This window comes from Brassica napus, chromosome C4 (assembly GCF_020379485.1).
Source record: "Brassica napus cultivar Da-Ae chromosome C4, Da-Ae, whole genome shotgun sequence".
NCBI lineage: Eukaryota > Viridiplantae > Streptophyta > Magnoliopsida > Brassicales > Brassicaceae > Brassica > Brassica napus.
In genome coordinates, this window is record NC_063447.1 from 27,011,225 (window position 1) to 27,083,313 (window position 72,089).

General features: G+C 41.1%; 3 protein-coding genes and 1 long non-coding RNA gene across 4 annotated transcripts; all 4 read right to left on the bottom strand.

Annotated features, from left to right (window-relative positions):
* Nucleotides 1–501: 501 nt before the first annotated feature.
* On the bottom strand, nt 502–3,528 carry LOC106376878. The gene is made up of 6 exons (XM_048753783.1): nt 2,923–3,528; nt 2,291–2,388; nt 1,868–1,981; nt 1,646–1,772; nt 966–1,512; nt 502–881 (listed from the first exon to the last, which is right to left on the bottom strand). Exons 2-5 carry the CDS (start codon nt 2,323–2,325, stop codon nt 1,321–1,323), a joined length of 468 nt encoding a protein of 155 aa, XP_048609740.1. The 5' UTR covers nt 2,326–2,388; nt 2,923–3,528; the 3' UTR covers nt 502–881; nt 966–1,320.
* A 25,477-nt stretch (nt 3,529–29,005) lies between these two features.
* Nucleotides 29,006–30,636, bottom strand: LOC111206398. The gene is made up of 4 exons (XR_002658633.2): nt 30,090–30,636; nt 29,882–30,017; nt 29,348–29,588; nt 29,006–29,238 (listed from the first exon to the last, which is right to left on the bottom strand). It is a non-coding gene; the product is annotated as an uncharacterized LOC111206398 (long non-coding RNA).
* A 1,600-nt stretch (nt 30,637–32,236) lies between these two features.
* On the bottom strand, nt 32,237–33,456 carry LOC125585944 (cell division cycle 20.2, cofactor of APC complex-like). The gene is made up of 2 exons (XM_048755680.1): nt 33,318–33,456; nt 32,237–33,060 (listed from the first exon to the last, which is right to left on the bottom strand). Exons 1-2 carry the CDS (start codon nt 33,454–33,456, stop codon nt 32,237–32,239), a joined length of 963 nt encoding a protein of 320 aa, XP_048611637.1.
* A 21,862-nt stretch (nt 33,457–55,318) lies between these two features.
* LOC125585186 lies at nt 55,319–57,722 on the bottom strand. The gene is made up of 3 exons (XM_048753784.1): nt 57,594–57,722; nt 56,906–57,474; nt 55,319–56,793 (listed from the first exon to the last, which is right to left on the bottom strand). Exons 2-3 carry the CDS (start codon nt 57,407–57,409, stop codon nt 55,921–55,923), a joined length of 1,377 nt encoding a protein of 458 aa, XP_048609741.1. The 5' UTR covers nt 57,410–57,474; nt 57,594–57,722; the 3' UTR covers nt 55,319–55,920.
* Between the last annotated feature and the right edge of the window lie 14,367 nt (nt 57,723–72,089).

A 72,089-nucleotide genomic window follows, 5' to 3' on the forward strand; every position in this document is an offset into this window, starting at 1 on the left:
AATTTTTAACTTCTTGCTGTTTGAATGTTGCAAATTCATGTTTGTTGCATATACGTAGCAAAATTAGCGAGAAATTGAAATGTTGCTATATATGTCATATTATTGCAACAATTTTTTATAGCAATTTTGTTGTATATTTACAACATATTTTGTAACCATAAATGGTGGCAAGTCATTGCTACGTCAAATATATAGCAAACAACATTGCAAATTTGCAATTATTGTTTTCTGAAATTTAATAATATTAATGCAACAAAATATATAGAAAAATATTTGGTACAATTTTAACGTTGCAATTAAAATTGTTACAAAATTTGCTATATATAAGATGTAGTAAATGTTGTTGCAAATTTTTCTATAATTACTTTTAAATAATACATTTGTTGCCAATATTTTTTGACAATAAAATTAGTAGATATGCATAGATTAATTGTTTTTTTTATAAGCAATATTCGATGTGTTATTTATTTTTTATGATTTATATATTTTATAATAAACAAAAGTCAAACACCAATTTTATTAAATAAACTAAAATATTAAAAAAAAAATCAACAATGCATTAATAGAGAAAAACCAGCAATAATTTAAAACTAGAAAAAACTAATAAAACCTTCGAATAACAAAAGCAACCAATTTAAACTTGGTTGTTGACACCTTGGATAGAATAGCTGGACAAAGGATGGCAATCATTTTCTCCAAGCCTTCAAGTTTGCTCAACCTTTCATTGATATCTTCATTTTCTTGAGAAATGTCTTGTACATTTTTCTTCAACTCATCATTTTCTAAGTGGCTTCAATGGTGACTGGCATTTTAGCATTGAGTGAAACCTCACTAAGAAGAGCTCCAAGACCAAACACACGACCTTGTGTTGAATCAACCAACTGTAGAATATAATATATGTAAGACAAAAGAAATCTATGAAGAAATCTAGGAAAATAAAAAGATTTTTAGAACTATTGCATTACCTTCAAATACATTTGATTCTTCTTCTCAGAAGTTAGCTCTTCTGTGACTAGGACATCATCTTCAAGCATATGATCAGCTACATTTTTTTCAAATCTTTCACTAATTAGCCTTGCCCTTTCATCCACAAATGACCCGTCTGATTTCTTGTGTGTCTCACAAAGAACATCAATGTAAGATGCATCTCCGTTCTTTTCTTTCTACAAAGGAGAAGTGTTACAAAATAATATTTAAAGTAGTACATATGAAAACAAGTCTTACCAATATATCGGCAACCCTAGCATATGAACGTGAGCCAGATCGGTGTTTATGAGGTCCCAGCCCGCTCGATCTGACATTCGACTCTTAGACGCTTTTTTACTTTTTTTCCTTAGCTTTATCTGTTCCCCAGTAGGCAACCAAGTCTTTGTAGTAATCATCAAGGATCCAATATGGCTGCTTATCTCTTTCTTTTACTCGGCTGATCATATTGATCAGTTTAGTCTCAGCACATTTGCAAAACATCTTACGCACCTCGGATTCAATCAAGTGATTCCAAAAGAATTTGCTCTGGTATTTAAAAAAAAAGTAAGAGCGCTATACATAAAACTTAAGCGATATAGCATAAGTATTTCTATTCCAGTGGAAACATCTAAACAAGATTTTTTTTATTTTTTTGTATATGTAATTTTTTGTGATATACCTTGAATGTGAACCACCATCGCTCTTTCACATGTTGCGGTGTAGTTGACCAGTTTCGATACGGGCCAGGAAAATCAGATCGGATGATTGTTCTTATCTCATTAGTGATTACGGAATCACATTTGAACCTAGAAAAGGAAAATAAAAATATAACGCAACTAAAACAATAACATGAGGTTCATATATATAAAATATATATATATATATATATGTTTCTTTTTACCACAATGATCCATTCACTCTGGAAGGATTAAGAACACCTAAGACATTCATAGGTTGGTCTGCTCCATGATTTTCACCCTCATTTGCCATCTGGAGATGAGTTGCTTTCAAAGAACTGCGATGCAGAAGTTTACTAGTTTACTGGATTGTTAAAAACACCGTATAGGCTGTATATATATATATATATACATATGAAAACAACAAAATCTAAACCTCCTGATATTGGTATATCCATATCTTTTTAGCATAATATTCTCTAAACAAACTAAAGTGAAGCGGAAAATGAAATATAAGGAGGGAACAACATTTGACTAAAAAGTAAATATATTCGTAGTTACAAGCTCATTTCTTGTGAACTATTTAATAAATTTTCAAATAAAACACAAAAGTATAGAAATTTTAATATGAAACTAGAATAACTTACGTGTGGGTTCCATGAGAAAGCTGAATAAGAGCCATATATAATGTTCAAAAGGCAGTAGGCAGTAGCTGATGTAAAGTTCCAACAGTAGATGATGATCACTACAAAACACAAAACAGAACAAGTAAACAACATCAACACATAACAATGTATCTTTAAACCGGACTCGTCACATGTCATTACAATCTTGACTTCCAAACTACAACAACACTAAGCAACCCGAAAATACAATCTTGAGTTCTAGACTTCCAAGCAACAAAATAAGACAGAAATAACAAGTCACGCCCAATCCAGCGATAACTATGTATTTATTTCGTTAAAACAACCAAAACTGAATTTACCATTGCAAAGTTCAAACCGTTAAAACAATTAAACAAAGTCATCTACTGAAAATCAGTCAAAACAGAGCTACATGCTTGAAAAGAGAATAAAAAACTATAAGAAAACCAGTAAACGCAGTCACTCTCAAGCAACAACAAGAAACTATATTTTTGGCAGTAGTAGAAAGAAAATATAACCATGACACGACAGAAAAGAGTCAGGACCACATGTCTGTTCCATACACAACCATGAAACGACAGAAAAGAGTTAGCCAAGAGTAGAAGTTGAGGAGTTCACCAATAGAAAAGAGTTACCTCTGTACATGCATGTCGTCCTCATATGTAAACAGTAGAAGCCCGAGGAGGAAGAAGAGAAGAAGAACCCATCGCCCATGCTTGGATGTGTTGTCGGTTCAGCTTCTCTGCTGCAGATCGAAGACCAGGGAAAGTCCGAGAGCACCATCCAAGCTTGAACTGCTATCACCGGAGCTCCATCTGTTGCGGCTGTGAAGATCGCCTCCGAATAGCCATCGCCACTCTCTATCTCTTTTTTTTCAGGTGAAGAAACAAAGGAAAGCATATAGTCACGGGTCCTCACTGTTCTGTATGAAATATCATGCCAGATCCCGTGATAAGCCCAATTGTTGACCAGATTCGCAGAGCCAAGGAACCACGAGTATAACACTCTGTTTTTCATACTTTGCTAAATAGGCAATAAATTAATATATAAACGAGAGAAAGATAGGTCGATGAATTTAGAAATAAATTTAAAAATGCTAAAATAGAGACAGTTTAAACAATAAAAGGAAGAATGAGCTGGTAAGTGTTTCAAAAGAAAAAAAAGAGCTGGTAATAATCCAGATGTCAATGTAAGAAAACTAAAGAATAAAAAGAGGATTTGGCATCTCTTGGTCGCAGTTTCACGTCTCAGAAGTCAGAAAAAATATGTAAATGATTTTTTTTGTCTAATTTCTTTTCTTATTTTGAATAGGAATAAGTAAATTATACCATATTAGACGAAAACAAAATAAAATTCATAAAATAAACTATTAACAAAATCTCAAGCATCTGAAACTTAAAAAATATAGTCTACATGATTAAATATACAATATAAATATATATTATATAGTTTTCTATTTAATATACGAAAACTATTAATCTTATTTATAAAAATATATAATAAAAAATATGATCCCTGTCACATATTTTGCCACGTATTTTTATATATTTTCTTTTTGCAAATTAGCAATGATTCAAAACGTTGAATGTTTCTTGCAAAATTTGCAAGATATTTGTTTATGTTGCAAAAGGTTGCAATTTAGTAACAAAAATATGCAACGTTTGTTATAGTTGTTATTTTGCAATAAATTTGCAATGGAACTGTAACAAATATTCATTATTGCAAAAATATTGCAATAATCATAACAAATTATCAACGAAAATGGACGTCGCAATTTTTCCGTTGCAATAGAGCTATTTTCTTGTAGTGTTGGTCAAAGTGGGGGAATTTGGCTTTTGTGGAGAGATCAAGCAGGGGTTATCACGGTTGTGGAATCTTCGGATCAGTTTGTTCACGTGAAGGTGGTGGTTGGAATGGATACCATACATCTCATTGCTGTCTATGCGGCTCCTACGGTTAGCCATAGGAGTGGTCTTTGGGGGCAGTTGAAACGAGTGCTCTAGAATATTGATGAACCGGTTATGTTGGGTGGGGATTTTAATACTATTGTGAGGTTGGATGAGCGAACTGGAGGTAACGATAGACTTTCACCGGATTCACTAGCGTTTGGGGACTGGATCAATGAACTAGCATTGGTGGATATGGGATTCAAAGGGAATAAGTTTACTTGGAGAAGAGGTAAAAAAAAGCGTAATTTTGTGGCGAAGTGTATTGATAGAGTTTTGTTCATTGCACAGACGCGAGTGAGATGGCAGGAGGCAGTGGTCTCGCACCTCCCCTTCCTAGCGTCAAATCATGCACCAGTTTATGTTCAATTGGAGCCGGAACAGAGAGGAAATCCAAGAAGGAGACCGTTTAGGTTTGAAGCTGCATGGCTAAAACATGATGGTTTCAAGGAGCTACTCTTTAACGTCTTGGAATCGGGAGTTGAGTACCCCTGAGGCACTGGTAGCTCTCAAAGTAAAGCTTAAGAAATGGAATAAAGAAATCTTCGGTGATGTGCGAAAACGAAAGGAGAAATTACTAGGGGATATCAAAGAAGTCCAAGAGGAGTTGGAAAGAAATCTAAATGACGATCTGCTGGTAAGGGAAGCAACATTACAAAAGGAGTTTGATGTTGTTCTTGAACAGGAGGAGGTGCTATGGTATCAGAAATCGCAAGAAAAATGGATAGTACTTGGAGATAGGAACACGAATTACTACCATACGAGTACTATTGTGCGGAGGAAGAGAAATAAAATTGAGATGCTAAAAGATGATGATGGGCGTTGGATTGATCAGTCAGAAGAGTTGGAGAGACTAGCAATCAATTATTATAACAGACTTTACTCGACGGAGGATATATCCCTAGACACAGAAAAGTTACCTCAGCAAGGTTTCACCGTGCCTACATGGGATGAGTTGGAGAGTTTAAACAAACCCTTCTCAGGAGTGGACATGGATTCAGCGGTTCGATCGATGGGCAAATATAAGGCTCCAGGGCTAGATGGGTTTCAACAGGTCTTTTACCAAGAATCATGGGATGTGGTGGGGGAATCAGTGACTCGATGTGGACTGAGTTTCTTTGAATCTGGAGTCCTAACGGAGGGCATGAATGATGCAATGGTGGTTCTTATACCAAAAGTTTTTAAGCCAGAAAAGATTATGCAGTTTCGTCCCATTAGCTTATGTAATGTTCTGTTCAAGACAATAACAAAGGCGATGGTGTTGAGATTAAAGAAACTAATGCCGAAGCTAATAGGCCCAGCACAAGCCAGCTTAATTCCGGGCAGACTTAGTACTGATAATATTGTTGTGGTTCAGGAAGCGGTCCATTCAATGAGGAGGAAGAAAGGACGGAAAGGCTGGATGTTACTTAAGTTGGATCTTGAAAAAGCCTCCGATCGCATCAGGTGGGATTTTTTAGAAGACACCCTCTATGCCGCGAAACTACCACACATATGGATTAAATGGATTATGGAGTGTGTTACGAACCCCGAAATGAGTCTACTATGGAATGGGGAAAGAACAGAAGCGTTTACGCCCTAGCGGGGCCTGAGACAGGGTGACCCATTGTCCCCGTACCTGTTTGTGCTATGCATGGAGAGATTGTGCCACCAGATCGAATTCTCTGTTGCAAATAAGGAATGGAAACCAATCAGGTTATCTAGAGGCGGACCGTCCTTATCACACGTCTGTTTTGCAGACGATCTGATCTTGTTTGCTGAAGCCTCATTATCGCAGATTCGAGTTGTGTGTAAGGTTTTGGAGAGATTCTGTGAAGCCTCTGGCCAGAAGATTAGTTTGGCGAAATCTCTAATTTTCTTCTCTGATAATGTTCATCGAGACCTAGCTACCTCGACAAGCAAGTGGCATTAAAGGTACAAAAGAGTTGGGAAAGTATCTGGGAATGCCTGTTCTACAGAAGAGAATTAACAAAGAGACGTTTGGGGAAGTGATTGAGAATGTTTCATCTAAACTGGCTGGGTGGAAGAGGAGATTCTTGAGTATGGCGGGTAGGATAACTCTTACTAAATCTGTCCTGGCATCAATTCTGGTTCGTACAATGAGTTCTATAGCTCTTCATGCGTCGACTTTGGAATAACTTGATAGAATCGCTAGGTCCTTTATCTGGGGGAGTGGTGAAGGAAACAGAAAAAAACATATGGTGGCTTGGGAGAGACTATGCAAACCAAAGAGAGAAGGTGGGCTTGGTATAAGGTCAGCTAAAGAAATGAATAATGCTCTATTAGCTAAACTTGGATGGAGATTGCTTAACACACGAGATGGATTATGGGTACAAATCCTGCGTAAAAAGTTCCGGGTGGGTGAGATATATGAACCATCATAGTTGGTAGTTAAGGGAAATTGGTCATCGACTTGGAGAAGTTTGGTGTTGGGGATTCGAGAGGTTGTTGTTCTAGGTGCTTCTTGGATGCTAGGAGATGGTCACCAAGTCTGGTTTTGGAAAGATAATTGGCTGTTGAATGAACCCTTACACGGTTTAAGTAGTGTGTTGATACCGGAGGTTATATTGGAGGCAACAGCCCGTGATCTATGGCAACAGGGAGTTGGTTGGTCACTACAACGAATTGAACCGTATATATCGACACAGAACCGGCTATGGCTTGCCTCTGTCGTGATTGATGAAGTTACTGGAGCTAGAGATAGAATGTCGTGGGGAGAAAGTAAAGATGGACTCTTCTCTGTGAAATCAGCGTATGCCCTTTTAACAAAGGATGAGTTACCGAGACCGAACATGGAAGCTTTATATGGTCGGGTGTGGCGTGTTATGGCACCAGAACGAGTTAGGGTCTTCTTATGGTTGGTCTCACACCAAGTGATCATGACTAATATGGAGCGGAAGCGTAGACATATGAGTGATACTGGCATGTGTCCGTTATGTCGTAACGGTGATGAGACTATTCTTCATGTTCTTTGAGACTGCCAGGCAGCTATTGGAATATGGAGGAGACTTCTGGCACCAAGCAGACAACAACGGTTCTTCAACCAACCACTCTTACAATGGCTATATGAAAATTTAGCGAAGGATACATCGGTTAATGGAGAACAATGGCCTACGCTTTTCGCTTTGACTGTGTGGTGGTGCTGGAAGTGAAGATGTGGTTATGTGTTAGGTGAAACAGGGAAGTGTAGAGACAGAGTTCAGTTTGTTAAGGATAAGACTCAGGAGTTGATACTGGCGAATAACAAACTGAGGCAGTACTCGGCTATTGGGGCACGAGTGGAGAGGCAAATCACATGGCTAAGACCAATGTCTGGATGGTGCAAATTAAACACTGATGGAGCTTCTAAAGGAAATCCTGGACTGGCGGTAGCAGGTGGGGTGATGCGGGATGAATATGGAGGGTGGAAAGGGGGCTTTGCTGTCAATATTGGCATTTGTTCGGCCCCCTTAGCGGAGTTGTAGGGTGTTTATTACGGTCTGTGCATAGCATGGGACAGTGGTATTCGAAGGCTAGAATTGGAGGTGGATTCTGAGAGTGTGGTGGGTTTTCTTAAGACAGAGATTCATGATGCTCATCCCTTGTCGTTCCTAGTACGTTTGTGCTATGGCTTCATATCGATAGACTGGATAGTCAAAATATCTAATGTGTATAGGGAGGCTAATCATCTAGCTGATGGATTGGCTAACTATGCATTTTCTTTTACCATTTGGTTTACATTATTTTGAGTTAGTTCCGGAGCATGTTGCTTCTATGCTGTCAGACGATTTTCATGGGATAGCTAGACCTCGGCAGATTTGCTTGTAGTATTTTTGAAGTTTCTTAATAATAAGTAGGAGACTATTGTCCCTTGCATCCTACCAAAAAAAAAAAAATTGGTATTTTTAGTTTTGTTTTGGTCACACTTCTGAAAATTCTATTTGTTGATATTATTTTGGCTTTTTCTAACACCATTTCTATGATTATTCTACATTGTAATAAACATATATATTATTTTAATCTATAAACATAAAACAATATCTCAAAGTAGCATCTATAATAATAAAGTTGAGTATCATCTCTTTTCATGCTGTCACCTCATCATTTTGCATAGGGCAATTTGTGACACCTGACAAGTTTTGTTTATCTTCGGCTCTTACCTTCATCGTTTCATCTACCCTAAAATATCACCACCTCTGTGCATCCCCCATTGAAACGACTTTTCAATGTAATTACTCTTCGTATTTATCTTCTTCCATCATGCAGTTTAACACAAGAGAATACTTCTTAAGAAAATGAGGATTCATTTTGAAGAAATAAATGATCTCGCAACAAATGACATTGAAGGGATCGTGGCAGCGGGCTGATGATGGTTTAAGAAAATGAGGATTCATTTTGAAGAAATAAATGATCTCGCAACAAATGACATTGAAGGGATCGTGGCAGCGGGCTCATGATGGTTTCGACCTAATCCTTAGGTGTCAGGAGTTCCGTGATAGAGAACACGGAGAGATTTGTAGATATAATTGTGATTGAGATGAGAAGATGATGCATGCGAGGAAGACGAAGTAATCATGGAAGAGAGAAGGGGGAGCTAAAAAAGAAGGAGGAGCTAGCTTCTCGCTGTTAAACAGGTTAATTAACTAGAAAATCTGTAATACTTCCCTCCAATTTGGTATTGGTTTTCCCTTCCTCCGTGAACTCGAGTCCTCTTATAATTTTTTGGTAATCAATAGACTCTCCAAGCTGATTCGTTTTAAATCTGTAGTAAAACCCAACATCTTAATCATTTTATGACTCACATAATTCTACTTTATTCTTTGGAGTTCACTCTAATGATTGTGGTAGTTGTTGATTTGACTTGATTTTAGTTGTTCTTCCCAGGTTCTGATTGCATCCAATTGAGCAGTGAAGAAAAAAAAAACCATGTATTCTAATAAATGACATGTTTCTTTCTTAGTATTGTGCTACTACGGCTTCTCTTTCATCACATGAACTTAGTTTTTTATTTGTCTACAGTAAGCTGATTGATTCATAACTTTCCTACTTTGGTTAAAAAGGATCATATTCAGGAGCTCTAGGAAGTGAAGCTTTACAAGAATCACCTTTTCTCACCCATATTGTCTCTTTCGAAGAAGTTCTTCCCGTTCTTGTCAAGCCAGGAATTCTGTGAAAGCCGGTTTACTCATTGGCGTGGAGCTGCTCTCGAGTAACGACAAGGTAACAACTTCATAATATCGACTCTTTTAATTCCTTTCCCGTTGTTATAGGTAGTCACACATATATGAAATTTGCACATGGCTATGTTATTCACTGTTTTTTAGTGCATCTCAACGAGCCAGATTCAGGTGAAACAACAACCCGCATCCAATGTTACTGATGAAGAAAAGCAGGCCAACATCCCCGTCATAGCATACAGAGTGTACCGTCAAGGAATTGCTCGTCGCTTACACTAATCCACATGGTTTTACCAGGTAGATTTATTTTATGTTACAAAGTCAATGAGATATCAGGAAAATATTTATTAGCTCGCAAATTTGTTTAAGACCAAATTTCTTATATGTGGCATTTTGCAACCAAGCTCTCTACTAACAGGAAGAGACACCTAAGGGTTATGATGAAGATAAGCACTAGAATTACCATGAGTTCAGCAAAACATTGGAATATCACTTTCAGAGACATAATTGCTGAATCTGACAAGTTCTTCCATGGGAGGTATATCGATAAGGAAAGATATGTGAAGATAGCCAACAAGACAATCCTCGACGTCAGCAGTGATGTTGATCCAAGCGGAGTGCACACTCAAGATATATCATATATCTCGAGGCTGGAAACTACCACTGCACATGTTTAACCTGCTTTAGGCTGAAACACTTTTAAGGAGACACTGGTTCTAGAAGAGGAGTGTACACTCAAGAAGGCACTCAAGATAAATCAAATCTCTGATAAGAGCTAGAATCACTGCTTCTCAAATGCATAATCCACGAAGGGGATCAGTTCTCCTTCACCGGTGGTTTAATCGGCTCTTTCAACTCACTTGCCAGCTTAACTCTCCTATTTCTTGAGCAATCCTCTTGAGCAATGAAAAAAAGTTTTAAAGCTTCTGATCCAACCATTTTTTCTGGTCAAACTGATCCTACCATTTATGTTTTCATGTTATTGAAACAATAAATTCTTCATTCAGCTTATTCCATTTTTCTTGCTTTTATTTTCACTTTTTTGGTAAGTTGGCAACCTTACAAACAACGAAACTAACGTTAATGAAATAATGATGCATTCTTCCAAGCTCATCTTAGTCTGCTCCCAAAAGGTAAAAAGAAAACACCAGCCAATCATCTATCAAATAGATATTTGATCTATCCATGTTCACTGTGCAGGGATATGTTTCCACATAGATATAAACTCAGAGGTTTATATCTAATATCAAACCACCAAGTTACATAGGCAGCCCATGTAATGTATGAACTAATTTTAAATACGTGGAGGTTTGCCGGATCTAGATTTTCATTTGTCTTACGATTTCGCTGGATTTGTTTCATGAAAACAATTCTTAAGAAACAAACACCAACCTCATATATCAAATTACTTAATTTGAAAATCTAATATAAACTGAAACAAACATATATTATAAAACATCATTTATTGTTAAATAATATATATATATATATATATATATATATATATATATATATATTAATTATTATTGTGACATTACTGAAACTATTTATATATTACTCTTTTTTGACAAATTTATATATTACTCTAAAATATATTTTATGATTTTCTCACAATATATTATATTTTCAATTGATTTAGATTGGAGGTGAATTAATTTATTATTGTAATAAAATTAATTATTGTAATAGTATTAAAATTATACTCTTAGAATTTTTTTAAAAAAATATTAGTTATTCTTACTTTAGATTTTCCTCAACTATATCAAAGTGAAATAGAAATAAAAATAGGAAATATAAATCATTATATTTTCCTTAACTGTTTAATTTCATAATTTTGTGTTGTTAGTGGTCCTTTCAAATCAAACAACCAAAATTTAATAAAATTTAGTATTTGATTTTAGAATAAAAACGTATTATATTTATTCATACAATTTAAAGTAAATTTCCAAAAAAAAAAAAAAAAATGTTTTTGATCAATAAAATTAAAATATTTTTGATCAGTAAAATAAAAATATATTTTAATATAAAATAATTTTATTGTAAACTTCCCGCCCGAAGGGCGGGCCAACCACTAGTATTGATTGTACCTTACTTTTTGACATCATTTGCAGCTTACTATTGGTGTGTATTCCCTAATTTTGATAAAAGTTAATTAAAAATGTTGTGTGTGTTATAAATCCAATGGTGAATGTCCATAAACAGGTCCGGCCCAATACATAGAAGATAGAGAGATGGCTGAAACCCTAGAGAGAGGAGCGAAAGAGAGAGCCGACTTTAGAGAGAGAGAGAGAGAGAGAGAGGCGGCCACACACACAAGACTAGGAGAAAAGGAAACCCTATTTCATTTTCCTTATAAGTTTATGTTTTAGTAGTTTTCCTAAATCTAGATGGATTAGGATAAGTACTCTTTCCATTTATTTTTATCTTGTAATCCTTATATAAATGAACTCCCATTGATCATTAATAATAACACAAAAATATTCAGTCTCTAAACTCTCTAATTACAACACGTTATCAGCACGATAGACTCCCAAAACCCTGAGAAAGAAAATCGCCAACCCCTAACCCTAACCTAAAATCCGTCCCACATAAACCCTAAATCCGGCACAATTTAAAATCGATCGATCTCTCAAACCCTGAGGAGCCAAATGACGATCCACATATCATCTTGAAGCCCTTGACGAGACGAATCCATCAGCGCAAACGGTTCATCGATCCGATCTCAAACGCACCCCCACGCTCAGCTACAATACGCGTCGCCGTTTTACTTTTGGAACCCTAATCCGACTACCTCAGCACACATCCGCGACCAGACGCCAAACCATCCGAGACAGCCCGCGACCGTTCCCAACTCGCGACCCGATAAGGAGCCAGCATCCGTCCATGTGCAGATAGAGGTTCAGCTCACTTGGTGGTCCGGTTCAACCCTACAAAATAAAGGTAATTCAAAATCTGATAAAAGAATCGAATCTGGTTGTTTTGTAGAGATTGAAACGCTAAAATATAATCTCTAAAACTAAAAGCCATAGGTTAATAGATCAATCCCCTATGAGTAAATCGGAGCTCTATAAGTTCGATATAAACCCTAAAAACGAGATTGATCCATTGATCAATTAAAATCAGAACCTTAAAGGTTTTTGAATCTCAAATCAAATCCCTTTGATCAAAGATCAAAGTTTTTCGAAATCCCTAAAACCCTAATTCGAAAACTAAAACTTATTGATTAATTGAGATTAAAATTGATCACCTTGAAATCAAAATTGTTTGATTAATAAAATCAAAACCCTATAACCCTAAATTGAAAATTGATTTTGAAATTGAATGAATATTGATTGATAATCTGAGATTTTAGGATTGATAGATTGATTGATAGATCTAATTAAAATCTTAAGGCCTTGAAACCCTTAATCTCGATTTATATTCCTAAAGGCCTTGAAACCTTAAATCTCACACTACTTGAAAGATTGATTTAAAGTTTAGGAATATTTACATATTGAATGAGAGTTAGGTTGCTAGATTGCTTGATTCTAAAATCTAATATTACCAACCTTGAAATTGGTAAAACCTAAGAGATATGCAACTAAATGCATCTAGATTGATAATCTCATTTAGTATGATTGAATGCATTTAAATTGATTATCTTGCTTGCATTATATGGCCGCGTGGCCTTGCTTGATTGAGAGTCGTGTGGCTTAGTGCATATCTAAGTGGCCGTGTGGCCTAGTATCTGGATGGTCATATGACCCGGATTGCATTATGATCCAATCTCTAGGATTGTTGTATCACACTAATATGGTCGTGTGGCCTAAGCATCACATTGCAAAGCCGTGTGGCCTAAGCATCATAGACAGACTTATGAAATCACATGCACTGATTATTTAAATTAGTTGCAAGAATTCTAAATTATGAATTGATTGATGATTTCAGATGTCGAGATTTGAGCCTTCGGATTATGCTGACCTAGATATCTCTGGAAGATATTATCCAGAATGGGAAATGAACACTTCAATTGCCCTGAAGTCTAGAGGACTCAGGAAATGTATCATTGATGGCAATAATGCAATTGAAAGTAAAAAGCATAAAGCCATAACAATTATGCGCTATCATCTCACTGAGGAACTGAGAAATCAGTATCAAAATATTGAGGATCCTTGTGACCTTTGGATAAGACTAAAATCCAGATACTCAATGGAATTGTGGCGAAAAGCCATGAATGAATGGAAGATTCTCAGGTTCCATGATTTTAAATCTGTGGAAGAATATAATTCTGCTCTAATGAAAATAGCCTATAGTCTTGAACTATGTGATGAAGTGGTAACAGATAATGATTTACTGTATAAAACATATTCCACATTCCATCCAAAGGATCAGTTGCTATTATATAAGGCTAAAGGTTTCACAACCTATAATGACCTATTGTCATACCTATTGGCAACTGAGCAAAGAAAGCAGAAAGTTAGAGATACCATTAACAGATTTGAGAAACTTCAGAAAAGATACATTGAGCAACGAAACAGTGAGATGAGACCTCCTGAAGTCAATGAGGCTAAGAATGATAAGGAGGAATCCAAGGAAGACGTGTGGAAAAATATAGATTGTGAGGCCGGCTTATACATTGACTAAAGAAAGATCTCGACATGATAATTTTATTTTAAGTCTATGATTTTGTGATTTGCTTTTAAACCTATTTGATGTTTCACGCTTTTATATATATAAAAGAGTTTGTTTTGATTTCATTATATCTTGCCTGATCTTACTTGAACATATGAATGTTTTTATTGATAAAGAGTTGCCTAAAGGGCATAATATCAAGTAAGAAATCGTAAAAGGGGTATAGTAAGCCTAGTAAAGAAACTATGGCTAAGGCATTGCCTATAAGGCATTATACACACCCAATAATGATATGTGACCCATTGAGTTATAAATGGTTTCCAAATAGAAACAATGGGCAAAGAAGGAAACAAGTTCCTTCGGATTTAAAGGAAGAGAAGAAAAATAAAAACGCCTAAGACCTTATTAGAAAGTGGTCGAGACTATACCTATGATCTCTACTGATTTAAACTATGCCAAAGATCAGTATGACGAGAGGCAAGAGCCGTGGTGATCATATTGAGATACACCACGTAAATTATACACTATATAGCATGATAGGATTAGCCATCCTAGTCTAAAACTTGATGCAAGGATTAATATTGAAAAGGCACAAAGAGTCATCCCATAAAAGATCTCACGTTGTGAAACATGTACACAAAGGGAAACTCATTAAGGCTTTATTGTCCTAAGCACCACGAAATTATAGTATGTTCATGAGGGGGAGAGAGGAAAAAACCCTAAATCCATGATCACACTACAAATTCGTGAAGCATGGTATAGAACCATGTTATAAACGACTTGGCCGTGACTTGGCCGTATAGTGCAGGCTTGACCGCACACAATCCATTACCTATAAAGGTTCGGCCAAGCCATGTAAAGCCATTATCTATAAGGATGAGATTATAAAGTCTATAAGCTTGGGGACATTATGAATTTACATGTATAGAATGATAATATGCATCATGCCATATAAGTGAGCATAGATATTCTCATCTCAGATTATATACGGGTCATAAAACCAGACATACACCATCTTAAGAGATTTTGAATAAACCACCACATACATATGTGTGCCGTCTAAGATGGAATCTCAGAAGAGGATTGGGAATATATAAGAATAAAGAACTTTCTCCACAAATTCAAAAGAACCGTGAGCCAAAATATGGGTGATCAAAATAGTGCCCAGTTACGGATTGCATGAAACAAATGAATCCGGATATTCAATATTAAAGGAGAAAGATTATAAGCTGGATAAAAAAATGATAAGAATGGTTTTAACCATCATTGTCTTGGCAAAGATCCTCGGACTAGAGATTATGATTTAAGACGTCCAAAGAAAGATTATACAAAGTTAGATAATCGAGATGCCAAACACTGACCCGAAAAAGAATGACTAACCAGCTTAGCACAAACGAAATCTAATGTCCTAGAAGAGACATAGTCAAGTTGCTATAGAGTCTATACAAGATAGACCAAGTGTTCCATAAGATAAAGGAATCTCGGATAGAAAAGAATGGTGCATAGAATACAGATCCGAGATTATAAGAGAAACCATACCAAACATTGAGAAAAGGCTGCGCAGCTACACATCTAAGGTACCAAACCATGTAGTCTTGGGACGCCAAAGCTACTAGGTAAAAAATGTTCTAGATAACGAAATCTCAAAGTGATTAGATCATGTCTGGAACATAATGGAACCACATATGAAGGTGTCGACACACACATAAATGTTATATAAAAGATGCATAAGAGAATAGCACTTGAACATAAAGAGATAAGCGAGGATCATGAACCCACGATTGAGTACTCATACAATCATAAAGATCATACAATCATAAAGATCATACAATTATAAAGATCATACAATCAGAAAGATAAACGTGGAGGTTCAAAGTATCTAAAGGAGAGATGGGCGTATTGGCCATATACATATACAGAAACGCCATCTGATAAAACCAGTGAAATAGATGGAACTTGTGAGATAAAGAAACCGTGAGAAAAGGCACATGATCACGAGGTCTAGAGTGTTCATGTTTCCTAATAACAGCATTAGATCATAGCTTGTTACACAAGGTGCTCACAGAGATCAAAGGAACAGATTATAAGGAGATGAACTCCTATGTGGTGGTTGCTGCTACAAAATTTCAAAATTAACAAAAGGTCTGGTCATAAGAAAATAGATACAATGATGTAGTAAAGAAGCATATGGATCACTGGATAAGATGAAAGAACAGCTTCGTTTCTAAGCTGATTCATGGACTAAAAAGCAGCTGCATATAGTATGTAAAAGAAATTGATCACGACATGATCTTGGAGTTGTATAAAAGACAATCCAATAACAGTCCATATATTTATAAAGATTCGATATTCCTTGTGCTTATACTAAACCTAAAAGAGGTTAGAAGACTGATACAGAACAAATCTGTAAGCGTCCGGCCCTTATTCTTCTTGATCACGAGCTAGTAGAAAAGATCAACCATCAGGTTGCAATCCGACATCAGATCCCTTAAGGATCCAGCATAGCAGAATAGTTTATTGCTGCTGTATGACTTACTCCAACAAGGCTTTGTCGTGAGGATAAGAGGAGATGTTTAATCTATCCTTCCCTGTCGGATATAAAGTATTGTAGTCCATAAGCTCGTGAAAGCCAAGATTCATGACCTAATAATGTATACTTAGCGTGTGATATGATCCACAACAACTGAGGTCATGAGACGCCATCATCATTATTAAGATAGGAATGCAAAAGAATAATGAGTACGGCATTACCTAAGGCAAAAGAGACCAATGTCCACATATGAGATCCATGAGTGTGTTCGGCCAAATAGCCATAACTTAATAAGAGATTATAAAACTCACAGCAATGATCATTGATCTTGAACACTCATGAGACAAGTAGTAGATATGTATAGACGAGGTCTATGACCCGGACATAGATCGGCCAGATTGAAACATGGCCGAATGGTAACCATAAATCGCCAAAGTAAAGAGTTTGACAGTAGACAAACACGTCTAGACCATGGACACATGCAAACACGATTTGCAAAGACCAAATAGTGATCTCCGAGGACAATATGGTTCATATTGTTTAAACCACATACTTTACTGGGACACTCGATGTCAAGAGACATGAGAAACGACCTAAGAGGTCGAAGTGGTCTAGTTACAGCTTAGTAATGAAACTAGCCGATTACTCCCATCCTATATATATACAGGAAAGATCACGCATCAGATGCGTAGAATGTAGAAACCTACAGTGAGGTTCACATCAGGGGGAGTAGTGCGTGTTGTACTCTTTTTCATTCATCATGGTTTTGTCCCACTGGGTTTTCCTGATAAGGTTTTAATGAGGCAACATGAAGCGTACTACAAATCATGTATGGTTATGGTATCCAAGGGGGAGGGTTATAAATCCAATGGTGAATGTCCATAACCAGGCCCGGCCCAATACATATAAGATAGAGAGATGGCCGAAACCCTAGAAAGAGGAGAGAAAGAGAAAGCCGACTTTAGAGAGAGAGAGAGAGAGGCGGCCACACACACAAGACTAGGAGAAAAGAAAACTCTATTTTCTTTTACTTATAAGTTTATGTTTTAGTAGTTTTCCTAAATCTAGATGGATTAGGATATGTACTCTTTCCATTTATCTTTATCTTGTAATCCTTATATAAAGGAACCTCCATTGATCATTAATAATAACATAGAAATATTCAGTCTCTAAACTCTCTAATTACAACAATGTGATCATTTTCAATCGGTGACTTAGTCTTTAGAGCTCATGACGCATGACGATAATTTTTGCACATTGATTGAAGTTAGACATGTTTCATTAATGTCATAGAATCTGATCTCAATTAATTTTTCAGATAGCAGAAAAGAAAATACTCGTTATGGTCGAAAACAAACACATTTCTAACGTTTATTTACGTATTATCCATTCACTTTTGATGTTTTTGCCTTTAGAAATCGGTTTGTAAATACAATAAAGGGGATTTTCTCTCTTCTCCTGCTGTCACGTCACCATATAGGGTGGGGCATTTCGCAACACGTGTCGCAATACCAAAGCTTTTGCAATATTTTCCGTTCGCGGCTCTCTAATTAAAGCGTATGAGAACTGGGCTTTTCGTACGATAGATAGGTTTGGCCCAAACCTTGAGCCTGTTAAGAGACCTATCCGGTATTAGGTATTAGGGTTCGTCCGTTCGTTGTCGTCTTCCTCTTTCACATGCCACCTCCACGATGTAATTCACAGACTTTAAGCGTCGATCCTAACTCTGTAATTTGGTAGTTATGCCCCACCCTCTTGACAAAGCCACAGCCGATGGACACAACGTGGACGGTGGCTTGAAGGCCATTGGGCTTACCGATCACAGTGAGACACCATCGTTTGGAGAAAATTCACTGGGCTTCGTCTCCACAAAGCTATCGTCTGTATGGATGCTCGCACCAGTTCCATCTGCAAGTACATACATACATAATCTCTCTCTCTTCCATATGATTTTGTTTTTAGCAAACACGTTGATGTCAGCACTTCTCACTCTAAATAATAAATCATTTTATTATAGTTTTATGATTGTTTTTTTGGATATGTTGTTTGAGATTTATTTTACAATTAAAACCCGTTTTTACATATAAGTTCAATTAATATTTGTATTTTATAACCATGGTGCATAGATGAATTGTTATAAGCTTTGTACTTAGGCTTAGAGAAAATACTATACCTAAACGTTTAAACTGAACACAACCCGAAATAAGAAAATGAATGAAAAGTAAATAAAAAATAAAAATCAAATACACCAATCGAGTCAATGACAACATTATACATGTTCTTATGTATTAATTTAATGTTTTATCAAATAATTCTTTAAAATTTTATTTTGTTAGGATTTTTTTTTTAAAAAGGAAAACATTCTATTTTATAGATTTCCTTTTTATTTACAATTAAAAAAATAATATTAAATACTCTTTTATAATTTTGCGTAATATTGTAGAAAAGAAAAATTACTGTCATATATAACCTATTACAATTATCTTCTCTGAAGAATTTCAGGAAAACATTGCTATCAAATAATTATGTTTAGTTATTAATAAAAAAAATTAAAATTACTATTCTTACAATTCGTAACAATACTAATTTTACGCTTCTTTTATTAATTAAATAATTTTTAGTATCATGTTCATCATCAAATATTCTTTTAAAAATATTATCAGATAAAATTTTACAATTCTGTTTTAGTTAGGACTTAAAAATATGATACAAATTTCTTTTGTCAACGATTTTTTTTATAAAAAAGGAGAACAACTATCAAATATTCTTTTACAGTTTTTAGAATTTTACAAAAGGAAATTAATATTACATAATCTTTTACAATTATATTTTGTCTAGGATTTAGAAAAAATAAAATTTCTATCAAATAATTATTTCGAGTTAATATTAACTATTTTGAAAAGTTGCCATACAAAAAATTCAATTTGTTTTTTTTCAATATCACTAATAGTCTTACAAATTTTCTTGTTAATTAAATAATTTTTATTATCAAGTTTATCATTAATTTTTTTAAGTGAAAATTAGTATAAAATAAAATTTTACAATTCTCTGTGGTCAGAATTTTTTTTAAAGGAAAAAAATCTTAATTGGTTAAAATTAGAAAAGATAATTTTTTAGAAATCTCTTTTATTTAGGATTTTAGAAAAAAAAAGTTATTTTCACATAATAACAGTTTTTATTGACACATTCACAATCTTATTTTTTAATTGATACAAGTCACAATCATAACATGTGAAATATTATAAGTTAATTTTTGTTTATATTTTTTGAACACAATGTTATTAAAAAGTAAAATTATTTAATTATAAGAAAATGTAAGATTATTTTTACATTTTTACTTTATTTAGACTTTTACAAAGAAATTAATTATTTTATCATTATTTTTTCTTTTATATTTTAATACAACAATTTTATTTTTAATATAAAAAATTATGTTTACTATTTATATATTTTGTCTTATACATACAAACAAATATTCATCATATTCACAGATATACGACAACAACATCAAAATTAAAAATTATGTTAGCAACATAAGATGTAATAAGGATAATAAAAAGTTGAATTATATCAAGAAATTAAAAGAAAATACTCAGGTAATACTTTTCATGTAAATACTATTGTGTTTTGTAAAAATAATATGTGAAAGTTTAAACCTAAATATAGATGTGAAATATTTGTAGATATTTTTTGTCATAATTTTTTTAACATAAAATTATCAATTAAAAAAGGAAAGTTAGTTACTTATAAGAAAATAATAAGAGTACTTTTACAATTTTCTTTTAATTAGGCTTTTTAAAAAATATTATTAAGAGTTAGTTTTTCTTCATGTTTTTATTAAATAATTTATTGTACTTGTAGAATTTTACAATTCGTTTTTGTCTAACATTTGTGTCTTTAAAGTTTATATTTATCTTTTATAATTATCTATCTTTAGTATCTTTTAAAATAATAATTATAATAAACAGTAATAATAATAATAATAATAATAATACTATTATATAATATTTGTAATTAATTTTAAAGAAAAATATTTTTTATTATTTTAGTATATATATTTTTGATTATGAGATAGTTTAACACATATCACATTTTCAAATATATAAATGTCATTATCACAATCATGTTAATTAGCAACTTTGAAAAACCAAAATTTTTATATAAAATAATGATAATAAGATTATTAAATAATTTTTATAATTAATTTTTAAGAAAAATCATTTTTATTATTTTAGTTTATATATTTTTAATTATGAGATAGTTTAACACATTTAACATTTTTAAATATGTAATGGACATGTGTCACAATCATATTAATTAGCAATTTTGAAAAACCAAGCTCAACATAATCTTTTATAATTATATTTTCATTAAAATTGTAGGAAAGGATATTATATTAAATAAATTGTTTTCAAATCTATTTTTTAAGATTTTGAAAATGGAAAATTTCAAAAACAATTACTACTAAATATTTTTAATATTTGTTTTTACTAGTAAATAATTTTTGAAAGTAGTTTTTGTTTTTTAAATTCGTTTTTTTATCTTATTATATATATTTTTAATCATTATATATTTAAACACATGTCACAATATTAGAAGAAAAAATTATTATCAAATAATCTTTTGCAATTATCTTTTGATTCGGATTTTAAAAAAGAAAAATTACTATTAAATAATATTTATAATTATTTTTGGGTAATTCTCCTAAATAGACCATTTTCAAGTTTTGATAAAAAAAATAAACCACAAGGAGGAAAATGACCAAAATGTTTTATTTAATAGGTAAAAGGACCCTAATACCCTAGGTATATAAAAAAAATAAAAAAATAATTTAAAAAAATAATTTTTTTTATAGTTTTAAAAAACTTTAAAGTTTGGATTAGTTAACCCTAGGGGTATAAGTGTGTATTTACCTCTTTAATGAAACATTTAGGTCATTTTGATCTTTAGAGTCTATCTTCGTGACAGAAATTTTTTTAGTGCTATCCTAGGGTATTTCCTATTACTTTTTAATAAAATTCACTTTTGTTAATATGTTAGTATATATATTTTTAGTTATGAGATATATTAACACATGTCACAATCTTAAAATATATAATTGATATATGTCACGATCACGTTAATTAGCAACTTTGAAGAATCAAAGGTTTATATAATAAAATAAGATAGTCAATTTTTTTGTGCATATACCCTTGCGAAGAGAACAAGAGCACAAAGAACCTTATCCTCTCATGCTGATCACACTCGACTGACGATTATGGGTTCCACAGTATGTTTTGTGATCAACATCCGGTAAATAAACGATCTCAATTAAAGCATATTTTCAAAATACTAATAGTGTTATAAATCAATTGATGGATGTCCATAACCGGCCCGGTCCATAACCGGTCCATACACTTAGAGAGAGAGACGGCCCAACCCTAGAGTGAGAGAGAGAGGTGGCCATGACCTTAGGAGAGAGAGAGAGAGGCGGCTTATGCTTTGGAGAAAAGGAAACTCTATTTCTTTTTCTTTGTAATTGTTATCTTTTCATTATTATGTATTAGTAGTTTTCCTAATCCTTGTTGGTTTAGGTTTTTGGATACTTTCCTTTTCTATGACTTGTAATCCTTATATAAAGGAACCCATGTTATGATTAATAAAACACAGAAACATTCAGCTCTAAACCTATTGTTTCATAACACGTTATCAGCACGATAGTCCCTAAACACCCTGGGCCTAAAAACCCAATCGAAAAACTCCTAAACCTAAAACCTAGCCGGCGACCTTGAACCCTAACCCGACGAACCCTAATCTGTTCTTGCAAGCGTTCCAGCTCGTGTTCATCCGATCAGCCTCAGCCCTAAGGTGTTTCTGATGCTAGACGAACACAGCCTCAGCTCCATCCATTCACAGCTTGCATCCCGGTCAGCTACAGCTCACGTTCCCCGATCAGCCAGCTCGCGACCCGGCAGCGATCAGCTCGCGCGACTTCAACTCCAACTCGTTCCAGCTCGCGTCCGTTCGAGGTTCTCTTGGTGGTCCGGTTTCTACAATCTGCAAACAAAAGGTAACCCTAATTCTAAGAACATGAGAATTGAATTTGGATTGTTTGTAAAGATTGAAACCCTAAAAACTAATCTCCAAGATAAAACCCTAGGATAATAGATCAAACCCTAAAAGAATAAATCGGAGCTCGAATAAGTCTGATCTCCTAAACCCTAAATCGAGATTGATCCATTGATCAATTAAAATCATAACCTTAAAGGTCTTGAATCTCAAATCAAAACCCTTTGATCAAAGATCAAAGTTTCGAAATCCCTAAAACCCTAAATTGGAAATCGGTTTTAATTTTGATTTGAAACTTAATTGTTTGTTTGATCACCTAAAAAATATTGATTAGGATTGTTTAAACCTGAATCTGAATTGCTTGATTTGGTTAAAACCCTAATGATCTAGTTTCTATCACTTTGAAATAGATTGTGGTCGTGTGGCCTTAATACATTCTAGGTTAAATTGTTCTAGATCATCATCCGTGGCCGTGTGGCCTTGTTGCATCCATATCCAAACCTGATCACTACTGATTGATTGCAATTGAACTTAGATCTAATTCTAGGGATGATGTTGAATTGAACTAAATAGCCGTGTGGCTTGTTCTATTACTTGGCCGATTGGTTGGTTTGTTTGTTTTGATTGAATCATGAACTGATAGAAACCAACCGCTTTAGGATTGCAATTACATGTAAAACTATATGCATTAACCCTAATTGATATGCAACTGAATGATAAGATTGAATGCATCTAAAGTGATTATCCTTGTTTGCATTATATTTTGTTGTGGCCGTGTGATTTTGCTATGAACCATACCGAACGGCCGTGTGGCCTAACCATTCCGATGCATTGTTCATACTCGCGGCCTTGTGCCCTTGATAGATCACATTGTTTGCATCATGTGATTGAAAGCCGTGTGGCTTAATGCATCATAGCTTGGTCGTGTGGCCTAGAGAGACACCATATCTGAATGGTCGTGTGACCTTGCTTGCATATCTCATGAACCGATCTCTGGGATCGTTGTATCACATTACATGGCCGTGTGGCCTAAGCATCACATATAGACCTAGCATTCTCGACTTGTTTCGCACCATGATCGAGTAGTCAAGTGTTTTGGTCGAGAGACTGATGAAATCATATGCACTGATTATTTTGAATTGGTTGCATCCTAAATCATGAATTGATTGATAATATGGTTTCAGATGCCGAGATTTTAGCCTTTGGATTATACCATTCTAAATACCTCTGGAGAAAATTATCTAGAATAGGCAATGAGCACTTCAGTTGTCCTGAAATCAAGAGGACTCGGAAGGAGTATCATTCAGGGTAATTATGCAACTGAAAGTGAAAAGTATAGGGCCATAACAATTATGTGCCATCATCTCACTGAGGATCTAAGAAATCAGTACCTAAATATTGAGAATCCTCGTGATCTTTGGACAAAATTAAAATCCAGATACACAATGGTGTTATTACCAAAGGTCATGCATGAATGGATGAGTCTCAGATTCCAGGACTTTGAGTCTGTGGATGAATATCATTTTGCTTTGTCCAAAATCGTTTACAAACTGAGACTATGTGGTGAAGTGGTAACAGAGGAGGATTTACTGGAAAATGCCTTCCTCACAGCCGATCCAAGAAATCTATTGTTACAACATATCTACAGAGAAAAATGTTTCACCACCTATAATGATCTGCTCTCATGCCTATTACTAACTGAGCAGAGTAATCAGTTGCTAAAAAGAAATAGTGAGATGAGACATCTTGAAGCCAATAAAGCTGAAGAAGATAAGAAATAATCCAAGGAAGCCACGTCCAAAGTAACGGATGGTGTGGTCGGCTTGTCTATTGACTAAGAAAATGAGATTTCGACATACTGATTTTGTGTTAAGTTTATTATGTTTTGCTTTGACCTTCTTGTCATTTAATAATATAATTGATTTGAGTTCATTACTATTATATCTTGTTTGATCTTACTTGATAATGTGAATGATTGATAAACAAATCGCCTAAAAGGCATTATGGTACGGTATAGTAGCCTAGTAAGAAATCTATGGCTAAGGCATTGCCTAAAGGGCATTATATACACCCAAGAATGTATGACCCATTGAGTTAATATGGTTTTTAAATAGAAACAATGGGCAAAAGGAAACAAGTTCCTTCAGATTTAAGAAAGAAAGAAAACGCCTAAGACCCTTTTAAGAAAGTGGTCAAGACTATACCTATGTAATCTACTGATCAAAACTATGCTACAGATCAGTATGATAAGAGGAAAGAGCCGTGGTGATCATACTGATATATCCCACGAAAATTATACACTTTATGGCAAGACCGGATTAGCCATCCTAGTCTAAACTTGATGCAAAGATTGATATTGATAAGGCACAAAGAGTAATCCCATAAGATCTCACGTTGTGAAACATGTACACAAAGGGAAACTCATTAGGCTTTATTGTCCTAAGCATCACGAAATTATAGTATGTTCATGAGGGGGAGAGAGGATAAACCCGTGATACATGATCAATACTACAAATTCGTGAACCATGGTCTATGACCATGATATAAACGGCTTGGCCGTGCAGTCCATTACCTATAAGGATCGGACATTCATCCTAAAGCTTAGGGACATCATGGATTTACATGTATATAAAGTGAAAATATATCAGGCCATATAAGTGAGCATAGATATTCCCATCTCAGATTGAATACGGGTCATAAACCAGACATACACCATCTTAAGAGACTTTGAATAAACCACCACAGACATATGTGCCGTCTAAGATGGAACCTCAGAAGAGGATTGGGAATATATGTTGGATAAAAGTATGACTTTCTCCCACGACTTCTAAGAGACCTTGAGCCAAATATGGGTGATCAGAAAATGTCCAGGTACACTGACTGTATGATCAATGAATCCGACTATCCAACATTAAAAAGAGAAAGCTATAAGCTGGTAAAGAGTAAAGAATGATAAGAAACAGAATGGTATCAACCATCATTGTCTTGGCAAAGATCCTCGGATTAGAATTATAGACGTCCAAAGAAAGAAAAGATTATACATAGCTAGCTAATCGAGATGCCAGACACTGACCCAAAAAAGAAAAGAAAAGAATGACTAAGTCATAACCAGCTTAGCACCAAAAGAAATCTGATGTCCTAGAAAGAGACACAGTCAAGTTGCTACAGAGTCTATACAAGATCGACCAAAGTGTTCCATAAGATAAGGAACCTCGGAAAAAAAAAGGTGCATAAAATACAAATCCGAGGTCATAAGGAAACCAGACCAGACATTGAGAAAAGGCTGCGCAGCTAAACATCTAAGGTACCAAACCATGTAGTTTGGGACGCCAAGCTACTAGGTAACAAAGGTCCTGGATAATGAAATCTCAAATCGATTAGATCATGTCTGGAACACAATGGAACCATATATAAGTGTCGACACATAACGATATATTTGTACATAAGAGAGTAGCACTTGAACATAAAGATATAAACGAGGATCAGAACCCATGAAAGAGTACTCATCAAGAATAAAGATTAGATTGAAAAGATAAATGTGGGGTTTAAAGTATCTATAGAGAAAGATATGCGTATTGGCCACATACATATATACAGAAACGCCATCTGATATAAACCAGTGAAATAGATGGGTCTTGTGAGGGAAAAGAAACCGTGAGATATGGTACATGATCACGAGGTCTAAAGATGTTCATGTTTCCTAATAACAGCATTCGATCATAGCTTGTTACACAAGGATACTCACAGAGACCATGGAACATATTATAAGGAGATAAACTCCTATGTGGTGGATGCTGCTACACAATTTCGAAATTGACAAAGGTCTGGTCATAAGAAAGAAATTAGATTGACATATAAAGATGTAGTAAGCAGCAAATGGATCACTGGATAAAGGACATCATTGTTCCTAAGCTGTTCATGGACTGAAACAAAGCAGCTGCATATAGAATATAATACTAGTAAAGGAGTTCTATAAGAACAATCAAATTCAGTCCATATGTAAACTAATAAAGAAATTTGAATTCCTTGTGTTTATACTAAACCAACCTAAAGAGAGGTTAAAAGGTTTATACAGATCTGTGACACTAGCATGGACCGACTAGATTGTAGTACGGGCTAGTGGAAAAGAAAGATCAGCCCAAAGAAAGGTAATTCGGATTGCCTCAGCTTGCTACCTCGGATAGCATGTTCTCCGGATAGACCAATCCAACATCAGATCCCTTAGATAAGGATCCGGCATAGCAGAACAGTCTGATGCTGCTGTGAGGCTGAGAGGAGACATTTAATCTATCTTTCTCGATCGGATACCAATAGGTTGCAGTCCAAAAGTATGTGTGATCGAAGTCCATGACCTAATATATATTCATTGTGTGATATGATCCACAGCAACATAGGTCATGAGACGACATCAATATAAAGATAGGACTGCAATGAAAAACGATATGCCATTGCCTAAGGCAATAGAGATCGATGACCACATGTGAGATTCATGAGTGTATTTGGCCACAGTGCCATAGTTAGATAAGATTGTAAAATTCATTACAACAATGATCATTGATCAAGTCATGATCTTGGACACTCATGAGACAAGTTATGAACATGTATAAGAGAAGTCTATGACTCAACATGGATCCATCAGATTAGTGCATAGTCGATGGTAGTATAGAGAAAACTCATACAGTCTGTTACCTATCAATCAACATTTTAACATCGTCATAGGCGGCTAATAGCCAAAGAGAGTATCTGTGAGGATGTTTTTTGGTCGAGGACCATAGTCCTACATGTCTGACCAAAGTATAGAGTGGTCGACAGCAAAGGTTCACTTCTTGACCATGTACACACGATGTCAAAAGACATGAGAAAAGACCGGAAAGATCAAAATGGTCCAATTGCGGTTCAGTAATAAACTTGGCCGATTTGATTACTCCCTTCCTGCACGTCTAGGAAAGATCACGCATCAGATGCGTAGACTAAAGAACCTACACTGAGGTTCACATCTGGGGGAGCAGTACGTGTTGTACTCTTTTTCCTTCATCATGGTTTTGTCCCACTGGGTTTTCCTGATAAGGTTTTAATGAGGCAACATTAAGCGTATTACAATCTCTGAATGGTTATGGCATACAAGGGGGAGTGTTATAAATCAATTTATGGATGTCCATAACCGGCCCGGTCCATAACCGGTCCATACACTTAGAGAGAGAGACGGCCCAACCCTAGAGAGAGAGAGAGGCAGCCATGACCTTAGGAGAGAGAGAGAGGTGGCTTATGCTTTGGAGAAAATGAAACTCTATTTCCTTTTCCTTGTAATTGTTATCTTTCCATTATTATGTATTAGTAGTTTTCCTAATCTTTGTTGGTTTAAGTTTTTGGATACTTTCCTTTTCTATGACTTGTAATCCTTATATAAAAGAACTCATGTTATGATTAATAAAACACAAGAAACATTCAGCTCTAAACCTATTGTTTCATAGTAAATAGTTATTTCTCCGAAAATCTCTTAAGTTTGTCCCCAAACCCTATTATATATTATTTGAATTTTAAAATATTTTCAAAGTCTTCTCAGATCATGGATTATATTCGAAGATAAACTGGAGGAGTCAAACTTTTTGGGAATGCAGTAGTTATCAAAGTCACATTGACATCATGAAAATTTGTATCAGCGTCTCTTTTAGCACTTTTATAAGTACAAGGACATTTTTCCGCGGATTATATACTATAATTTATTTTACAAATTTATTTCTTTATTGTATTGTTTTTCACTTGGTTTATTTTATTTTATATTTTAAGTATTGTCCCATTTCTTTATGTAAGCATACATTATAGAATTTACGGATGTTTCCAATATTTAGATAATGAATTGTTTCATTTAGAACTTTAACAAAGTTTTTGTATGTTATAATTTTATGTGACATGATATTGTTGTTACTCTAAATTTTGAATAGATGTATATTCACTTAAAATTGAAATATTATAAATGTAAGTAATCCACACACAAAAATGAATATGAGTTTTACTTTTCGCATAATGGAAAAAAAGAATGATAGTATGTTAATGATGCTCTTAGATATCTAGATTTTAGGTTTCTTTAGCCATATACGTCGCTAGAAGCTCATTTGATAGTGTCCTTCCTCTTATATGCAACTTTCTAGATCGTCAACGGCTATGGATGCATTAACTTTCTAGAACGTAACACAAGAATTACCAGAGGAGGACGACCAGTTTCCAGACAGTATTATTATTTACTACCAGAACTAAAGTTACAAAAGCTGTCTTGATGAATATGCATCCAAGCTTTTTCGTAGTAATTATTGTTCTTTTGTTAATAATATCAAGCACATTTCAAGCTTTTGGTCAACTTTATTATGTAGCCAATGGGGCTCATGCTCCGTGGAATTAACAAACAATACTGATTAGTGTGAAGGTATTGTGTATGAAAACTAAACCTGAATCTTACTTAAGCATTCCATCATTTACAGAGAATGGATTCAAACTGCTAACATCTATGTAAGATATACAAAGACTGTTTTACACAAAGACTCATCACATTCATTCCTCTAAGAATTACAACGGATGGTTTTGAATCTTCTCTCTTCCATAAAATGTCATTTTTAGTCCCATAAAACATGCTTCAGACAGTCTAAAGCTTAGGCAAAACATAGCCTGTAACGTTGCAAAAAGTTCTAGCTCAGGAGCTACACATGATATACAAAGTATTCTATAAAATTCATTCATGAAGAAAAATAAAACAGGACAATGGTAGAGATATTACCTTGTTTGGAGCAACATCACTGACCTTGTGGAAGACCGGGTCTTCTATTACAAAAGCTCTACTTTATATTCCAGATCTTTGAAAGGAAGATGATATGATGAAGAAATCACAATGAGTCAATGGTTGATTCTTACTGCTATAATAGTCTCTGTGGTTTCACTTGCACGAATGAAACAGTAGCAATGAATTAAAGGCAGAGGTCCTTTCCAATACTTCCGTTGAATTACATTACTGAAAAAATCTGCAAGCAACAAAATTACAGAGCCAATATGCATTAGCAATATGATAAGAACAAATCACACCCAAAAAAAAAAATCAATTTATACTCAAAAAGCCTTAATGCATAATGCATCTCCTGTTTATAGTGATCCTACTCCTAATTAACTTGCCTTAATGCATAATGCATCTAGACTCTACCACAGAACGCAAACAGCATCGGCAACATGTAATAGTTTGTGCATTGATTCAAGATCGCTATTTAGTATACAGAAGACTATAGTTCGAACAAAAGAAGCAGAATCATTGGTAACATACCGAGAAACTGCAAGGCAGAATTAGCTGGGAGATTCATAATAACATGGTCGATATGTTCCCAGGCTTTGCAACGTTTGTTTCAAACTCTTCTTTGCGTTTCCTTCTATAGTCTTGCAGTCTTTCCCCACCTCATTATCTGCATACAATTAACAACTCAAAGATGATTCCAAAGGCACTATTAACTGAGTTTAAGTCAAAATAACTCTACCTCCTTGACTCTCTGCTTCCTTTGTTTTATCATGCAAGAAGAGATTTAATACTTAACTATAGTTTCAGAAAATGTGATCTGCGAGGAAAGACCAACATGAGAAAGTTTTATATCTGGACTTAATTAAACAAGTATTAAGGTTAATAGAACCAAGAAACGGTTAAAGAGTATTAATCAGTAGCCTATGAGTTGGATTCTGAACATCCTGAGTAATAACCAGAACAATAAAGGTATCAAAGTTCATTGAAAAGCAAAAACAGAAAAAAAAATTAAACCAACAATAACAAGGAAATGGTGACCAAATTAAGCTTTAGATTAAAGAGCTCGGTAAAGATTCTTTAGGACAGAACATAAACGGCAGCTTTGCAGAAGAAACAGCTATTCTAAACGTCCTGATAACTCCAAAATACAAACGGACCGGGAACTGAACCGGATAATTAAGACTCCAACCTTCATTGTGTTGATCATAGCATTTGTCATTTATTATTTGAAGTTCAGACTTTGAATAGCAGTGTTTTTAAAACCGGACCGGGAACTGAACCGGATAATTTTTGGATCACGGTTCAATATGGTTCGACCGGGTCAAACCTGGTTCAATAATCTGGTTTAATATATTTTTAGTGTATAAGAATTTAAAAGTAATGTTAGTAAATATGAATATATGATACATAATTAAAATATAAATGAATTTAAAACATAAAACATTATAAATATAAACTAATTTTATGTTTATATAGATTGTTTAGATATTTTTGATAGTTTTAATGGTTTTTATCAATTTAATAACTTTGAGATCTAATCTGACTTCAGAACTGGTTCATGGTCAAACCAATTATTAGACTCAATCTGGCTATGTAACTGGTTCATGGTCGAACCCGGTTCAACCACGGGGTCGGTCCGGTTTTAAAAACACTATTTTATGCTAAACTTCATACAGAGAAGAGCCCACCAACGCAGTTATAAGCCCAAAGTTTCTCGGGCCATGGCTGTTGATCAAAGATGATAAATCCAACGGTGGTGATCACGTTTCAACTAACCGAGCGGTGTTTTGACGAAAATGCCCGAGAGATCTGCTCCTCCTTCTTTTGTTTACTCCGCACGTGAAAAGCACACTTCTTTTAGCTAAAAACCGCTAATATTCATCCACGTGTAGCCTTCCCTTCGCCGTTTCCTCCAATACCATAGCGCCATGTCATTCTATTGACAAACGAATCTGACATGTCTGTCTCTGATAGGATTACGTGGTTGCAGATTTGTGACGTGGCAAGATGCGAATATCCACGAGAGCAACTTCACTCGCAGCATATAAACTCCAGGTCTTATACATCATCTGCTGATCTCAGTGAAGAAGTTGCGATCTGAGTGTTAACAATGGCGAAACCAATCCCTAGCCTCGAAACTAGTGCGAACTGAATGGATTGCTAATATAATAGAGTAGAATGTTATATAAGTAGATCAAAACACGTTATGGATCATTCTGTTGCGCAAAAGTTCTATACACCATGTCTTGATAAACATATTGTAAGAAAATGCAGAATCTAAAGTATTAGAGATAAGAAGCACACCTTCATAACAGGAAAAGGAAAGAAGCTGATTGAGTAGAAAAGACTTTCCAGACCGATACGGGCAAATCACCTAATGTTTCAAGGAAATAACAAGCAAAACGTGAGTGATAAGGAAAAAGGAACAAACTTGCTGGTCTCCGAGTCAAAACATCACACTCTTTCACAACTACTGGCAATAGACAAGGAAAAAAGAAGAGGAAAAGAAAATTAATGCATTATCAAGGCACAAACAGAAAAAAAAAAGGACATTTATTCCCATCAGATTGTATCGTAAACAAGACTTGATTTATTTATACAACTCTACGAATGACTCATCAACAAGGTAGAAAGCTTTTCAGAAACACAAACAATATATCACAAGAAACAGTTTCTAATACTAGACGTCTACACCAGCTCAATCCCAAGCAAATATAAGCAGTAGAGCTTTGGACTGCTATTCGTTTATGCAGATCATACACTTGAACCTACACAAATGTCCAGATACCTCTGGTTGAATTTGCCAGGCTATCATTAAGTAAACAACCATGATACCCCATCAAAAATCACTGATTGTAACTCAAAACTAGTGGGCAAATACTAGTTTCAACGGATACTAGGACTCACGTGAGGAAATGGGTCATGGCGTGCTTTGTGATCACGTTTTTTGGCAGTCTCTGGCATTCCAAAAACATCCCAGAACCTCAAAGTCTGGTCTCCTGCTGCTGAAGCAACGGTCCAGCCATCAGGACTCTGTGCCATGTAGAGAACGCTTGAAGTATGGCCAGTGAGCTCAGCAATTTTGAGCAAGGACGGGTAGTTCAAAAGTGCAAGGTGGTTCCCATGTGAGCTAAGCAACTCTCTTTCTTTCTTGCTCCAGAACAGAGCACACACTTGGGATCCGGTGTGAACAGAGTTCAAGCAAGCTCCGGTGTGAGTGTTCCAGAACTTGATCGACCCATCTCCTCCACCACCACCAGTTGCAAGTAAACTCGATTGGAAGGGGCACCAAGCAAGAGCTTTCACGGCGCATGTATGTTCCTCAAGCCTGTGCAACCATTGCGTGGTGGTGGTTGATGATCTAGCAGCATCCCATACGTGCACAACATTGTCGCTGCCACCACTAGCTAGCTGCTTTCCAGAAGCTGACCACTTGAGCCCACAAACCTCTCCAGAGTGACCTCTGTAAGTTGCCACAACAGGCCTGATCCTGACATCGGATTTGACAATCTTGCCGTCCATGCCTCCAGTTGTGAGGATGTTGTTGTTCCACGCAAGTGATCCTACTCCAGAGTGGTGGAGACCCTTGAAAGTTTTGATCTTGGTATTGGAGGAAGAATCCCAGAGCTGGACTTGAGAGTTGTTGAGGCCAAGTGCAAGGTAGGAAGCATCAGGCAACCAGCTTATGCTTGTGATGGTCCTTTGGCTTCCTCAATGGTCACGAGCTCAGATACAGAGGCGGTAGAAGCATCCCAGAGGTAAAGAGTGTGGCCCAGGGCAGTGGCCAAGACGTTGTGAGAACCCCAGTCAAGCAAGTTTAGGCAGAAGTCATCAAGAATTCCAGGAGCGTCCAACTCTTTCCGACAAGAAAGAGGAATATGTCATCGTCGGGGCTGTTGGTGAAGAGGAGGAGGAGGAGAAGAGTAATGATGGAGAGGTTGAGGTTTGTTCCTGAAGGCGAGAATACGGGTGCGGTTGAGATTCAGAGCTTCCGCCAAACCTTTCCTGTAAGCGTCTTTGGAGGCTGAAATCAACACCGCTGCTTCTTCTGTTTTTTTGCCGCCGGCGGCTTCGGTGATGGCATGATGAGCAAAGAGGAAGTCCATTGCTGATCTGTTGGGTGTTCGTGCAGGATTCGGTTGATTAGAATGATGAATTTAAGAATGGGGTGACTAAAGACGCTTTTATTAGAATCAAACAAGAGGTTACAAGATTGACGGGAAATAAGGAGACAAGATCAAAGGTTTAAGCAACAGGATCAAAGAGATGATTAGGAAACCCTAGATCTAGCCGCTTCTGTATGCGTTGTCCAAAAGTCCTCTTTTCATTGTCTCCTCATCCCCTCTTATAGTGTCCTCGTCCGTGATGCCCTAATCATGTCGTCCTTTGGGCCCTGTCGTTAAAGGCCGAGTATGCGGGCCTTGGTACTGTTCTCTATAAGCCGAGCATATTTAGTCGGCTTAACTGATCGGCTAAAAGTACTCTGGGGTCGAGCCGACATCTTTAGCCGCTTAAGCCGACTAAGCTGGTCAAGCTTGCCGGGCTAGGGCCTGTTATTCGATGGGCCTTGTGGAGGGATGTAATCCATCTCCTACAATAAGTCCCCCCCCAGTTCACTTGTGAGCGGCGTAGCGGTCTCAGTGAATTTGTGGGTCAGGTTCGTTCGTATATCAGGTCCTAGCGTGTTTAGTCGCACGCCGTTTTATTGACGTTTCTAGTCGCTTAGAGTAGTACTTCTTCATGATCTCCTTTGCTCGCCGAGGTTTTTTGTCACGGAGGCACATTTTACTCGGTAGGCGAATTACCCCGATATAAGAGCTCAAGCTTATCTCATCGGTTTACGTTAGAAAACCGGTTTAGACCGAAATCGGGGATTAATTTCGGTCTGGCATCTCGATTAGAGATCGGTTTGAACGAGAAACTGAACCGTCGCGAGTAAGCCTTTGGGTATTTAGGCGGCCTTTGAGGCCCATTTAGGTTTCTGTAGACCTAATGATTGCGCTTCGGAGGATGTGCCCTTGTTTTTACTATAAATAGGCTCCTCCCTTTCGCTTTCGTCATTCTTCTCTGCAAGTTCAGGTATTCCGCTTTCTCTCCCTTCTCTCTACTTTTACTTTCTCTCTCTAGGTACGTTTCTCCTTACACAGGCTCATCGGTATCGTCTGGCGGTTGTAGTCGTCCCCTAAATCCAGGATCATGCCTCGGAGAGGTCGTTTGTCGCGAGAAGAGAAAGGGAAGGGCGTCGCAGATTCTCCGAGTCCGACCAGAGATGCACGGGTAGCCGACAGTCCACCGGATGATTTCGATTTGATTCATCGCGACGCTCTTCGGGATTTAGACAATATGACCCTATCTCAACGCCTTTTGGTCGCTGACGCTCATAAGATGATCCGTGATGAATGCGCGGATCGCGTTGAAGTCGGGAGCAGTGACGTGAGCGGTAGCGGCTCTGAAGCGTCTAGCGAAGCCTCAAGATCTTTGAGACGAGCTAGTCGGGAGATTCCTTTCGACCAGATAGACTGCCGTCCCACGATCTATCATCCTGGCGGGATCTTCGAAGAACTCGGCCCACTCCCGTCCGAATTGCTTCGTGACCCGCGGGCTCAGTCATGGGGGAATGTCTTTGATTCTTGCTCCTCTCACAAGACGGTGAGGGATTTATTGAGGCGAAGTGGAGGTGCCGGCGTTACATACATCATTCCTTCCAAGGGACATCGTCCTTGGTCGCCTCCGATTGGCTATCAGTGTGTCTACGAGTCCTATTTTGGCGACCATACGAAGCTCTGGTTTCCAATTCCCCGACTGATCACGTCGTACGCATTCCGTCAGGACATCGCCATCTGTCAGTTGCTTAACGGGTCGCTGCGCATCGCGGTTATGCTAATGGTGATGGCAGCGGAGATAGACGTTTCGATGAGTGTGAGAGTATTCGAAGAGTTAACTTTTACGAAGGCGGAGCCACATGGAATATTTTCAGTGAAGATGCGCTCGAGCTACAACGTCTTGGCTGGGCATCCGAACAAGACGAAGGACTGGGAGCGCTCATATTTTTATGTCAAGTCTGACGAGCATGCCTTCTCGGAGAAACCTGGGGACGACTACCGCGTTCTATGGAACAAAACGCTTGGTAGATAGTGTTTGTTGTCATCATGCCTTATTTGAGTATTCTAACAGCGTGTTTCTTGTTGTTGCAGTTCGTCACCCGAATACGATCGCATACCCAGAGAAATTCTTCGAGAGTGCTCAGGCGATCTCGGCTCACAGCCATCTCCGTTGGCCTGATCTTAGTCGAGAGTGGATAAGACGTCAAGAAGCTCGGATTGCTAGAGGTGAGTTCGTCGGTCTTTCTCCAAGAAGTTCTATCAACAATTTAGTCTCTCTTCTTTTTCTTTTTTACAATTGATTGGGAATCGAGACTTCCTGTTGTACTCGGGCCCTGTAAGTCGCGTCTGTCCCTTTTTACTCGGAAACAGCAGAAACTTCTAGACGAAGCTAAAAGGATGGACGGAGTGCCGGATTTGAGTGCATTGTTGAAGGGGAAGCTGCAATTGCTTTCGAAGAAGTCAATTCCAGCCGATGTGCAAGGGTCGACCAGTTCTGACGCAGGCCGAGCTTCCAAGGAAGGAGCTCCTGGTTTAGTCGACAAAGATGTTGGGGCGGAGCCTCCTGCCTCGAGTCCTAAAAAGAAGAAGAAGAGAAAGAAATCCAGGAGGAAAACGACCGAAGAGCTTCCTCTTGAAGAGATCGCTTCTCTCGACGAAACCTCCGAGGGTTTGGAAGCAAGGAAGGAAGAGAGAGGAAGGAAGATACCTTACGAAGGGGCTACTTCCTCCATTGATCACGGCGAGGCGCCGGCAGTAGGACGAGAAGGCGCTACAAGGGGTTCCGTCGAGTCTGACCGTTCCGAAGCGGCATCCGAAGATCGTCCCAGAAGGAAGAAGAAGAAGAAGTCCATCGAGGAAGAGACGCGTCCTTCTGATGTGGAGACGGGCCTCGAAGTTTTCGCGGGAGGCGACGTTTCTCTTGAAACCCTTCCTGAGGAGAGAGAGGTCTCAGCGCGGGGCAGTGATCCTGTTACGGGTGAGAGATCTATTCCTGATCCGTCTGCGAGGAAAGGGTCTCGTTCAGAAGGTTCTACTGTGAGGAGGAAGAAGATCGAGTTCCCCGATCGCGTCGAGTTCTCCTACAACGAGACGACCCCCCTAATCCTTAATCCTCTTAGGTGCGCGGAGCTGACGTGCCAAATTCGTGGTGGGACGAAGGAGATGCCACAATTGGACGACCTTTACTTCAAGACCGAATACATAGATGCTGCTTCCTCGAGAGCTCGGGTAACTGCGCTACCCTTCATACTTTATCTCATTATTTGATTCGTCGGGTTCATTCGGCTCACGTGGTCTGTGTTTGTCATTTCTGCAGAGTGACGGGAGTATGAACTTTCTCGTTGAGAAATACGATAGTACTCTGAAACAGACAATGATCCAGTTGGGATCTTAGGAGAAGCTTGCCCAGACGAGGTTGAAGGTCATCGAGAGAGTAAGGGCGGAGCATAAGAAGGCCAACGAGAAGGCCGCAGAGGAGAAAGAGATTCTTCGAGTGAAGTTCGAAGAGCTGGAGGGCAAGCTTAAATCTTCCAGAGCGGCGAGGAAAGAGCTCGTCCGAGAAAAAAGTCATTTGGAGCAAACGGCTGCGAACCTGGAGAAGGAGAAGACCGAGCTAGTCGAAGAGAGAGATGCCGCGGTAGACAAACTAATCAGAGAGAGGCAACGCTTGAGGGACTCCCGGGGTTTGGAGGTTACTCGTGAGAGGGAAAGAGTCGAGGCTGCTATGGCTGAGAAGGCAAGTCGCCGTTTTGATCGCGTGCGCGACCATTTTACTCGTCTGGAGGCTTTTGAGAAGGCGAAGAACCTGTATGGCCAAGCTTCGGGAACGAAGAAGTGCCTCGAGGTTATAAAGGCGAGTGGGACGGAGATCCCCCAAGAAATGATCGATGTCTTCGCTGAGCAGGAGAAAATTTACGAGGTGGAGATTATGAAACTCCGAGTAGAGCCGCTGTCTGATAGCGACCTTACACTTTCTCCGCTGGTCCTTCCTTCTCGTTTCGTCGAGGACCGGTTCAGAACGTCATTCGATCCCTATGGGTCGAACGTAAACTTGATCGGGCCAGAGACGGCTTCTCGGCTCGTTACCACGCTCGAAGTTGTTGAGGAGCCATCAGAGGAGCCACTGGTTGACGTCACGTCTATCCCTGCCGAGCATGTCAAGTCCCCGGTGGGAAGCGGTTTTGACGAGCGCCCAGAGAATGAGAATCTGAAGGGGTTTCCTGGAAAGGGCGGCCTCGAGATGGGCGACACTCTGGTTCGAGAGGGAGAGACCGAGAACGTGGGCGTCGAGGATCCTGTGCTTGTCTTGGATTCTTCCTCCGAAGGACTAGAGGATGGAGAGGAGGATAACGATGGAATCGAGGAGGCGTCGCTGCCACGTCCCGCTGAGGAGGAGACGACCTACGAAGCTGGGGATACGGATGTTCCTCCTGTTGTAGACTCTCTTGCCCCTATTTCTACTCGGGCGGAAGACCCGACTGCTGCCGCTACCAAAGGTCCTGACGATCAAGATTATGTGCCTTGATGTTTCACCTATGTTCTTTTCTCCTCTTCTTTTTTGTTTGTGGTCTTGATAGACCCTGTTGTTGTACGATTAGACATAATTTTATTTTATCGGCAAGTCGTTGTTTTAAGCGGACTTTAAATTTGTGGGTTGTTGTGTTTCTCATCTGTACTTGAAAACTTTGTTAAAGTAAATGTCAGCATCTTTAGTGTCTCTCGATGTGTTCGCTTAGAAACAATAGATTCCTGACCTTTGGCTTTTGCAAATAGATAAGGAAACGAACCGCTAGGGGCTTTATTCAGCTCTTGTCGTGTTTCGATCGAGACGATGTCTAGGCGCATCGTTCTATATCGAAAACAAGGGACTGAATCTAAGAGTGGAAGGTTCTTTCGTCCGTTTCCTCAATGAAAATCGAGTAATTGGGTAGCTAGTCCATTACGCGTTTAGTCGAGGAAAGGTTAAAGATTCACTCCGTTTAGTCGGTCAATGCTCCTTGGGCATAGGTGACTAGCGACTGTTGGGTCCTCAGGCTAAGTGTCTGATCAGGACATAGCCAGGAAATGGAACGATAGTGTCCGCGTATCTCCTGCTGGAGACACGGGAGCCGTAGGGTTTGATAACAGGCATCTACTCAGTAGAAGTTGAGACAAAGAACAAGATTTTGACTTTGATTTTGTTACAGCTGGACCTGTTTAAGGCTGCATACGTACCTCGGTTGAGGATCAAGCCATTCGTAGTTCGTTTTCCCCGAGCAAAAGTGGCCGTGAGTGGCGCATTTACTCGGTCGAGTAGAAGTGACCACGGGGGTGCATCTACTCGGGTTTTTTTTTTTTTTTTTTTGAATACACCTACGAGTAGAAACGTCTTAGGTGCATCGAGTTCCATGATCGGGGAAATTCTTCGCCACGTGAAGTTTGAAGTCGGTATACTCCAGGTTTGACGACTTTGATGATTTTGTAAGGTCCCTCCCACCTGGCGCCGAGTTTACCGGCGTTTAGCTCCTTAGTGTTTTCAAACACCTTGCGCATGACGAGGTCATCGAGTTCCGGAGGTCGGGCACGGACCCTTTTGTTGTAGTAACTCTCGATTTGGTGTTGATAGTTCTGGATGCGCAGCAGAGCTTGATCTCGTCGTTCTTCTATCTCATCAAGGGCGTCGAGTAGCATTTCCTTGTTGAGTTCGACGTATTGAGGCATCTTGGAGCATCGGAGGCTTGAAACGTTGACTTCAGCGGGAGCCATGGCTTCTACGCCGTAGGCGAGGGAGAAAGGTGTCGATTTTGTCGATCCTCGCGGCGTTGTGCGATGGCTCCATAGGACTCCGTCGAGCTTGTCAGCCCAGTGACCCTTTTTCAGATCCAGACGCTTTTTAATGCCATAGATGATGAGTTTATTGGAGGATTCTGCCTGGCCATTACCTTGCGGGTAACGAGGAGTGGAGGGGCTTAGTCGAATGTTCCATTTGCCACAGAACTCCTTGAAGTTTCCTGACATGAACTGCGATCCGTTATCGGTAACGATCTCATAAGGTAAACCGTGGCGGCAAATAATATTTTTCCAGACGAAACCGCGTACTTCTTTGTCTGTGACTTGAGCGTATGCTTCAGCTTCGATCCATTTGGTGAAGTAGTCGGTGAGGACGAGGATGAAGCATCTTTGGCGGGAACAGGGAAGTGGTCCGATGATGTCCATTGCCCATCGCATGAACGGGTATGGAGCGGTGGTTGTTCGCAACATTTCGGTTGGACAGTGGATACTAAGTGCGTGCCGTTGGCACTTGTCGCAGCTTCTCGCGTAAGACTCGCAATCTGTGTTCATTGTTGGCCAGAAGAAGCCTAAGCTCCTTACTTTGATTGCTAATGCACGTCCGCCTGAATGATTTCCGCCAGCGCCTTCGTGTGTCTCCGCCATAACCCTTGCTGTCTCGTCGCCATGAATGCATTTTAGGAGCACTTTACTCGCGGTCCAGCGGTGTAGTTCATCGTCAAGAATGACGTAATGGGCGCTGCGTGTTTTTAATCGGCGAGCTGCCCATTTGTCGTTTGGGAGTTCTCCCTTCGAGAGGTAGTCGATAAACTCAGTTCTCCAATCAGGACCAAATCCGTCGTCATCTGGGGTAGCGGGTTCGATGACTGGGGCAACGACGAGTGTTTGATCGGTTAATATATCGATGCTTGGTTTCTCGATACGATGTATCGGGATAGTGCGTTTAACTTGATCATGAAGTTTGCTGCCAAGGGCCGCGAGGGCGTCAGCACAGATGTTTTCGCCTCTTGGAACTTTGATGAGTTCGAAAAACTCGAACTCTGCTGCCAGGCTTTGCACTATTTTGAGATAGGCGTCCATTCGGTCGTTGCGGGCATCGTAGTCGCCGCTGAACTGACTGGCGACTAATTGAGAGTCGCAATAGGCGCTTAGTCGTTTAGCTTTTACGGCTTTTGCTAAGCGGAGTCCGGCGATCAGAGATTCGTATTCTGCTTCGTTGTTTGACACGGGAAAGCCAAAGCTGAAAGACTGTCTGATTAGCTCTCCGGTCGGGGACTGTAGTTGGACTCCGGCTCCTGCTCCCTTGTTGGTCGATGATCCATCGACGTGCAACGTCCAGTTTGAGCTTGGGAGTATAAGATCTTGTTCCAATTCTGGGGCCAACTCGACCAGGAAGTCTGCAAGGACTTGGGACTTCGCCGCTGTGCGGTTCTTGTAGGTAATATCGAGCTCTCCGAGTTCGATGGCCCACTTCGTGAGTCTGCCAGATCTGTTGGTGTTTTGGAGTATCGTTCGGAGAGGTTGATCAGTCAGTACCTCCACTGAATGTGACTGGAAATACGGTCGAAGCTTTCTTGCTGCCTCGACAACTGCTAAAGGCATCTTTTCCAGAGTCGGGTATCGCGTCTCTGGTCCGGTCATGCGTCTGCTTGTGTAGAAGATGGGCTTTTGTTCGCCGCGGTCTTCCTTCATCAGAACGCTGCTGACTGCAGCTTGTGACACCGCGACATAGAGAGATAGAACATCACCGACGTCCGGCTTAGCGAGTACTGGAGGTGTTGTCAAGTATTGCTTGAGTTGAGTAAATGCATCCTCGCACTTCTCATCCCAAATGAACTTCTTGTTTCCCCGCAAGAGATCGTAAAAGGGGAGGCACTTGTCGGTGGATCTTGAGATGAAACGATTTAGAGCAGCTATCCGGCCCGTGAGTCGTTGTACTTCTCTACTGTTCTTCGGACTTGGGAGGTTCAGGACCGCGGATATTTGCTTCGGGTTCGCCTCGATTCCTCGCTGCGTGACTATGTAGCCGAGGAACTCGCCTGAAGAGACTCCGAATGTGCACTTTGCTGGGTTCAGCTTCATGCCGTATTTGTTGAGAGTTTCGAAGCATTCTTGAAGATGACGGAGGTGATCAGTGGAATGGAGCGACTTAACCAACATGTCGTCGATGTACACTTCCATGGTGATGCCCAGCTTATCTGCAAACATCTTGTTCACAAGTCGTTGGTAGGTTGCTCCGACGTTCTTCAAACCGAACGGCATGACCTTATAGCAGTAGGTTCCCCTATCTGTGATGAAGGCTGTCTTCTCGCGATCATTCGGGTGCATCATTATTTGATTGTATCCAGAGAAGGCGTCCATGAAGGTCAGCATCTCGTTTCCGGCCGTAGACTCGACTAAACGGTCAATGTTGGGAAGAGGGTAGCTATCCTTTGGGCAGGCTTTATTCAGATCGGTGAAGTCGACGCAGACGCGCCACTTGCCATTTTTCTTTTTGACGACTACCGGATTTGCCAACCATTCGGGGTAGCGGACCTCAGTGATCGAACCTGCGCCGAGTAGCTTGTCAACTTCTTCGTTTACGGCCTTCGACCTGTCAGGGCCGAGCTTACGTCGCTTCTGGCGGATAGATTTGAATGTTGGGTCGACGTTTAGCTCGTGAGTCGTTATAGTCGGGTCAATGCCTTTCATGTCTGCCATAGACCAAGCGAATGTAGACACGTTCTTCCTGAGGAAGTTCAGAATTGACTGCTGCATTTCCTTAGAAAGGTATGCACCAACCCTTACGGTTCGACTTTGATCGGCGTCGTCAATAGGTAACTCGAGAACCTCGCTTTCCTGGGAACAGACTTTTGAGGTTGGGGGAGATATATAATTAACGGGTAGAGATGACCGTTGGAGTTTGACTGTGGCGACTAGGAGATCCCTAGCGGCCTTTTGATCCCCTCGCAGCGTTTTTATCCTTCCGTCCGTGCCAGGGAACTTGACGCACTGGTGGTAGGTGGAAGGAATGGCTTGCATTGAGTGTAGCCAAGGTGTGTCGAGTATAGCGTGATACGGAGCTTTTTTGCTTACAACGGCAAACTTAACCGTTCGAGTAACGCCACACGCGCGTACCGGGAGGCGGATCGTTCCCAAGATAGTTTCGGAGGATCCATTGAATCCGGTTAACGTCCTGGAAGACGCTTTTATGTCGTCAAGATTAACTCCCATCTTCTGCAGAGTTCCTCGGAAGATGAGGTCGACGGAACTTCCGGTGTCAGTGAGGATCTTGGTGACATCATACTCTCCAATTCCAAGGACGACGAGAAGAGGATCATTATGGGGAGCGTGAACTCCTTCAGCGTCGTCCGGTGAGAAGGTTATCAGAGGGTGACTTGTCGGTTTAGTCGGCCACTTCTGGGAAGTCGCGACTTGTCGACGATAATCTTTTATAGAACGGACAGTGTCTCCGCTAGGAGGGGAGCCTCCCATGATGACATTCAACGACTGTCCCGTTTGTACTCGCTTAGAGTCTAGCAAGGTTCAGAGGTCTGTGGATATGTTGGTGTCATGCGCTGGAGGTTGAAAATGACCTTTAGCTCGCTCCAACTGTCGTTGTAAGTCTGTTGGTTTTGAACGGTTGAGCTGTATGCGAAGGTCGCAAGCGCCAGCGTTGAGTTTATCTCGGATGTCGGTAATTGGCCCTTTGTTGTTGTTAGCGTCGCTTGTCGAGATACGACGAGACTTCCGTGTGTCCAGCATCGTACGGAGATCTTTGTGCTTGGGACTGCTATCATTTTCGGACTCGAACTTCCGCTTCAGGACGTCTTTCAGATCTCCGAGTACAGGCGCATCGTCGTTATCGTCGTCGGACGACAAAGATTGCTGAGAGAGTATAACCTCGATGCGTCTGCGATTAGCAGGATGCTCTTCGTCGGCTGAGGAGTATCCCTCACCGTTATCCTTCGGGGTTTGCTCCTCGTCGTCTCGTCGTTGAGCGTCGTTTTGTCGACCTTTGCCGGTGGCTTTGCGCTGGGCTCTTCTTTCCTTGTTCTTGCTCCAGCTCTTGCCATTCTTTGGTTTAGCTTTCAAGGGTTCAAACTTAAATTCACCGCTCGCAAGGGACGAGAGATAATGAGCGTAGAGTGATTTGCATTTTGTGGTATCATGTCCCTTGACGTCGTGATATTTGCAATGCTTGGTGAGATCGACGGTCCTGGAAGGCCACGCTGCTGACCCGGCTCCGGCTGTAGGTTGGGTGGTGCAAACAGTATCGACTGGTTTGTCGGGCGAATCGAGCTCCCTTACCCACTTGTTCCATCCCTCTCCGCGGACTACAAGAGTTGAAACCGGCACGTTGTTCTCGTTGACGACATACATGTATCCGTCTCTGCGGCCGTTTTTGTCGGTTGGAGCATGCTGGCGCGGTTCTTGTCGCGTGTTGGCGTTTTTAGCCGCTGGAGCTTTGGGTGCGTTCATCTTGCTGAGAATGGCGTTAGTATCTTCTTCCATTCGGATGAAATTGTCAGATCGCGCTATAGCGTCCTGGAGTGACGTAGTTGGGTTTTGGTATAAATCCTCCCGAAATTTAGAACGAACCCACAACGTGTTCCGCAAGGCGTCAATGGCGATACCGTCTGGAATTTCAATCCTTGAGACTACGGCTTTGAACTTCTCCATGTAGTCGCGAAGGCTCTGGTCTTTGGTTTGGTTGAGGTTCCACAAGCTAGAGGCAGTAGCGCTGCGCTTGGTGAACATAATGTAAGTCTTGAGAAAAGCTGCTGACAAGTCGCGGAAGCTTCCGATGGAGTTTTCTTCTAACTGGGAAAACCAGGTTAGGGCTTGCTCGTGGAGAATTTCGACGAACAGTTGGCAGTAGCCTGCATCCCTTTTCTTCGTCTGGGAGTCGAGCCCGTGCCATCGCAATGTTAAAAGCTGTCATGTGTTCCACTGGGTCTCCGCCGGGTTTGTACTCGGGTAGGCGCAGTTTTTCTATTTTTCCGAGTTGGACGCTGGTCAGAGCACTAGTAAACGGAGTGCGTGAGGTTGCGGCGAGGACGCTCTCGATTTGCGGGGCCGCGCTGGTTACTTGATGGATCTTCTCGTTCATTTGTTGGAAGCTGAGTTTGAGCTCGGCGAGCTTGCGTATGGTTGTGAGATCAGAACCTACCGGGGGGTGGTCGGCGAAAAGGGATTCGTTAGGCTCGGAGTCGTCTGAGATATGTTCGCCTCCGGTCGCCGTCGAGTTGGTGTTAAAGAGGCGACGGTGTATCTGCTGGGGACGGCTTGTTTGGCCGTCGGGAGCTGTGAGGGCCGCGACCAGAGCAGCTAACTGGTCGTTGGTCGTCTTTTGGACTTCGTCTTGATGAGCAAGTCGAGCCATGATAGAGCTCATGAAATCTGTGGTGATGGGCGGCGCGGCTTCGGGCGTTGGGGTTGGTTCGCCGCCCGGAGCGCCGAGGGTGGCGTCGTTTTGAACCATGTAGATCTAGAACGTTACTTTAGTCGGCCCCACGGTGGACGCCAATTGTTCGTGCAGGATTCAGTTGATTAGAATGATGAATTTAGGAATGGGGTGACTAAAGACGCTTTTATTAGAATCAAACAAGAGGTTACAAGATTGACGGGAAATAAGGAGACAAGATCAAAGGTTTAAGCAACAGGATCAATGAGATGATTAGGAAACCCTAGATCTATCCGCTTCTGTATGCGTTGTCCAAAAGTCCTCTTTTCGTTGTCTCCTCATCCCCTCTTATAGTGTCCTCGTCCGTGATGTCCTAATCGTGTCGTCCTTTGGGCCCTGTCGTTAAAGCCCGAGTATGCGGGCCTTGGTATTGTTCTCTATAAGCCGAGCATATTTAATCAGCTTAACTGATCGGCTAAAAGTACTCTGGGGTCGAGCTGATATCTTTAGCCGCTTAAGCCGACTAAGCTGGTCAAGCTTGCCGGGCTAGGGCCTGTTATTCGATGGACCTTGTGGAGGGATGTAATCCATCTCCTACATTCGGTATGAATCTGTCCAGATTTTCCTTGTTGCGCATCTTCATACCTATCATTATCAACAAACCAAATACACACAATATACGAGGAAGAAACTGATTAACAACAATCTAAAACTTTCAAATCTAAAACCCTAAAACCTAGATTAACAATTCTCTAACAACCCTAAAACGAATTCTCAAATCTAAAACCTAGATTAACAATTCTCTAACAACCCTAAAACGAATATTAGATGAAGCGAGCGAGCAAAGGAGAAGCGAAAGCTAAAGCGAGCAAGGGAGAAGCCAAAGCGAAAGCGAGGGAAAAGTGGAAGTTAGCGAAGGAGAAACGAGCGATTATTTTATATATCTATACGATACTAAAAGGGCTTAATAAACCCCTCTTAGCCTGTCCACGTCCACAATTATATTCATCCACTCATGTTCTATTAATTGTCCACGTCAGATACGGATTATTGTGGTTGTGGGTTTCAATTTTTAATTCGGTCTGTTTAATATTTTGGCCTGTCAAACATAAACTCATCATTTAGGCATGTTGAACATAATCGCCGAACCCTACTTCTCATCTTCCATTCCTCATCTCCCCAAAACCGTTTCGTAGATCAGACGAACCACCTCTCCACTATCTTCTCTAATCAAACCTTCGTGTAATCATAGCTCATTCAAAGGTTCCCTTTCGTCTTCCCCTCTATCAATCTCTCTATAAAACACTTTTCTCATATTTTGCTCCGATTAAAATCGATAATATCCTCTCAAGAATATACGGCAATGGAATCCACCGGCAAATCTCCAGTATCCAGCGATCGGAAGCCAAAACGGAAGATCCTTTCCTCCTCCGCGATTTCGAAGACACCTACCGGGAAGTCCGTTGCAGCTTCCGAGATTGCAATCAAACCAAACGGCAAAACCGCTGTTTCCTCTGCCATTCCGAGATCGCAATCTTCCTCCGCGCACGGTGACGATGTGATGTTCTTCAGAGATGTCACAATGCGCCCACATCAAGAGGAGTTACGGTTTCGTCTGATACATTTTTGGGAGGCTCGAAACCCAAACACGAAGACACTCACTGGCGTGGAGATGCTCCTCATTGACGAGCAGGTCCGTCTTCTATTGATCGGTTGATATATAGTAACATTTACGTAATGATAAGAGAGCTATGAAATATATGAATCATATTGCAATCCATCTCGGCATGATGTACTTCTATAGAGTGATTTCTATTTATCATACTCCTACATAAAAATAACAGTAATTTCTTTTATATTTCAACCTCATATGAATACTTGGATGCTTGATCTTATTAACTTTGGTTTGATTTATCTAAAGTATAATGCCAACTGAGTTGTTTAGTGACATATAGTTTCTATTAATCCATTCTTTCTCAGGTTTGTTGGATCATTGAAAAGAACTTGGGAATTCCATGGAAATTCTGTTCACTTATTTCGCTGACGAACCTTTGGCAACTGATTTGGTAAATTCCTGAAGTTTGTTCGTTCCTGGAGTGAACGTATATCTTCAAGCCACAATAGAAGCTACAGCTCGCAAGCAGTTTTTTTTTATAGAGAGCTTTCTGTTTTGTAGATAGCACAGGTTCATCGATCTCTCTGTTTTGTAGATAAGCACGTTCTCATCGTCCTACTCTAGCTAATGGCCAGGATGTGGTTTTTTATCTGATCTTAGTTTCGTTTTAAGTCTTTCATATGATGGTCTGAGCAACTGATTCCATTCGAAATTTTATTACTTTTTATTAAATCAACGAATGCATCAAGTTGTTCCATCTCATGATAATGGTTGTCATAGTAACACTTTTAATCTTCTATTTTGTTTGGTTGTCAGGAAACGGTTATTCAAGGTTTTATCTTAGCAGGACGGTTGAGACGTATATGCCTCACTTGAAAGCAGGTTCTGTTTATTTACTGAACAAGTTTTACGGGTCCAGAAGCAAAGATCAGTCCAGTGTCGCTGATCATAGTGTCACCATTTCGTTAGCTTTGAACTTTGTCCTCTCGGTTCTTTAGGACAGTCCGGTTCCTTTTCAGGAAGACTGGTTCAGGTTCCGTAGCCACAAGGAGTTTGAAGCTAATTGTGACCTCAAGGTTGACCTTTATGGTAAGTCCTCTATCTAATTGTCGTTCGCAAGTAGGAGTCAATTGAGCTACAGTTGGGGTTTACTCTTAAATCTTGAGGTTAAGTCTTCAGTCTGTGAACAACTGCTGAATTTATTTAGTCACGAATCTGTGGGTTGAGTTTTAGTATAGTATACATACGTTTTGATGTTATTATTATTGTATAACTTGGATATTCACCGAACTTAACCTATATAGACATACATTTGTTATTTTTAAAGAGTATAAGTTCGATAATTACCAAACTCAACTCTTACTATTTCAGATTATCTTGGACACATGAAGTTGGTCAATGAGCAGCCTCTGATGGACTGTCCCATCCTTAACGGAGTTGATATAGCAAAGAAGCGGCATCTGAGGGTTCATGTGCAGACACGTGGGTAAGTTTGCCCATTAATATCGACATTTTGTATGTGTGTTTATCTTAACATTTGAGTTTAAATATTATAGCGGACCATTGATGAAACTATACATATGGGACAAAGCTGCAGCAGATTTCTGCCTGAAGTACAAGTCATATGGGAGGACTCCAAGTGCTATTTTAGTCACCACATTGAATCCAAAACGGATTGGAGGTTAGCATATCCAGCTTTAATTTTATCATTTTGTGATATATAGAGTTTGTTATCGTTTTCTGAATCTGATTACTGATACATTCATGTGTAAACATCAGGAACCCTTGCTCTGACTACTATGTCATCTTCACGGGTTTTTATGGACACTGATGTCCAACCAACAAGAGATTATCTTAGCTGGTATGTATTTATATTTTGAGATATATTTTCTTCCAACTCCAGTGTTAGAGAGGAATTTAGCATTCTCACACAAGGCCCGTCGGTTAATAAGATTCGGACCAATCTTATCAGGAGACTAACCAGGATCTAACATGACGATCGGTGTTGGAATCCAAGCTAATCATTTGGGCCTCCCGATCAACTGGATCAGTCTTGGATCATCAGGCCATCGCTCGATCGACTCAGCCTCACGATCAAATGACCGACTGGACCAGTATCGGCCCATCAAGCTATCGCTCGGCTGGACAGCCCATTAAACATCAAATTAAGCCCAAACTGCCAGGGCGAACGAGTGAGAGACATGTAGAGCCTATAAAAGGAGAACGAATGGAAGGAAGGAAGGGATCCGCAAATAGACACTAAGAGATTGACGGCAAGATCTAGGGTTTACGATCAATCGCCTTGCTTAGTGTTTCTGTCTGAGCCTTTCAACAAAGCTCCGACCTTTTCCTTCTTTCTCTAATCTCTTTGTAACCTCGACTGTTTACCTCATATTGTGAATAGAACGTCTTTGTAAGACCCACTAAAACCGAGTTCATTTCACTATCATTCAACCTACCAAACTCGTATTCAACATTTGGCGCCCACCGTGGGGCCTTACAGAGTAACGTTCACAAACTCAGTATGAGTCCTGACGAAACACCCGCTGACGGTAACCGACCGTCGGTCTCTGTTACGCCGGCTCCCGATGCTCCGGTCGCACCGAACCAATCCGTTCCCGAGATGCTGCAGGCCATCATGGCACGTTTCATCCAACAAGAAGAAACCAACAAAGCCACGAGCGACCGTCTGGCCGCACTCGCTGCTGCTCTCGGAACCCTAGATGGCGAAAACGACAGGGCGGAAACGGCAAGAAGAAGGTTGTTCGCAACCGCAAACCCTAATCTTGGAGTCGAACGACCAACAGAAGAAGCAAACCCTACGAACGGTGAGGTTGCACAAACGACTGACGGCTCAGACTCTCTGACTAGCCGCCAGATCGCCGATCTGCAACTCTCACTGCGGGATATCCATTCTAAGATACATCATGTCAAGGCATCCACACCAGAGATCGAACGTGTTCTCGCCACCACCCGGCGAAACCCTTACACTCAGAGAATAACGAAAGTCAAGATCAAGAAGACGGAGAAACTCCGTATCCCTCCATACAAGGGAGATTCAGATCCGACCGATCACATGACCGCTTTCAACATCGCTATGGGTCGAAATCACTTTTCCGACGAAGAGAAAGACGCAGGCCTCTGCCAACTCTTCGTCGAGAGCCTTTCCGGACCGGCCCTAAGTTGGTTTTCACATTTGAAAGAAGGTTCGATCGATAGCTTCGACGACCTGTCCGCCTCTTTCCTCAAAAACTATATCATGTGGTCTCAATCGCAAAACGAGAGTCTGAAGGACTTTATGGAAAGATTCAAGCAAGTACTATCAACGGTATCTACCCCGGATCACACTACCGTCGAAGCTTTGACCAACGCTCTTTGGATCAACTCCAAGTTTCGCGAGTACCTCGGGACTAACCCAACCATAACCATCGAAGACGCTCTGCACGACTCAAAGAACTTTATCAAAATGGACGAAGACAGGCGAGCTTACAACGCCAAGCAACATGCTCTAAAGCCAACGGCATCGAAGACATCGAACGCCCAGGAGCCACGACAGCACGCCCCTTACCAAAAGAAAGGACCTGTCTACGCCGTCACCGAAGACGATCAATCTGGCGTAGTTGCCGCGGTACGTGAACCAGGGTGGAACGTATGGGAACGCGATACCGAAGGAAAGGCGCAGCAGTCCCGCAAACCTGCGCCCGCCAACTCTAAGAGCTCGTACGACCAGAACAAGTTCTGCAAGTATCATGATATGAGAGGTCATGACACCAAAGAATGCAGACACCTCTACGAGGCATGGCTCGCCTCCACCAGCGACGGTCGTACCGAGGTCGAACCACCAAAACCAAAGACGACCAAAAACAGTAAAAGTTGGAGCAAGAGCAAGGATAAGAAGAAAAAGTCCAGTGAAAAGAAAGAAGAGGACTCCCCTCCGACAGATGATGGCGACCAATCGCATCATGACGAGGAGTCAACCTCCGACGAAGAAAAACCAAAAGCTCGGCGAAAGATTTTCACAATCCGAGCCACGCCATCTACAACGGCAATGCCGGAGGACGATCTACGTCACTCACTCAACCAAAAATCCGGAAAGATGATCGAAAGCCCCACTCTCACTGACACTTCGGCGCGAACAATAGAAAGCAGCAGTACGCTTATGGAGATCGATGGTGCGCTGCCTAGGATCAGTCGTTCCATAAGAAAGCTCAATGTTTCAGACGCTAGACATGTCCTAGACGCAAAGAGAAAAGATCCACTCCATCGGCAAGACAAACTTAAACGGGAAATGTTGTCAAACGACCAATCCGATTGTGTCGAGATGACGGATCTTCGAATTAAGCTTAACTCAAAGATCCCGGATCTTCGCGAAAAACTCAAACGATGCAAGATCGACCGTTCGAAAGCGGAGCCAGAGCCGATCGTTCCATACCAACGCAAGACTCAAGATCTGCGTACACGTCTCAATTCACTTAGAGCTGAACGAACGGTACGACCCGAGGAAGAGCACCAAGAGCAGTTTCAGCACTTGAACGTAATCATGGGAGGATCCCCTCCTGGCAACGACTCCGTCAGATCTGTGAAAGCGTTCCGACGGAAGGCAATCACAACTAAGCGCTGGCCTACCACTCCAGAGGCTAGTCCTCCAATCACCTTTTCTGCCGAAGACGCAACAGGTGTCCACATGCCGCACAACGATTCACTCCTCGTTGACGTCGGAATTAGTGACTGCACGGTCACCAAAGTCCTCGTGGACACTGGCAGTTCAGTCGATCTCATCTTTAAAAGAACACTCGTCAAGATGGGGGTAAGCCTCGACGACATGAAACCTTCCGCGCGATCGCTAACAGGTTTTAACGGGTCAACCGAGACCATGCTCGGAACGATACGCTTGCGAGTGTACGCCAAAGGCATCGCCAAAAACGTCAAGTTCTCCGTCATCGACGTTCACGCTCCATATAACGCAATCCTGGGCACACCATGGATCCATGCGATGAAGGCTATCCCTTCGACCTATCACCAATGTATCAAATTTCCTGGTAACGATGGACGGATCATTACTCTTCGGGGTGACCAAGCAGCTGCTCGAGATCTCCTCGTCGCCGAGATAAAAAACCGCAAGGCAACTTCCCACGTTAACTCAGTCGCCAAACCAATCCAGAAGATATACCCTTTCAAGGAAGAGATTCTCGAGGTAACCATCGACGACAGTGACCAAACCAAGATCGTCCGAGTCGGTGCCCACCTTCCCGACGACACGAAAGGCAAGATCATTTCGTTTCTCAGGGATAACGTCTCGACTTTTGCTTGGTCTACCTCCGACATGAAAGGGATCGACCCGTGCGTCAATACACACGAGCTCAACGTCGACCCAACATTCAAACCAATCCGTCAAAAAAGGCGCAAGCTCGGCCCTGAACGATCAAAGGCCGTCAACGAAGAGGTCGACCGATTGCTGAACGCAGGTTCCATCACGGAAGTGAAGTATCCCGAATGGCTAGCAAATCCAGTCGTCGTAAAGAAGAAGAATGGCAAATGGAGGGTCTGCGTCGATTTCACAGACCTCAACAAAGCATGTCCTAAAGACAGCTTTCCTCTCCCTCACATTGATCGACTGGTCGAATCAACAGCGGGAAACGAGCTACTGACATTCATGGATGCTTTTTCCGGTTACAACCAAATAATGATGCATCCAGACGATCGAGAGAAAACGGCGTTCATCACTGACCGCGGGATATACTGCTACAAAGTAATGCCCTTTGGTCTAAAGAATGCTGGCGCGACGTACCAACGACTCGTCAATAAGATGTTCGCCGAGCGATTGGGAGCCACAATGGAAGTGTACATTGATGACATGCTGGTAAAGTCCCAAAAGGCAACAGACCATATCGACCATCTCAAAGATTGTTTCTTCATTTTGAACAAGTACGGGATGAAGCTTAATCCAACGAAATGCACCTTCGACGTAACATCCGGCGAATTCCTTGGATACATAGTCACTCAAAGGGGGATTGAGGCGAACCCAAAGCAGATAACTGTCATCCTCGACCTTCCTTGTCCCAAAAACAGTCGCGAGGTACAACGGTTGACCGGTCGAATCGTAGCCCTCAATCGATTTATATCACGATCGACTGATAAATGCCTCCCGTTTTACGACCTGCTGCGCGGAAACAAGAAATTCATTTGGAACGAACGCTGCGAGGAAGCATTCGAACAGCTCAAGCGTTATCTTACGACGCCGCCCGTGTTGGCCAAGCCAGACAAAGGAGATACGTTATACCTGTATATTGCAGTCTCTGACGCGGCTGTGAGTAGCGTGCTCGTCAAAGATGAACGAGGCGAGCAACGCCCAATATTCTATACCAGCCAACGCATGACGGACGCAGAAACTCGCTATTCGACACTCGAAAAGATGGCGCTGGCAGTTATGACTTCAGCAAGGAAACTTCGGCCTTATTTCCAATCTCATTCGATCATCGTCCTGACAAACCTACCACTACGAACCGTCATGCAGAACTCCAATCACTCGGGTAGACTTTCGAAGTGGGCCATCGAGCTTAGTGAATACGACGTCACGTTTCAAAGCAAACCAGCCGCGAAGTCCCAAGTGTTGGCTGATTTTCTCATCGAGCTAACACCGGAACTCGAACAAGATTTACAACTGCCCGACGCCACCTGGATCTTGCACGTCGACGGGTCATCCTCCACTAAGGGCTCTGGAATCGGTATCCACCTCCAATCCCCCACAGGCGAGTTGCTCCAGCAATCATTCCGACTTGGTTTCAAAGCATCTAACAACGAAGCAGAGTACGAATCCCTCATTGCTGGATTACGCCTTGCGCAAGCAGTCCAAGCAAAGCGCATCCACGCCTACTGCGACTCTCAATTGGTTGTTAATCAATTTAGCGGGGACTACGACGCTAGGAACGAACGAATGGACGCCTACCTTAAAGTTGTACAAGACCTAACCAAAACATTCGAGTCTTTTCAACTAACAAGGATTCCCCACGGAGAAAACGTCTGTGCAGATGCTCTAGCGGCGCTTGGGAGCAACCCAAGAGATCAAGTAAAGCGGACCATCCCAATTCAACAGATTGACAAACCAAGCATCACTCTATCGCACGATGAGAGCTATCACGTAGTAGCAATCGACGCATCAGAAGAGATGGATACAAGCGAATCAAGCGATCGACCGTGTGACTGGCGAACCCCATTTATTCGTTTTCTTTCAGACGGATCGCTTCCGCAAAACAAATGGGAGGCCCGTCGACTGAAACCAAGAGTGCGAACTACGTTCTCATCGATGGGAGACTACATCGTTGGACCTCCGCCAAAGTCCTGTTAACATGCCTCGATGGAGAAAAAGCATCTCTTGCCATGGCCGAAACCCACGAAGGAGCGGCGGGGAACCATTCAGGTGGACGAGCACTGGCCCTTAAAGTAAAAAGCCTTGGCTTTTACTGGCCAACAATGGTTGCCGATTGCGAGACATACGCACGCAAGTGCGATAAGTGCCAACGACATGCACCGAACATACACAGTCCGACCGAAGTTCTACGAACTATGACAGCTCCCTACCCATTCATGCGCTGGGGGATGGATCTAATCGACCAATGCCAAGTTCCAGGCAACGAAAGTACGCCCTGATCATGACGGACTACTTCACCAAATGGGTCGAAGCGAAAGCACTCGTCCACATTACAGACAAGGAAGTCCAAAACTTTGTTTGGAAGAACATCATTTGCAGGCACGGCCTTCCCTACGAAATCGTCACTGACAACGGCTCCCAGTTCATCTCTAGCAACTTCCGCGGTTTTCTGGAACGATGGGGGATCCGCTTAAACACGGCGACGCCTCGCTACCCCCAATGCAACGGACAGGCCGAAGCCACCAACAAGACAATCCTGGATGGTATCAAAAAACGCTTGGATCTCAAAAAGGGACATTGGGCCGACGAGTTAGATGGAGTTCTTTGGTCACACAGAACGACCCTACGGAGTGCGACCGGTCAAACACCATTTTCTCTGGCATACGGAGTCGAGGCTATGGCTCCGGCGGAAGTCAACGTTACAAGTCTTCGCCGAGCGAAGATGCCGCACAACGAAGAACTCAACAGAGAAATGCTATGTGACGCCTTGGACGCAATCGAAGAACGAAGAGACCATGCGCTGCTCCGAATCCAGAACTACCAACATCTGGCCGAATCTTATTACAACAAGAAGGTTCGCGCTCGACCGTTAGAACTCAACGACCAAGTCCTTCGCAAAGTATTCGAAAACACGAAAGAGTGGAAGGCCGGCAAGTTGGGAACAAACTGGGAAGGACCATACAAGATAGTCGAGATCATTAAGCCTGGTGTCTATCGATTGGAAACCTCCGCCGGCGACCCAGTACCACGAGCGTGGAACGCCGCCAACCTTCGGAAGTACCTCATTTGACCGTCTTCCCCAAAAAAAAAAAAAAAAAAAAAAAAAAAAGCGAATGACCTTACCATCACTTTCGCTTAGAGCCGAGCGAATGACAATACGTCACTTCTGTCCAAACACCGAATGAGCACGTCTTCGTCACTTTTGCCTTAACTTATGGTGAATGACCAAGACGCCGTTCGGGCAAATCGAACTACGATTGGCTTGATCCCTTTACCAGGTGTACGTAGGCAGCCTGTCATCAGGTCCAGCCATACTCCAAAAAAAAAAAAGGAGCGAATGACCTTACCATCACTTTCGCTTAGAGCCGAGCGAATGACAATACGTCACTTTTGCCCAGCTCCAGACAGATGACACCACGTCACTTCTGTCCAAACACCGAATGAGCACGTCTTCGTCACTTTTGCCTTAACTTATGGTGAATGACCAAGACGCCGTTCGGGCAAATCGAACTACGATTGGCTTGATCCCTTTACCAGGGGTACGTAGGCAGCCTATCATCAGGTCCAGCCATACTCAAAAAAAAAAAAAAAAAACATAGGTTGGAGTCCTCACCAAAGGCACCGCGCGAACGCTTGTATGTCACTTCCGATCGACTCGGATAACTACACATCGCACGGCCCGGACTCACCATCAGCATCAATGGCAAATTCGTGATAAAGCCCCATCAACAGGAGCTTCTCGGTCCTCCACTTTTGAGGCCAAAGTCGCCTAATTGGAGTACTCGCCAAAGACATGGCGCGAACGAAAGCTTCTCACAGCTCCATCAACGGAAGCTTCTCGCGGGTTTAAAACCCCGTCATTTGCTCGACGGCCAAAGAAGCCTGAGATCATACATACACGACGACCACCAAGAAGCTCGAGCTTAAGTTCAAAGATCAACGGGCTCATTGCGCCAAAGTTCTTTTCGATCCTAAGATAAGTTCGCACATTGCTCGCAACTAGTCGTGGTCGCTTCTCTAGCAGCCTTGCTCCAAAGGCTAATCTGCTCTTTGTCAAAAAGATGCACACATGACCTTGGCACGAACCATTTCGGACCTCCATCACAAGAAGCTGAGATAACATATTACATAGAACTTAAAGGGAGAGCGTCTGAAACTAGGAGAATAAAGAAGATCCAAAAGATACAACAACGGTTTCAAACCAAATGCAACAGCAAGCGGCCGACCAAAAGGAACAGAGTTCGGAGGCCATAACAAAAGGTGCTAAATAATAAAAAAAAAACATAAGTAGTAAAACAACAACAGGGTAGCACGATCAACCCTTGAAGACTATTCTTCAATGGCTACGTCCGACGAAACAACACTTCCTGCTTCCGCGACCCTCGCAGGCGCAGGAACCCCGAGACTGTCCTGAGTAACCGCACGACCATCGGACGTGACAGCCGCCGATCGACAGGCAACGGCCTGATCCAGAGCAGCGGTCGAACTCTCACCACAAAGGAAAGGAGATCGAAGAGCCATCGCAGAATCAGAATCAACGGCGCCGAAGGTTGATCCAAACTGGTTCCCATAAGGAAGCAAGTCCCTACGAGGAGGTGAGAGAGCAAGATCGCGCTCCGCGATAACTTCAACACTAACGTTTTCTACCTCTTTCCTGAACTTCTCCTCGTTAGCAGTCAAAAGATCTTTTAGTTGTTGCGGGACAGACAGTCCCTTGGTCTCCAATAAACTCAACGCGTCCAAGGTTCCAAGAGCTGTACCATGGAGTAGACGCTTCTCCTCCTTTTCATCTCGATCGGCAATATACTTCCGAAATTTGTCGAAACGCCTATTAGCCGCAGCAACCACGCAACTTCTCTCGGATAAAAGCTCGCGATTGCGAGATTGTCTCGTGCGATCCATCGCTCTCTTCGTCTTCTCAAGTTCCTTGACCTTCTCCGCCTCTAGCCGAGGAATTATGTCTCGGGCGGTCTCTAACTCCTCCTCAAGATCCGCGGCCGTCTGGATCGCTTGCCGACGCTCGCGGGAATAGCGACCTCGCTCAGCGGCCAGCTCCTTATCCCTATCGTGCTTCTCCTTTCTAGCCGCTTCAAGCCCAGCCTCTTTTATCTTGATCGTCCCTTCCGCTTCCTTAAGATCCAATGTCAACTTCTGCAAAGCTTTTTCGTATTCCATCACGAGAGCATTCTTCCGAGCAGCAGCCTGGACCAAGAGAAAGCCAAAAAAAAAAGGATCAATCGATGATAAGAAGATTGTCACCCAAAGGAACAAGATAAGTAAGCAATCAAACACAATCCCTCAGACGAATGTCTACCTCCGCATCCGCACGAAGTGATTCAGCAAATTTGTCTGCAAACGCAAACTCAGAAACAGATAGAGTTGTCTGCATCCCACCGTCGATCGGACGAGTCACCTCACCAGGCTCCCGGGCCTCCCCTCCCGACGACTCATCTCCGGGCGGACCCGTAAAACCCTCTATGGGAGCAACTTCATCACCTTCTTCCACCTCGTCACCACCCATTGGTTCGAGTTGCGTTTGAGCAGCCTCAGTTTCATCTCCATCCAAAGGAGGGCCAGCCGTCACCTCTTTGGAAGACTTAGTCCTCTTTCTCTTTTTCTTCGGCGGACGAACGTCAACGGGTCCCTCGACGCCAGAATCAACTGTAACGATCACCGGCGCTGGCGCCCGATCGATCGATGTATCCGCAACTGCGCTGCCCGTCCCATCCATGTTCGCTGAAGGGCCGAAGTTTGCGTCCCTCAGTTGAGCAGCCAAGATCTCGCTGTAGTCTGGATACACTCTAGAAGGAGTTCCCATGATCGGAAGTTTTAGTCTTTTCTTCCCCTTCGGTTCCTCGCAAGGAATGTCCGCCGCCCAATCGACTGCCAAAACAAAAAGAGAGGGAAAGATATATAAAAAAAAAAACAGGAAGAGATAATGACAATCAATTGATTGGTCGAGAAGAGAGGAAAAATAAAAAAAAAATATAAAAGAGACGAACCGTTAGCGATGCGTCTTCGTTGACGACGAATTCTTTTGCGGTCAAAGTCCTTCCACTCTTGGGATCGGAGCACGACAATCTTCGGTAAGTCCCTCCGAAAAGCGTCCCAAGGACCAAAGGTGTTTGGATGACCAACTGCAAAAAAGAAAAATTTAAAAGAAAAGTTAGAATCAACCCCACGACGAGGAACAGGTCGACACAAGACGATCTACCAATGCTGCTACTCCATAAAACCCGGCGATCGACTTCTAGCGGGTCAACGAATCCAGCATCGTCTGCTTTGACATAAAAATAAGAGCGTTGCCATCTCTTAGTCTTGATAAGGGGACTGGTAAAGACGTTCAAACCCGACCTCATCTGCACTGAGTAAAGCCCATTTGGTTTTGGCTGAACTTGTGTTAGTTCCTCGAAAATGCGAACGGTCAATGACACGTCAATCTCCGCCGCCATAACCATCAACGCAACAGCGATCCTGATCGCCCTGTTCATAAGCTGACTCATGGCGATCCCTCGCCGAAAACAATAGGAGGTGATCAAACGAGGAATCGGAAACCACAACCTCGAGTCCTCCCCGAAAAATGATTCGTAAACACAGCAGTATCCGACCGGCGGACTCCACGGACGCTGATCTGATCTCGGGATCATGAAAGTGACGCCGGATGCTCGGTTCGCTTCCATCAACAAGGAAACCCCTTCCAAAGTAGAATGAGTAGGGGCAACGTCACCCCAATCCTGCCCATCTAGTCCCCGCGACCGATCAAACGACGGGGCCAGATCTGGAAGTTCTTCAATTGTTCCATCACAACAAAAACGGAACGGAGTCAGTCGCTCGGTCGGCGAAGGAACAGATCTTCGCGATGACTGCCCCGCAGCCTCGGAGTTGCTCGAGCGCTTTCCGGCGGGCCCAATCTTGGCCGGACGAGAGTCGCGCGCAAGATGCCCAACGCCTCCATCGCCACCACTCGCCGCAGAGTGCTCGCGATCGACCGTAAGACATCACTTACCTTCGCTTCCATCAAGCGGTTCTTCAGTACCAGCCCCCGAATCGACGGATCGAACAGCCTTGTCGCCGCAATTAACCCTAATCGCCAGATCCATCCGTTTAAGAGCGATCGATGGCACGCGTAGAGGACCCAAGACCGATCGATCGACTCTCAATCGATCGTGAGAAAAGCCTAATCTGATCAGAAACAACAAACCTTCCTCCTCAACGGGCGATCGACCAATCGATCCCGAAAAAAAAAAAAAAAAAAAAGAAATCGCAAGGGAGAGAGGGAGAAAGGGAGAGAGAAAGTACCTTTGGGTTTGAAGAGAAGTGAAGAAATAAGAGATTAAGACCTTATTTATAGCTAAAGTAACGGGCTTTGGAGATAATACTGTTATTAGGCCTTTTCGGGCCCAGATTATTACACTCAGATCCTGTTATTAGGCCAACGAGGGCGACGCTCCAGACTTTCGCGCGATATGCGGCATAAGAGGCGACCAATCGATAGGAAAAGACCAGACGGTCAATCGATCGCCAAAGGGAATCGTGAAAACATCAGGGTTGTTCGTTGATTGCCTGATCACCTAGGGCGGCGGTTGTCTAACCGATCAATGAACTCCAACAATAGACAAGACCGAATCCATTATCCTCAGAACCAATTCATGACATTCCACTGCGAAGACCAATGTTTATTCGCAAGCGGACTGGGGGGGGGGGAGGCTTACTGTTAGAGAGGAATTTAGCATTCTCACACAAGGCCCGTCGGTTAATAAGATTCGGACCAATCTTATCAGGAGACTAACCAGGATCTAACATGACGATCGGTGTTGGAATCCAAGCTAATCATTTGGGCCTCCCGATCAACTGGATCAGTCTTGGATCATCAGGCCATCGCTCGATCGACTCAGCCTCACGATCAAATGACCGACTGGACCAGTATCGGCCCATCAAGCTATCGCTCGGCTGGACAGCCCATTAAACATCAAATTAAGCCCAAACTGCCAGGGCGAACGAGTGAGAGACATGTAGAGCCTATAAAAGGAGAACGAATGGAAGGAAGGAAGGGATCCGCAAATAGACACTAAGAGATTGACGGCAAGATCTAGGGTTTACGATCAATCGCCTTGCTTAGTGTTTCTGTCTGAGCCTTTCAACAAAGCTCCGACCTTTTCCTTCTTTCTCTAATCTCTTTGTAACCTCGACTGTTTACCTCATATTGTGAATAGAACGCCTTTGTAAGACCCACTAAAACCGAGTTCATTTCACTATCATTCAACCTACCAAACTCGTATTCAACATCCAGTACTGACATGATTAAGGCTTTCTCATTTTTTCAGGTTGGGCTCCAACTTGGATATTGCTTGGAAGATTAATGCAGAGATTGTGACTAAGCCTGTGGCAGTCACTATAGCTGAACTATTCTCCTACATCAAACATGAGAATGCAAACATGAGAATGCGACGGTACAAGAGTTGCCTTTTTTTTACTAATTTATTATGATATTCATGGGTACTTCTGATAATTTTTAATATATTGTTGTAGATTGCTTGGTTTGAGTGCACAGCAACTATAAATCATGTTTTCAGTGGCTCAGCTTGGTATTATATTTCCTATGGTGTGTGCCATACAATTTCCTAAAAAATACACAACAAATTGTGAGTTTTAACCATTTTGAATTCATTGGAAAACAATGAATACATAAAATAAATTTAGACCACCAACACGTAAAAATTGGAGGATGAAATTTTTGAAGTCTCAAATTTTATGTACATCCAAATGATATGAACGCAGAAAAATAAAATTTCTGATACGTTTCTTTCTGTGAAACACGTAAACACAATAAAATAAAAAGTATAAACAATTATAATGACCTTTCCATCTTAAAACTGTTCCCACTAACTTCAGACAATTAGAGGCCATAAAAAACCGGAAAAGTTAGTAAAGCATTAATTAAAAACTAGATTTTGATCTGCGCTTTTCAAGAGCAAAATTTTTTTTTGATTAAAAATTTATATAATTAATTTTTGTCTTCATTTAAAGTATGTTTTGGTACAAAATCAGAATTCCAAAATTTGTGGTGATGATTGTTTTGCATTAGTTTTTAGTTTCAATTTTTTTTTAGATTTGGTTTTAGATTTAGATTTTTGGTTTTTAGTTTTTAAGTTTCTATTTTTTATTTTCGAATTTTGCTTTTGGGTTTTAGTTTTTAGATCTACTGAGTTAGTTTGAACTTATATTACCAACAAGCAAATCTCAAATAATCGAACATATAATTTAAAACTGAAAAAATGACAAATTTGTTTTAAAAAATTGCAATAGTTTATTTTGTAAATAAAAAAAATAACCCGAGTTTTCAGATTTTGGTTTTTAGTTTTTAGATTTGATTTTTGGTTTTGCTTTACGTTTAAGTTTTTTTTTAAATCAGTAAATTATTTAAGAAAAAACAATAAATTATTTAAAGTTAACTTTGAAAATTATCAAAACAGAGTGATTGTTACTTAAAATAAAAAATACATTAACATATTTTAGAGTACATGATTTAAATAAGTGATTAATAATGGATAATTTTGTTTTGTTAAAAATATTAAACACCTTTGGGCCTGAAAATAGTAATTGATTTTTTGATTCATTAAGGTGGAAAGTTTATTCAATTTTTTTTGAATTTTCTCCTTAATACTAAGCCCAAAACTCAAACCATATAATTTGTCCTAAAAACAAAAGTAAGCCTAAGACTTATCCCATAGATAACCACCATTTTTTAATTTAATTACACATACTAATCGTGTTGGTTTAATTTAATTAATGCGGTTCAATCAACTATATGGTGTCTATTATTTGTAAAACTCTAGAAATAGTCCTAATTTAAATGACAACCAGTAGATAAAAAGAATGACTCTATTTTAATAGAGTAAATATATAAAAGTCAAGAAAAAAAAACTAACACAACAAAATGAAGAAACAAGCTAAAATATTGTTTTAAACTAACACAGCAATGGAGAGCTATTTTCTCTATTATTGTTTTAATCTGTTTAATATTCAATAAAATCTTTTATAAGTAAAAATAAGCTAAAATAATATAGTACATAATATCCGCATATGAATTAAAAAACACTATTTTCAAGTAAAATAAAATGTAGAATATGATTTTTTTTTAAGGATTCAACAAATAAATTTGAGACAAAAAAACTCTTGAAATCAACTAATTAAGAAAAAATGAATAAATACAACAATATAAAAGCAAACAAAATGTACATAATACAAACCGCGCATACCAATAACACTCGATTTTAATGAGAATGTAAAAATCAATAAACCAATAACACGAAACTTGAAAAGTATAATAATCATTACAAATCCATTTCTCACAAACATCCCCTAAGTTTATTTATTAATTCAGTGGCTTTAATGTGTACATAAGTGTTAATTTTAAGGGTGTTTTTATATATGTACTTCGGTTCGGTTTTATTAAGATCGATTTACGGATTATTAAACTTACCAACACATTGTATTAGCCTTAGCCACTAACATAAGATATCTAAACAAATTTGGTTACTTGAGAAATAGCTCAATTATGTTGGAAAATTGTATATGCAGCCATGAGACATATTGTGGCTTTAGCTCAAATTGGTAGAATAATATTCTGCGCTTAATTTTATGGTATACTATTCTTTCTCAAAGTTCATTTCTCTGAAGTGTAATTGTTCAAACTAGATATGTGGAGGATGTGTAGTAATTTTAGCAACTAGCCAAAAGAAAAAATCATACATGACACTCCTTCTTTAATAATTTAAAATGCAGTGCAGACTGGATATAAGAAACATAAAATATGTGGTTTTACCTAGCTTAATATGTTTTCATGGTCTGAGCTCTTGAAATGGTACACAGAGAAGTTCAACTCCCCACCCCAAAATATATAGATATAATAAGAGTAAAGTTTAATTTGACAACCCAATAAAAATCATTAAAAACTTTAAAGATAGAATAAGAGTAAAGTTTTAATATATGAGTTTGAGCAGAAAATACCTATAAAACTTAGAGGGTGATCATCATGAAAACCTAACTAGGAGCAACATTTCGGCGATCTCGAATTATCTATGTATTATGAACTCAGTTTAATTATTCGATCAAAGTAATTAAACACAATTCATTATAGTTTTAAAAAGGGCAGAATCTTCATGTAACATTTAAACAACTAAAGTCACCGCATGTCCTCCCTCTCTTATACTTTATGTTAGGTGCTAAAGACTTATAAAAATTCATAATTCTTTCAAAAATTTAGTGTCCATACACCATAATCTACTGTTAGATTTAATAAAACCACATCAACAGTCTTATAAAACAAACTCACGAATATAATATTCTCTAGATATCAAACTATTAGAGTTAAAGTAATATTTCGGTTACAGGAAATAACAAATAAAATTTAGTTATAACTAAAAAATACTTCTCATGCTTTTTCTAAAAACTAATACTACATAAAAAAACAAACAAATTTTATTAAATATCTTGATAAATTTATTTAAAAAATCTAAAGATAAAAGTATCATTCTTGTTTTTCAAAAAAAACAAAAAAACAAAAAACCAAAATATCATTATTTTAACTTTTATTTGCAGTGTTTGTTTTAATTAATTTTATTAAATAAGCTTATTTATGTTTTGATAATAGTACACTATAAATTTTTCAGAATAACCATTTTACCATTTATCATATTTTTCATTTTATTAATTTTAAAACCAAAAACCAAAATCTAAAACAACAATTCATTTTTTTCAAAAAAACTAAAATCTACTGGAAAATCAAAGAAACTAAAATCTACTGGAAAATCAGAAAACTAAAATTTTAAAACTAAAATCTAAAAACTAAAATCCAAAAACCAGAAACCAAACTCTAAAAACTAGAGTATACAATTGCATGTTAATATTGTATATATATCAATACTATTAAATTAGAATGTTGATATTAGTTTAGTCCAACAATTATTTTCCACAAAAATAAACCATATATTCTGTAACTGAATCTAAATATGTATTTTGTAACCACCTTTTAATTCCATAATGACCGGGGCCTATTAAAAAAAACAAATATTTTATAACTGCTATCTCTTGGAGTACATATACAAAAGCTGTCAGAGAACCGATAGACATCCATTTCTTCCTTTGATGCAAGCAAGAGCAACCCAATCGATTTGCTGATGCCCCATGTAAATTCGTTTCGAAGACCAGACAAAATACCAATAGATGGCACAGAGCATAAACATCATACCAATGGAAGTATTCAGGTTTCACAATGACGACCAGTTGATGTTGTTGGCTAACAAGAACACTGAACTTTCAGGTACGTCGACTCTACTCTATGGCTCTCTCTCACCAATTATATATATTTATCACTTTATCGATCCTTCAACGGAAGAGTTCCCAGCTACACAGCTAGCAAGCTCTTAGAGACTGATAAAACTGTGGGCGCCAACCTCTCCGAGGTGAGTCACCTCTTTATGACTCGGCGGTTTAGGACTAAGAATGCTAAGAAGCCACTAGATCTCTAATGGAAACAATACTGTTGTCGTCTCCATTGATCAACCTGAACGCTTGAATCAAATCGGAGTAATAATTGCACATGTTCTCGGGAAGAGCATATTGGAGATAAGTATAGGAGCATTCTAGTTCCTTGTATATAGGAGGATCTTGTATATTGTTAGAGTATATACTCTGTAGATGAGCTCTAGATCCTACGTGATCTCCTCTCTCTTGTATATATATTGTACTCCTTTCTCTTATCAATACAACACAACATTCACATCTCTCTACATGGTATCAGAGCGATCTTGTTAAATCAACGGATCCTGTCAAATTTTTCATTTCTCTCTTCGCTTAAGATGGATAGCTCATCCTCTTCAATCACCACTCACGCTACTATCAACATTGATCAACAAAACCGTATTACGGTGAACAATATGGTGAATATCACCAAACTCTCGTCAACAAACTATCTGACCTGGAGTGTGCAGATTACGTCTCTTCTCAGAGGTTATGATCTCGTCAAATTTATTGACAACGCAACCATCCTACCTGCTGCAACAATCACCGTCGACGACGTGGTCACGCCAAATCCTGCTTTCACTGCTTGGCAACGACATGATAACCTTCTCTTTAGCGCACTCATGGGCACTATTGAGATCTCGCTTCAACCACTCATCGCCACATCTAAGTCTACTCTTGAGGCTTGGAACACTCTCTCTGCTACGTATGGCAAACCTACTCGGGGCCACATCAAGTAGCTCAAGCAACAACTCAAGTTGTGCGTCAAAGGCAACAAAGATATCGATGCCTACATGCAGCTGATCAAAACAAAAGCTGATGCTCTCGCTCTTCTTTGTAGTCCACTCGATGCTGAAGATCTCACTGACATCATTCTCGATGGACTCAATGATGATTACAAATTTGTGATCGAGTCTATCCATGGACGTGACACTCCAACCTCTTTTGCTGAGCTTCATGAGAAACTTCTGAATCGTGAGAATGCTATCACAAGCGCTCAACCACAACAGTCTCCTTTTCCGGTGACAGCCAACTACGTTCAAAACTCAAAGAACTCCAACCGTGACTGGCGTTCTCAGACTTCAAACAATCATCACAACTCTAACTCCAACAAAAACAACAACAACTCAGGGCGTCGTCCGTATCTGGGTAAATGTCAAGCTTGCGGGACTCAGGGACATTGTGCCAAATATTGTCCCATGTTTCGATTTGTGCAACAACAGTCTTCGCAGTCTGCAACTTCTTCTTGAGGCTCTCAAAACGGCACACCCCGCACTTACAACACCTCTGTAATGCCTCATGATCCCTCGTCGTGGCTTCTTGATAGTGGTTCTTCTCACCACATAACGTCTGATCTCGCAAACCTTTCACTGCACACACCGTACAAAGGATCAGAAGAGGTCCTCGTTGGAGATGGTGATGGTCTTCAAATAACTCACACGGGTTCCCTTTCTCTTCCTCACTCATCTCTTTCACTTAAGAATGTTCTTACAGTACCTGAGATAGCTCGCAATCTGATTTCAGTGAAACAACTTTGTACTGACAATCTTGTGTTTGTGGAATTTTTCCCACAATCCTTTCAGGTGAAGGATCTCAGCTCGGGGGCCCGGTTAATCCGAGGAAAGATGACTAATGGTGAATATGAATGGCCAGCTTCTGATGAATCTTCTGTTTTTGCTTTTTCTGCTTCAATAAAATGTCCCTTGCCAATTTGGCATTCCCGGCTTGGACACCCCTCTGTTGCTACTTTAAAAACTATTGTTTCTCTTTATTCTTTAGCTTGTTCTAATAAAGATTCATCACTCTTATGCAATGCTTGTTCAACCTCAAAGAGCCACAAAATACCTTTCTCCATCTCTTCCCTCTCTTCCACAAAACCGCTTGAACTCCTATACTCCGATGTGTGGACCTCACCGATTCATTCTATCGATGGATTCAAGTATTATGTCATTTTTGTTGACCACTATACTCACTACATTTGGCTTTATCCCTTACAAAACAAAATCAGATGTGCTTCCTGTTTTCACACGTTTCAAAACTCTTGTTGAAAAGAAATTTCAAACCCAAATAATCACTCTCTATTCAGATAACGGGGGCGAATACATTGCTATGAAAGATTTCCTTGCCTCAAACGGCATTACCCATCTTACTTCCCCACCCCACACTCGCCAACATAACGGCTTTGCAGAGAGACGCCATCGCCATCTTGTTGAAACAGGCTTGGCTCTTCTCTCTCACGCCTCCATACCCATCTCCTATTGGAGCTACGCACTCACTGCAGCAGCTTACCTGATAAACCGCCTCCCAACTTCCACTCTTTCCAACTCTTCTCCTTTTGAACTTCTAAATCTCTCCCCGCCAAACTATACCACGCTTCGTGTCTTTGGATGCCTATGCTATCCATGGCTTCGACCCTATACAAACCACAAACTTGATCCTCGCTCCACTCCCTGCATCTTCTTAGGTTACTCCCAAACTCAAAGTGCCTACCTTTATCTTGACCCTTCCTCCATCAAAATTTTCATTTCTCGTCATGTTCAGTTTCTTGAAACAGACTTCCCTTACAAAACTCTCAAATCCTCTTCGCCATCTGTTTCCTCGTCCTCTTCCACACTTTGGTTTCCACCAATTCTTACTTCCTCTGGTCATTCAAATTCACCATCGTCAGCAGTACACTTGCCCCCAGGCTCGGGTCCTTCACAAGCGCAGCAACAAGAACCAGTGGCTCCACCATCAGCTCCTGTTAACTCTTCACCTACAACATCAGGTTCTGATACTCAGTGCCCAGATTCTTCATCTGCCTTTCTTCCTACGCCATCGAACATACATCCAATGGTGACGAGGTCGAAGAATCATATCAGCAGGCCCAATCCCAAGTTTGCTATGCTCGCAAGTTCTGATCTTGAAACAGAACCAACTTCAATCGCTCAAGCTCTGAACGATGAAAAGTGGCGTCGTGCTATGGGCTCTGAATATGATGCTCAGATCAAGCATCAAACATGGGATTTGGTTCCACCAGATCCATCTCAAAAACTTGTTGGTACCAGATGGTTCATCGCATCAAAAGACTTCCAAATGGCAACAAGCAGTACAAATCCAGATTTGTCGCAAAAGGTTGTCATCAGCGTCCTGGCCTCGACTACGAAGAAACCTTTAGTCTAGTAATCAAAGCTGGTACGGTTCGTCTTGTCCTCGGTCATGCGGTTGCTAATGGCTGGGTTCTTCGCCCATTGGACATCAACAACGCCTTCCTTCAGGGAAAACTCGAGGAAGATGTCTACACTGCTCAGCCGGCTGGCTTCATTGATTCTACTAAACCAACTCACGTCTGCAAGCTACGTAAAGCTTTATATGGCCTTAAACAGGCACCACGGGCCTGGTACCAAGAGCTTCGGTCCTTTCTTCTTGACTCTGGCTCTACGTTTTGGTTTATGTCGACGACATTGTCGTCACCGGTAACCACTCTGCTGCTATTGAAAAATTCATCCAACGTCTGGGTGTTCGTTTCTTTCTTAAAAGACTTAGGCTACCTCAGCTACTTTATGGGAATCGAGGCACATCAAACTGGTGAAGGGCTTCTTCTTACTCAACATAAGTACATAACTGATCTGTTGGCTCGTAATAACTTGCTTGACACTAATCCAGTCTCTGTTGGGGTCAAAATCAGTCACGACGGAATCGATGTCCAAAAGTCCTTAGAAAAACCGAATCTCGGTCAAAACTTCAAAAGCCGAGAAAACGAACAGCCGAAATGGATCGCCCGGCGAGCTCGGCCGCGACACGGGCCAGCTCGCCCGGCGAGCATGGCCGTGTTGCCGGTTGACTCGCCGGCGAGCTCGTATGTGACACGGGCCAGCTCGCCCGGCGAGCACGACCGTGTTGCCGGTCGGCTCGCCGGCGAGCTCGATCGTGCCACGGATCGGCTCACCCGGCGAGCGCGGCCAATTCTCTGTGGACCATTCCGAACCCGGTCCCATCCCATAACCATGCATCTTCGTCCGAAGTTTCCGTAACTCAGTCTTCGGGTCCGTGGATACGACACCAATGTTCCGTCTAAAAAACATCGTCGAAAGTATTCGGGAAGTTGGGAAGGTTATGTCTCTCGAACAGTTTCCTATTCTTCGTAGTAGAGCATGTTACAGTTAACTTAACACCAACTGTCTTGGCTATGCAAAGAAACAGGGTTCCGTTGGAAGAACCATGCCTATACCAACGGCTACTTCGCGCGTAAAATCGTAAAAACGCTTAAGTCTCGATACGGCCCAAAGAGGGTCCGAATTGCGGACAACGGCCCATCTTTGGTCCCAAAAGACTTGGACCCAAAAACTGGTATGACGGTTTATCGCATCCGTGGGAAGAGATAAATGTCAAATTTCCGAAGATAATCACAAAGAAGAAGGAAATATGGAAAAGCCCGCTTCGCGACAAATCCGGCCCGAGAAGAGGTAAACCGACCTAAGGAGGAGTATATAAGGAGGACCTAGGACGAAGAGAGGAGGGGGCATTGTAAGAGCAAACTTAATACTTAGAGCAATTTAGGCATTTTTCCATTTTTACTACCGAGCTGCGACTCGACTAGGTTAGAACTTAGGTGGCTAGACTAGCGAACATACCGACAGCTCTCGTGGCCTAGGATCTTACCTGTTGTTTACGCTCAAACACGGATTCGGAAATAAGACCTCTTTGTTCTCTTTTCTCTCTTTTACGATTTATTACTTTCGAATCTTTCATATTGATTGTGTTGTGCGTGGCCCAGCAGATAACCGGGACCTTCAGGGAAGGCTAGGTTAACTTGGTTTTCCTCCGATTAACAAAACTCGACGGTGTGAATTTCGGTTCCCACGGTTTGGCACTAGAAGGAGGGGGGGGGCTACGGATCTATCTCTCTCGCAACCACACACGCTCAGTCCGATATGATGACCAACACTGACAAAGACCCACAAACGCACGACGGGACTCCCGTCGATGCCAACGCTGATAAAACTCCAGCTGAAAACGTATCAACGGTCACTGCCGACACCGCGATACTAGACCAGATGAAGGAAATGTTCGCCTCCGCTCAGAAAAAGACGGACGAACAAGGAAAAATCGTGGCCTCTCTCGCAAAACAGGTGGAAACCTTAACGGCGAAGGCCAGGAGCAAAGCCCTGCGCGGAACCACAAGAGCCCGCAGCGGTAGAAGACTTGATTTCGAAACTCCGGGCAATCGAGCTGCACATGCAGACAAGGCTTCCTCAGGCCAAAACCCTGATGAAACGCTCCAGCCAGGTGCACAGCCAACTGCGGAGAACCTTCCACCTCCTACCGGGAGCAACGAAGGAGAAGAAATCGAGCGCATTGACCTGGATATAAGCGACCAGTCCGATCACTCGGACGACGGTGCTGACATCCACCCAAGAAGAACGCGAAGCCAGCCCGCTCGGCAGGACGCGTCCTTCGAAAAACCCATGATTGAGGAAGTAGAAATCCTCTATTGGGTAGAACATAAGGAGCTGGCCGAGAAGCAGGCCAGGATCCACCGCGGCCAACACAGACAAGCTCGCAAGGCTGCCAGAAATCCTAATGAGATCCACGATCTCCGCGAGTACATCGCGAAAACCGCAGCGGAGGTGAAAGCGGTGAAATCACAAATCCACCACGCGACAAGTGCTGCACCCGAGATCGACAGACTTCTCGAGGAAGCACGCAAAACCCCGTTCACTGCCCGGATTACTGAGACCAACGTCTCGGACCCGGAGAAGATCAAAATTCCCATCTACGATGGAACCACCGGCCCGAAAGCGCACCTGCAGTCTTTCCAGATCGCGATGGGGAGGTGCAAACTCAAGGAACGCGAACGAGACGCTGGCTACTGCCTCCTCTTCGTCGAAAACCTCAAAGGAGCCACGCTCGAATGGTTTTCTCGCCTAAAACGAAATTCCATCGGAAGTTTCCGCCAACTTGCTTCAGAGTTTCTCAAGCAGTATTCCATGTTCATGGACAGAGAAACCTCGGACGTCGATCTCTGGAGCCTGTCTCAAAGAGAAGACGAGCCACTTCGCGAGTTCATGAACAGATTCACGCTAGTAATGGCAAGAGTCACCGGGATCAGCGACAAAGTGGCGATCGATGCTCTGAAGAAAACTCTCTGGTACCGGTCGAAATTCCGGCAATGGGTATCCCTCGAAAAACCGAGAACGATTCAGGATGCTCTTCATAAGGCAACGGACTTCATCGTAATGGAAGAGGAGATGAAAATCCTCTCTCAGAAGTTCAACCCGCAGAAGACGCCCACGAAAAAGAAAATCTCTCGAAACGACAAGTATGTCCACCACGAGGGAGAAGACATCCAGGACGAGCACAACTACACTATCAATTCCGAACAAGGGAAGACCTCCGGAAACACCTGGTCCAGGAACCAGTATAAGGATAACTCCTACTGCGAGTTCCACCAGACCAAAGGTCATTCCACTACGAACTGCAAAGTTCTCGGCGCAAGGCTAGCTGCAAAACTCCTCGCTGGCGACCTCTCGAAGGTCACTAGCATAAAAAACCTCATCCTGAATTCCGACCGCCCTCCCAGGACTGATAAAGAGTCTCCCGAGAAGGACGCACGTGCAAATCAGTCTGGCGAAAAACGCGGAAGAAGGCAGGATGACCTTGGAGACAATAGTACCCGTCGGAGGATAAACATGATCATTGGAGAATCGCAATTCTACCGCGACTCTGTTTCATCCATCAAGGCCTACGGAAGAAAGGAGGAAACAAGTTCTAACTGGACGACTCGGTCCCTGACCAACAACGCTCCAAACGATACGATTGTTTTCGAGGAGGAGGAAACCGTCGGACTCGATAAACCTCACAGCGACCCGCTGGTCATCGACTTGGTAATTCGAGACCTCTAAGTGGGAAGAATCCTCATTGACACAGGCAGCACGGTCAACGTCATTTTCCGCGACACTCTCCGGAGAATGAACATCGAACTCGGGGAAATCATCCCGGAACCAAAACCACTGACCGGGTTTTCGGGCACAACATCAATGACCCTCGGATCGATCAAACTTCCGGTCATGGCAAGGGAAGTCACGAAAATCGTTGACTTTCCTGTAGTCGATAACCCGGCCGTCTATAATGTTATCATGGGAACCCCATGGATCAACGCAATGAAGGTGGTACCGTCGACTTACCACCTTAGCATCAAGTTCCCAACACCAAACGGAACAACAGTAATCTGGGGATGCCAGAAACAATCTAGGCTCTGCTTTTTGGCCGAGCGTAAGCTACGACAAACTCCGAACACCCATGCGGTTAGCCCGAAGCGAGTCAAGAAAACTCAGAGTACTCCCGAAGGTTCCACAAAGAGTGATTCGGAATCACTCGCCCAGGCAACGGCTCCGGACAGCGACGCGATCCCGGAGTCCATCGGCCTACCAGCGGAAAACCCGCCTCACGAAACGGCCGCCGATTTAACTAAAGCCTCAACGGCCGAAGTAACAGAAACGGCCCTATCTAACGAGTAGGAACGTCCGCAACAACAAAGCAGAACTACGAGATGGCTTGATCCTCAAAAGAGGTACGTAGGCAGCTTGTCCTATTGAGAAATTCATGTAACCTTTCCTCTTCTCTTTCCTTTTCGAGATTAACACTAATTTCACAGCCACAAGTCTTGGTGATTCTATGTTCTGCGAGAGCAGTCCACAGCTGCATCAATTTACCATGGTAAGCTTCTATGGACATACCATGTTGTCTGCAAGTTGCAAGTTCAGCTTTAATGCGTTGAACTCTCTCTCCATTATTAACAGAGTAGCGACGCCGTATGTGCTCCCAATAGTCACTCGCGATCTCAAGATGTGAGAGATTTGAGCGAACTGATTCAGTAATGGTTAACTTAATCCAAGAGAGGACTAAGGCGTTGTTGGTCCACCAGTCATCATGATCTTCAGAGTCTTGATGAGGTTTCGAAATCGAACCATCGACGAAACCGAGCTTCTTCCTTG

Bases quoted from the DNA above. Each gene is read 5' to 3' on its own strand.
- LOC106376878 (XM_048753783.1), bottom strand. From the start codon at position 2,325: ATGGCTCTTATTCAGCTTTCTCATGGAACCCACAC. The intron at 1,982-2,290 runs GTAAGTTATTCT...TCTGCATCGCAG, and splicing joins CTTTCTCATGGAACCCACAC to TTCTTTGAAAGCAACTCATC. The intron at 1,513-1,645 runs GTATATCACAAA...TTTAAATACCAG, and splicing joins GATGGTGGTTCACATTCAAG to AGCAAATTCTTTTGGAATCA.
- LOC125585944 (XM_048755680.1), bottom strand. From the start codon at position 33,456: ATGGACTTCCTCTTTGCTCATCATGCCATCACCGAAGCCGCCGGCGGC. The intron at 33,061-33,317 runs GTATTCTCGCCT...GTGACCATTGAG, and splicing joins TCTGAATCTCAACCGCACCC to GAAGCCAAAGGACCATCACA.
- LOC125585186 (XM_048753784.1), bottom strand. From the start codon at position 57,409: ATGGGAACTCCTTCTAGAGTGTATCCAGACTACAGCGAGATCTTGGCT. The intron at 56,794-56,905 runs GTAGACATTCGT...CTCTTGGTCCAG, and splicing joins CACTTCGTGCGGATGCGGAG to GCTGCTGCTCGGAAGAATGC.